The sequence below is a fragment of the Phocoena phocoena genome, chromosome 1 (assembly GCF_963924675.1).
Source record: "Phocoena phocoena chromosome 1, mPhoPho1.1, whole genome shotgun sequence".
Classification (NCBI taxonomy): domain Eukaryota; kingdom Metazoa; phylum Chordata; class Mammalia; order Artiodactyla; family Phocoenidae; genus Phocoena; species Phocoena phocoena.
Window position 1 is genome coordinate 165,512,486 of NC_089219.1, and position 55,101 is coordinate 165,567,586.

Here is a 55,101-nt window from a genome sequence, read left to right on the forward strand (position 1 = left end):
GCTGTCCCTGTGGTGAGTTTCCTGTGAGTTGTAAGATTGGGGAGGATTTATGTCACTCTTTTTACAGATTGTTCATTTTTCTCTAAAGGACAATTTTTTTCTCCTCTTACATTCTTTTTTTTTTTTTTCCCTCTTAGGTAAACCTAAGCAATTTGAGTTTTTGTAAATCAAAGCTCTGAAGGTGTTATTGCAAAGGTTAATTTCCTTTCTCTGACAGGGAACGTCTTAAATCTTAATTCTTTTTTTCTTTCTGTGGAACTTCACATGGTTTTTTCAATCAAAGGAATAAACTTTGGCCTCTGACACAAGTACATTTCTTGTAAATGCACCGGCCAGTTTTTTTTTTTTTTTAAATTTCCTCTTGGAAAAGTCTTCCAAATTTTAATCTGAAATAATCCCTCTTTGAAATGAGTCATTCTTGTGTTAATAGCATAACATTATAGTTACAGTGAATACATGTCCTGTAAAAATGGAACTCTTAAAAATAAATCTTTGGGGCTTCCCTGGTGGCACAGTGGTTGAGAGTCCGCCTGCCGATGCAGGGGACGCGGGTTCGTGCCCCGGTCCGGGAAGATCCCACATGCCCCGGAGCGGCTGGGCCCGTGAGCCATGGCCGCTGAGCCTGCGCGTCCGGAGCCTGTGCTCTGCAACGGGAGAGGCCACGACAGTGAGAGGCCCGCGTACCGCAAAAAAAAAAAAAAAAAAAAAATCTTTGATCTATTCTTTTTAAGTGAAAATTGTCTGTGACTTTGGATCACTTTGGAAGGAAAGGCAAACCTTCCTTCAGACATGACGGGTGTGAATTACTGTGCACAGCGTGTGGGGAGGTGTGGCCTGGCCCAGCTTAACGTAGTGTTTGATCTTTCCCTAAATCTTCTTTCTCTTCAGATTGATCACTTTAAGAATCGAACCACATTTACTATTTCTACTGAAATATTTTCACATTGTTTTATCACAGTTTGTATTGTGTTGTGTACTTTTAAATTGTAAATTACTGTAAAAATATATTAACATTGAGATTTACCAAATTTAAAGTGACATCTATACCCTATCTCCTAATACACGGATTTCACTTACGTATTCCATACAAGTCAGTTCCTGTGTCCATATGTTTTAGACTTTTTTTTAAATTTATTTTTGGCTGCGTTTGGTCTTTGTTGCTGGCGCGTGGGCTTTCTCTAGTTGCGGTGAGCGGGGGCTACTCTTCGTTGCGGTGCGCGGGCTTCTCATTGTGGTGGCTTCTCTTGTTGCGGAGCACGGGCTCTAGGCGCGCGGGCTTCAGTAGTTGTGGCTCACGGGCTCTAGAGTGCAGGCTCAGTAGTTGTGGCGCACGGGCTTAGTTGCTCCGCGGCATGTGGGATCTTCCCAGACCAGGGCTCGAACCTGTGTCCCCTGCATTGGCAGGCGGATTCTTAACCACTGCACCACCAGGGAAATCCCCAGATGTTTTAAATGGTTACAATCTACCACTTAATATTACTGTTTTATAACTTTATCTTACCATTTTTCTAACACTATACTTAAAGTAGTTGGTAGCTGGGTCATAGTCCTTCCAGCAGTTGTATTTTAGCTTACTTTTCCTTGCTTAACTTACGGGATATTTAGTTTTCTATCTTGCTGTTTATTGATCGAGCACTGTAGTGAAAATCTTCAGGCATTTAGAGTTTTTCTTCATTTTATTTATTTCTCTAGGGATAATTCATGAGGTATACATAAATTTATGGTTTTTGATACATGATTCATTTTACTTTCTAAACGGGATTTTTTTTTTTTTTTTTTTTTTTTGCGGTACGCGGGCCTCTCACTGTTGTGGCCTCTCCCGTTGCGGAGCACAGGCTCCGGACGCGCAGGCTCAGCGGCCATGGCTCACGGGCCCAGCCGCTCCGCGGCATGTGGGATCTTCCCGGACCGGGGCACGAACCTGCGTCCCCTGCATCGGCAGGCGGACTCTCAACCACTGCGCCACCAGGGAAGCCCTCTAAACGGGATTTTTAACAATTTTTAGTACCATCATTATGTCTTTGAATGAATCACTTTCTCACAACCTCATCTCTGTTAGATCTTATCTTTTAACAGAAGACTAATTAATAGTTGTAAGTGATGCCTTGTTGTTTTAATTTAATTTATCCTCCCACCCCCAAGTTTTACCATTTGTATTGCCCTATGTGATCTGTCTGTTATAGCCTCTGCCCTTAAGTATACTCTAGATTTGACTCTTGTTGTTTGTTGGGTAATCTATTCTCTTTGTGGCTCATACTATAAAAAAATGAAGTTCTTGATTTACAAGTTGGAAAGAAGTTAACGGTTGATGTCTGTATGTCACTGAGAAGGGCTGACCAGCTTTTAAGGGAAGAAAAGCCATCTCCTCTGTTCCATCCAAGCTAGACGTCATGAGCATTTTCAGATGCCCCAGCAATTTATTGTCCTCGTAGCTGCAGGTGCAGCTGTAAAGGCTCATGTGTTGTTTTGATCTGATTATTGCTGCACTGTTTATGATGAAGTTAATTTACGTCACAAGTTCCCAGGAACACATTTGTGAGTCAGTGAGAATAACCGGAATTCTCACGGCAGCCTCCCAGGGGATTTAACTCTAGGGAACTCCATTTTCCTTGCTTCCATATGGGAAAGAAGCTAAGGAAGTCACCTCTATTTTCTTGAGAATATGGTGTTTTAAAAAATCTGGGGCTTCCCTAGTGGCGCAGTGGTTGAGAGTCCGCCTGCTGATGCAGGGGACACGGGTTTGTGCCCCGGTCCAGGAGGATCCCACGTGCCGCGGAGTGGCTGGGCCCGTGAGCCATGGCCACTGAGCCTGCGCGTCCAGAGCCTGTGCTCCGCAACGGGAGAGGCCACAACAGTGAGAGGCCTGCGTACCGCAAAAAAAAAAAAAAAAAAGTCTGAAGCGTCAGGAAAAGATGGAATTTTGGAAGTAAGGTTACTATAGATTATTATTTTTATATTATTTCTTAATGCTTTCCATTAATTTATGCCTCTTTGTTGAAACCTCAGTTTACCTCAGATCACATTCATCTTTCTCTTTTCTGAATTTCCATTTTACCTACAGCCTCACTCATGAAATTTGGTACTAAATTGTTCTCTAATCTTTTCATGAGTAAATTTTATTTCTTTTAAGAGATTTTTATATTTCTCACATAGTAAGTATGTAGTAGGCATTTTTAATTGTGATATAATTCACATACCATAAAATTCACCCTACAGAGTATATAATTCAGTAGGGTTTTTTTTTTTTAGTATATTCACAAGGTTATCACCACTAATTCCAGAACATTTTTATCACCCCAGAGAGAAACTCCATCCTCCAGAGTCACTCCCTATTCTGCCTGCCCCCCAGCCGCTGCTAAACATTAATCTACTTTTTGTCCCTATGGATTTGAATTTTCTGGATGTTTCTTTTTGTGTCTGGCTTCTGTCACTTAGCATAATGTTCCCAAGGTTCATCTATGTGTAGTATGCATCAGTACTTCATTCCTTTTATGGCTGAATAATATTCCATTCTAATGGACATTTAAGATATATTTCTTGATTGTTTATTTTTAGTCCCCGGCTAAAGTTAAGGCAGTATGGTAACCCTAGAAAAGCATTGTCAGACAGATATTTATTTGCCTTATTACATAGCTCACAGCAAGGGCCCAGGGAATAAAAATGGTACTTTATGTTTATCTTACTAATTTCATTATTGATTCCTTAAAAAATCAGTTTTAGGGCTTCCCTGGTGGCGCAGTGGTTGAGAGTCTGCCTGCCGATGCAGGGGACACGGGTTCGTGCCCCGGTCCAGGAGGATCCCACGTGCCGCGGAGCGGCTGGGCCCGTGAGCCATGGCCACTGAGCCTGCGTGTCCGGAGCCTGTGCTCCGCAATAGGGGAGGCCACAACAGTGAGAGGCCCCTGTACTGCAAAAAAAAAAAAAATCAATTTTATTATCCAAGTGATGTTTAATCATTCTAGAAAACTTAAGCATAGATAAGCTCCCCCAAATTTATTTCTTAATCTTATCACCAAGGCATAACTACTGTTAATTTGGTGAATTTAATTCCAGGCCTTTTTTTTTTTTTTTGCATGTATTACATGTATGTATACACATATATTTTTCCATTTGTATAGTAAGATATGGTGAATACTGTTTTGTAATAAAACAATACATAACTGACACATTTTTGAAAGTTTTGCTCTTTGTGCTTTTTCCTTCTAAAATGTTTCGGTATCAGATGCTGAAAACTTCTAAGATTTAGCAGTTTTATTTTTTATCATTAAAGATCATGAATTCTTGGCCACAGTTGTTTTCAGAAGGACTTAGTTGATAGAATAGCTAAAATTTCTTTCTTTAGTAAGTTTTCAACATGCTGATAAAACTGCTTCATCAAAGTGAAATAAAAACAGCTTCATCTTGATTTTGTTTTATTTTTTAGGTAATTAAATTACATTTTGAAGAATTCTTTTATCTTTTGTAGCACAGTACCCTTATGAAACAAAGATAAAAGGAAAGTAGCAATATAAAGAGCATGTGTGCCTACTTTTTCTCATGTTAACATGATAGATTAGTTTAACCAGCCCTCTGTTTTGACCCTCTTCTCTTTTTTCTTTACCTTCTTCTTTTATTTTTTAAAATATTCTTTTCTATTATGGTTTATCCCAGGAGATTGGATATAGTCCCCTGTGCTATACAGTAGGACCTTGTTGTTTATCCACTCTAAGTGTAATAGTTTGCATCTACTAACCCCAAACTTCCAGTCCATCCATCCCCCGACCCTGCCACTTGACAACCCCATCTTTTTTCTTTTTTGTTCCTTTTCCAAGTAAAGTTAAGAAGAGAATTGATACTTATTGAGAAAATGCCCGTTTCACTTTCTCTATAAAATTTGAAATAGTTATATATTATCAGTAAAGCCCATAATTGTGGGCAGATTATAATGAAAAGATTTTAAATTATAAGTGATATATAAATGCAAGTGATATTTAACCTTTATAACGTGGGGACATACTTAAAGTCTATAAATTTAAAGATGGGTGAAGTGAGTTTTAAAGGTTGATTTCAAGTGGTGTGATGCTTTGTGTTCTAATCAGAATCTTCTAGGGGGAAGTGTAGCAATTATAGGTATTATGGCCATCAGGAGCAGCTGGGCCCGGTGGGTGGTCCCTCTCCCCCACCCCTTCTCTGGTGTGGATGGGAAGACACTGCACATGAGCTGTCATACTGTCATGGCTCAAAGACACCTCTTCCAGCTATATCGCTGTCACCACGCTGTGGTGTCCAATTAAGAAATCTTCAAAATAAAGGTAAACTATCTTTGTAACTTAAAAGTAAAATCACTACAACAAAGAAAATAAGTGAGAACGGGACTGCTTTGGCCAAGCCTAGCATGAAGTGTCTGTGGGTTCTCCGGACGCAGATCACCGCTGGGCAGCCTAGGGAGCAGGCAGTGGCTAGAGATACAGATTCAGCATCACCAACATCATTTCCTCTTGACTGGATCATTCCATCCATTAAAGCGTCCTGTAAAAACTCCATGTTGAAATAAAGAAGAAACAAAGCACCCCTTTCACTCTGTCTCCTTCCATCTGTGGCTCCGTTTTTTCCGTCTTTCTGTTCTGAGTCTCTGCATCCTTCCCTCAGGTTCTCAGCCTGTCTCAACCAGGCCTTCAATCTCATTCCTCAGACAGCGCTGTTCAAGGCGCCCAGCAGCCTCCATCTTGCCGAGCCTGGGGAACGGTCCTCAGCCCTCGTTTCTGAGATCTCTAAGCTTCATCTGAAACACTGTCTTTACTTGGTCTCTGGTACTCCACACTCCTTTGGGTTTCTTTCTGGTTTTTTTGTGGATGGATCTTTCCCAGTCCTTTGCTGGATCCTTGTTCTCTGTAGGACTTCTGGACGAGACCCCTGACTTGTGGGCCCTTCCCCAGCCCGTTCCACCTTCCTCATCTCAGTAAGTCACACTACTCCTAACTCGGTTGCTTAGACACCAAATCCACGTTCACTCTAATTTCTCTCTACACTCACATCCCATGTTCTGTCCATTAGGCAAGTCTTGCTGGCTCTGCTTCAAAATATAACCCCAATCCAGCCATTTTTCACTACCTTTGCTGTTCCCTGCAGTCTGTGCCACATTTCCTCTTAATTGGTCTTCCGTGCCTGTCCCCCTGTAGTCTATTCATATAGTAGCCAGAGTGATTTTTTAAAAAAATGACATAAAAATGACTTCAATACCCCTGTTCAGAATCCTCCAGTGACTTCTTTTTTTAAAAAAAATTGAGATATGATTTACGTACCACCATTCTGAAGTATCCGATTCAGTGGTTTTTAGTGTGTTTACAAGATGGTACAACCATCACCACTAATTCCAGAACATTCTCATCACCCCAAAAAGAAGCCCTGTACCTCTGAGCAGTCACTCCCCCAGCCCTGGCAACCACTAATCTACTTTTTGTCTCTAATGATTTGCCTCCAGTGGTCTCTTAGATTAAAATCCAAATTCCTTGCTCTGGCCTTTGAACAGTGGTTCTCAGCTTGTGGTTTCCAGGGCAGCAGGTATCAGCATCACGGGGCAGCTCATGAGAAATGCAGCATCTCAGTCCCCATCCTGGATCTACTGAATCAGAAACTCTGAAGGCGGGACCTAGCCATCCATAGTTAAAGAGCCTCTCTCCGCACCACATCTTGAGGACCAGTGGCCTCTAAGGTCTTGTATCATCTGCCCTCTTTGAATTGATCTCCTATAATCCTTTCCTCTTGCTCTCTCTACAGTGACCTTCCTCTTCCACAAATGTGATAAACTTGATTCCTCCTCAGGGCCTTTACATCTGCTATTCCCTCTGCTTGGGATATTCTTTTCCTATATCGTGTGTTCTCATTCTGTTTCGATTGTGGCTCAAGGACCCTCTCTAACCACATAGAGGTTGAAGTGATTGAGTTTGAGCATGGCCTGTCTCTACCCTGCTTTATGCCCCAGGAGGTTGACTTCTATAAACCACATGAATGGCCTCCCTTGCTGTCCGGCTTCTAGTTGGGTTTGTCCAGTGGGGAGTGGTAGGATGGATGATATAAGAAGAAGGGAGCCAGGTTGGGGTATTTATTCCTCTGGGCTGGCTGAGTCCTCTCCACACAGCGTGTTGTCTCTCTCTCTTGAATTTTGTGCTGTGTGCTATAATAACTATTTAGTGAAGATGATTTCTACATTAGAACTTAAACCATAAAATAGATGGCCTATAGGGAATTCCCTGGTGGTCCAGTGGTTAGGGCTCAGTGCTCTCACTGCCGAGACCCCATGTTTGATCCCTGGTTGGGGAACTAAAATCCCACAAGCTGGGCGGTGTGGCAAAAAGAAAAAAACCAAAAATAGACGGCCTATATATCTTTCATGAATGAAAAGAATGTTGAAACAGAAGTAGGAGGACGTAGCATGATGTAAGCTTGAAGAAATGAGGAGAGGAAACTAATTTCTGTCAGTGCGTGTAGCTGTGCTGTATACTATCTGCTCTACCATCTGTCAATACCCGAGGGAACACTTACTCTGAAAATAAATCAGGTGAATCTGTCAAGTGCAGTAACAGCTACTGGACGTATTCATTCATAAACACATACTTACTGTGTGCTTGTCACAGACCAGGCACAGATCAAGTGGCCGAGGATATTGTATGGAACAGAAAAAGCCCTGGACTTCGTGGAGCTTATGTTCTAGCAGGGAAGACAGATATTAAAAGCAAGTGAAATAAATATAATATTTGGTATGATGGTCACTGTGCCAAGGAGAGACAGTGGAGACACACGTGTGTGCGCACGTGTGAGCACGGTGGTGGGATTTTAGGCAGGATGGCCAGGGAAGGCCTCTCTGGGAAGGCAGTGTTGGAGTATAAAGACCTGCGGAGATGAGGGGGCAGGCGGTGCTGGCACACAGGGAAGAACATTTGTTGGGGAAGGTCATTAAGAAGGCGTGACCACAGGTTTGACCTGCAAGCTGGACCCCGGCTTGGAGGCCGTGCACTCACTTTCCTGTCCTTGGAATGTGCGCCCCACCTGCCTTCCCCCGAGCTCGAAGCTGCCCAGGGACGCAGCCTGGAGACTGAACCCAGATAAAGCCTCTCCATAAGCTTTTTTTAAAAAATTTATTTATTTAATTTATTTATTTTTGGTTGCATTGGGTCTTCGTTGCTGCGCACGGGCTTTGCTCTGGTTGCTGCGAGCGGGGCCTACTCTTCATTGCAGTGTGCGGGCTTCTCATTGCGGTGGCTTCTCGTTGCGGAGCACGGGCTCTAGGCACACGGGCTTCAGTAGTTGTGGCACGTGGGGTCAGTAGTTGTGGCTCGCGGGCTCTAGAGCGGAGGCTCAGTGGTTGTGGCACACGGGCTTAGTTGCTCTGTGGCATGTGGGATCTTCCCGGACCGGGGCTCGCACCCGTGTCCCCTGCATTGGCAGGTGGATTCTTATCACTGCGCCACCAGGGAAGTCCCCCCTCATTAGCTTTCAATGCTCTTAAATTTAAACACCTTCATCCAGATTTTTAATTTTTGGTCCTTAGTGGGAGGATCGTTTGAATAAGGTACTGTTGTCTTATGTAATAGCCTTTTATTTGTTGATACAGTATGTTTCGTATATATACTGTATACTAACTATTTCTGTCATTTAATGAATGCCTCTAGGTCTCATATTTACAAAGAAAACAGTTACTATGTTTGAAGTGTTGAACTTCAAAGAGAGTATTGGTGTGGGTAGGGAATATTGAGGAGGAGTACAGTTTAATACTGAAGTGTAAATTATTTATCTCTCTCGTTAAATGCACTGTATATGTATCCAGAGCAGCAGCAGGGTGGAAACCTGTGTTCATTTTGTGTAACAGTTTGAAAGTGTTGACTAAGTTGAGGCCTAGAACTATGTATCTATCTTTATGTAGCACAGTTGATCAGAATGTGAAGAACCTGATAACAGTTAGCGTGAAAGCTTCTGAGCTCATCCTGGCAAATTCTTCTAGTTTTGGTTTTATATATTTTACTGTTTCAACATTATCCACTTAAACTCTTTTTTTTCTGGGTTACCCTCTAGCTGTAATGGGTACGCTTCTCATGTTTTCTAGTTTTGGGGGTTACTTTCTATGCTACACATGTTTATGTGAGTTAAAGAGTTTTGGTTGCAGGAAGTGGAGACTTGGCTTACCTTAAGAACTCATGGTTTTAGTGCAGGGAGGAGGTGGGAAGCCCCCGGGGGCTGAGCCTGCTGACCCAGTGGGCCGTCTTCTCTTACGCATGTCATCTTCTCCCCTTACTTGGACCGGATCCTTGAGGCACCCAGTCTGCTGTTTTAGCCAGTTTCCGTCATAGTTTCCATGAGGCACTGCCTTCCCCCTCCTTCCCCCCTTACCCCCCCCCCCCCACAAAAAAGAAAAGAAGAGCCTAATGCATCTGTCTCACCTCAGGGGTAATGGGCAGCGAGGTTTAAGCTGGATGGGAAGCTGTGTAGCTGACTGTTGGCAGGTGCTACAGCTGTCGTATGATGTCCTTGTGTCAGTGTGGTCACAGGGCAGATCCTACTCATTCTGCTTTGTTAGAGCCTTAAAACCCCAATTTCCCCCAGTGTTTGGCATAGTCTCATTAATTATTTTTACAGAATGTATAACGGCCCATCAAGTTCACGTTTCACAGGCTTTGTATTCTCTTTGATTAGAGTTATTTTCACAGGATAAATTCTCACGGTGGGATTACGCTTTCAAGTTGTCTGGTGTTTTTGTTTATTGTTTTGTTTTATCCTGATACACACTAGTCTTCCCGGCATAGGTCCTCACTGAGTGAGTGAGCTGTGGGAGTGTGCTGACTTGCATTGCCGCCATCAATTTGTTTGTTGATTCATTCAGTTTCTTCAGTACTGGGAGTTAACAACGGTTTTTTTGTGTGGGTTATTTTTGGTTATTTAATAGGTATGAAAACTTGTATTCCTTTTTTTAATTGTCGTGCATTTTTATTTATTTTTTTAAAACTTGAATTCTTTAGTTGCAGTGTCTTTAAGATGCAGTATTGGGCTTCCCTGGTGGCACACTGGTTAACAATCCACCTGCCAATGCAGGGGACATGGTTTAAGCCCTGGCCCGGGAAGATCACATGTGCCGTGGAGCAACTAAGCCCGTGCGCCACAACTACTGAGCCTGAGCTCTAGAGCCTGCAAGGCACAACTGCTGAGCCCACGTGCCACAACTACTGGAGCCCGCGCACCGAGAGCTTGTGCTCCACAACAAGAGAAGCCACGACAATGAGAAGCCCGTGCACCACAACAGAGTAGCCCCTGCTCACTGCAACTAGTGAAAGCCTGCACACAGCAACGAAGACCCCACAATAAATAAATAAAACTCAATAGCAGTCTTTCTCCCAGTAAAAGTAGATAGTGCATCTTTTCTTTTTTATTTATTTATTTATTTTTGCAGTACGTGGGCCTCTCACTGTTGTGGCCTCTCCCGTTGCGAAGCACAGGCTCTGGACGCGCAGGCTCAGCGGCCATGGCTCACGGGCCCAGCCGCTCCGCGGCATGTGGGATCTTCCTGGACCGGGGCACGAGCCCCTATCCCCTGCATCGGCAGGTGGACTCTCAACCACTGCGCCACCAGGGAAGCCCTGCATCTTTTCTTTTTATAAGAAAAGACATCCCCACCCTCAGAAGCAACACGTTTTGTTCTTGTGTATCCTTCCCAAAAGAGGCTTTGCATAAATGTGTGTGTGTGTGTGTGTGTGAGAGATCATCATCCCCGATCATCTTCACAGGACTGATAAGAATATCTATTTGTAGTATGGGTCTGGCACATCATACTAAGAACTACATAAGTATTTGGTAAACAAATAACATGAATAAAATGTCAGAGGAAGACTTTTTTTTGGCCGTACCACAGGGCATGTGGGATCCCTGACCAGGCATTGAACCCATGTCCCCTGCATTGGAAGCAGGTAGTCTTAACCACTTGACTGCCAGGGAATTCCCAGTAGAAAATTTAATACGACCTTTTGTGTGCACTGATTTGCCTGTGCTCCGGGGATCCCCAAGGGCTCTGCAGGCGCTGCCAGGAGAGGGGGGCCGGTGTCCATCGGCCGAGCTCCAGGTCCCTCCCTTCCTCAGGCCAGGGAACAGCCAGATGGTCCTGTTGTGCATTTGCACTTCAACTGAGACCATCTGGGGAAAGGAATCCGAGGTGGGTAGAAAGTGACCAGCACCAGTGTAGACAGTACTGATAACTGTTGTGTTTCTCCTTTTGTTTCCAGATGTTTCTTACCGTGTACCTCAGCAACAACGAGCAGCACTTCACGGAAGTCCCAGTTACTCCGGAAACCATCTGCAGAGACGTGGTGGATCTTTGCAAAGAACCTGGCGAGAGCGATTGCCACCTGGCTGAAGTGTGGTGCGGCTCCGGTATGCGTGCTTCGGTCGTGCCGTCTTGCATTATCATCGGTTTTAGACGAGGCGCTGTGTGCCGCACGTGTTTATCCGTGGAGAAACTGCAGGATAGGGTGTCCATCAGAGATAGTATTCTCAGTCCAGTTCTGTTGCGACCTACAAAGTCTCTTTGCTGTTTCCTTTTTCTGCAAGACACCGTAGACACTCCAGTATGAAAGGTCAAAAGATAGGCAGCTGATACACAGGGTGGAAGCTTCTGGGGTGTTATGGTAAAGTGTATAGCGCTCACAAGTGTTTCTTGTATGCTTAAGCTGCACTTAATTAGGAATTTGAGGTGTCCTGATTGTTTTGCCCTCTCTGAGGTTTTGTAGGTTTTTCGGGAAAGCTCTTCGGTGTTGAGTTACTGTGGTGGCAGGAGACATAGACATTATTTTAAGCCTTGACATCAACTCCCTTACTTAGTTCTTTGGAGCCCTGAAATGGGACAGCCTGGTTTCTTTTTGGCCCCTTAGGAGTTTGTAGATGCGGGAATAATTTTTCATGATTTCTGCTTTGTTTCTGTACAGCCTGAGTGAGCTCCCACTGTTTCCTTTTTCTCCCCTGGGGGTGCAGTGTCCCAGCACGAGTTTCCCACTGTGTTCATTGCATTCACACCGTTCCTGGTATGTGACTCCAGCTGAGCATCCGCTGCTTCCCAGGCCAGTCCTCTTACTCATCTTCCGTTGACTTCCCTACAGCTGCGTGTTCAGGAAGGTCTTCTACACTCTCCCCGAATTGCTTACTTCACATAGGAGCTAGATTAGACCAGTCCCATAAAGAAACCCAAGTGATCCTTTTTAAATAAAAATCTGATAGTTTGGGCTTCCCTGGTGGCGCGGTGGTTGAGAGTCCGTCTGCCGATGCAGGGGACATGGGTTCGTGTCCCGGTCCGGGAAGATCCCACATGCTGTGGAGCGGCTGGGCCCGTGAGCCATGGCCGCTGAGCCTGTGCGTCCAGAGCCTGTGCTCCGCAACGGGAGGCCACGACAGTGAGAGGCCTGCGTACCGCAAAAAAAAAAAAAAAATCTGATAGTTCGACTTTCCTGTTTAAACCCTTTGATGGCTTTCTCTTCTACTTAGAATAAAATCCAAAGTCTTGATCTGAGATTGTGAGGTCTTTGATGTCATCTGGAACCATTTTCCTCCTTGCCTGCCTCCTGCAGCTATTTTATATTCCTGGATAAACAACGCTCTTTCCCTCCTTAGAGCCAGTGGCGGCAGCTGTTCGCTCTGCCTCTATTGCTCTCTCTCCAGATTTTGTCATTGCTGGTTCCCTCTGGTCATTTGGATTGCAGCTAAAACATTGCCTCCTCGGAGATGCTTCTCCCGAGCTTCCTACTAAAGCAGGCATGAGGTTCTCTGTTTTACAGTTCCATCCTGATTTGATCCTCTGCGTGAGGTGTGTCTGGTTTTTTGTGTGTGTTTATTAGTTTATTGCCTCTTTAATCCCCGTAGCCTCACACACACGCACAAGAATGTAAACTCCCTAAGAGCAGAGACCTGCTTGTCTTGTTCCTTGCTGCACCCCAGCTCAGAGGGAGTGCTCGATAAATATTTACTGAATGAATAAATGAGCTTCTCGTTGCTCTGGTGGCCTCCTTGCATTCTGCAAATTACTTTCCCAAGATGATTGAAACCACGCATCGTGAGCTTCCTCGGTTTCCTTCCTCTGTACTTACCTCAGGTTTCTCTGCATGTGTGCCTACCCTTCTGGCTGATTAGAGCAAGAAGTGTTCTTTCACTTTGCCAAGGCTCACTCTCTGAGTTGAAACTTTTTTTTTTTTCTGGGAGCCTGGCATGGTCTCCTTGTTTTTGATTATTGATGGAATTCTTTTATTTATTTTAATGAATTTATTTATTTATTTATTTATTTATGTCTGCGTTGGGTCTTCGTTGCTGCGCTCAGGCTTTCTCTAGTTGTGGTGAGCAGGGGCTGCTCTTCATTGCGGTGTGCAGACTTCTCACTGAGGTGGCTTCTCTTGTGGAGCATGCGCTCTAGGCACGTGGGCTTCAGTAGTTGTGGCACACAGGCTCAGTAGTTGTGGCACGCAGGCTTAGTTGTGGCGCACAGTGTCACAACTGTGGCGCACAGTTGCTCCGTGACATGTGAGATCTTCCCGGACCAGGGCTCAAACCCGTGTCCCCTGCATTGGCAGGCAGATTCTTAACCACTGCGCCACCACGGAAATCCCGTGAAATTTTTTTTTAATTAATTAATTATTTATTTGGTTGCGCCCGTCTTAGTTGCGGCAGGCGGGCTCCTTAGTTGTGGCTCGCCAGCTCCTTAGTTGTGCCATGTGAATTCTTAATTGCGGCATGCATGTGGGATCTAGTTCTCTGACCAGGGATTGAACCCGGGCCCCCTGCATTGGGAGTGCAGAGTCTTATCCACTGCACCACCAGGGAAGTCCCCCGCGAATTTTTTTTAAGTGTCTTATTGAACAGCTGTCTTTTTCCTTACTGATGTGAAATGTCACTTTGAATTCTTGTTATATCTTATATGAAGTTATGTTTCTATAAGCTTTAGTCAGTTACTTTTATTGTTTTCTTCTAGTTTTATGATAGGACCAAATAGTTTTAATTACTATAGTTTTATAGAAGGTTTGGTATTGTAAGGCAAGTGCTCATTTCATTGTTATCCTGTAGTATTCTCGTGTATTTTCTTTTTCAGATAGGTTTTAGAATTACCTTGAAATGTTCCCTGAAAAATTCTTTGGGGCTTTTGATTGTTTACAGTGAATTCATAACTCATTTGAGGGTTGTCTGTATGGTGTGATTAAGATCAAGGTCTTAGGTATCAAAATCTTGTCTCTTTCATTTACTAGCTTTATAACTTCAGACAAGGTACTTAATCTCAGTAGTCCTCAAGTGTTTTCCCTGCATAATTGGGATAATAATTGAACCTATTGCATAGGATTGTGTGAGGATCCCAGGAGCTGACATTTGAAGGGGGTTTAGCATAGCCCCCGTTAGCATAGCACTTTATGTTAGCTCTCAGCAAGTAATAGCTGTTATGTTTTCAACTCCTTTTTTGCTGTAAATTGTTCAAGGTGCCCCATTTTAAAAATAGTACATTTGGACTTCCCTGGTGGCACAGTGGTTAAGAATCCGCCTGCCAGTCCAGGGAACACGGGTTTGAGCCCTGGTCTGGGAAGATCCCACATGCCATGGAGCAGCTAAGCCCATGCACCACAACTACTGAGCCGGCGCTCTACAGCCACAACTACTGAGCCCGTGTGCCACAGCTACTGAAGCCTGCGCGCCTAGAGCCTGTGCTCCGCAACAAGAGAAGCCACCGCAGTGAGAAGCCCGCACACCGCGATGAAGAGTAGCCCCCGCTCGCCGCAACTAGAGAAAGCCCGCGTGCAGCCAAAAATAAATAAATGAATAAATAAAATTTAAAAAATAAAAATAAAAAATTTGTTGCTTCCACTTTGTTAGCTTCTCAAGTTTCCCATTTCCTTTAACTGACAGTCTTTCAAAATATGTAGCTTTTATTTGCCATCTCCATTTCCTTACTCCCCACTCATTTGTTTGCTAAGAGAACGTTTCTTGGATTCCTATAATGTACTGGGAACTGTGCTTGATTGTGAGGAATAGAGAGATGAAAGTGTCCTGCCTTCAAGTAAAAGCAGGAATCAGCAGACATGTATCATACATTGCGATGACTGCAGGAATAGGTGGATGTGCTCCATCTGCAGAAGGAGAAAAGGGTGCTGGGGACAGTTCTCAATGCTAGGAATGGCTTGTTCAAAGTCACATAGGCACGGATGCCAGGACAAGGGGATTGGTGTGGTCAGAGCATGGGGTGAATAGGCGGCTTTGAGACCTTTGAAGTGTGTTTCAGCGTTTGCTGGCCTAAGCCTGATTTTTTGTCGTCATAGGCCATCAGGACCTTAGCTCCTAGACCTTGTAAGACGGTCCAACCCAGCGTGGACTGGAAGTTACTTCCCTTCCTTTGAATTCCCTCTTTGCTTATGGAACCTGGGGATTTCACTTCTTTTGAAATAAAGTGTCTGTGTGTGTGTGTGTGTGTGTGTGTGTGTGTGTGTGGTTTTGGTTTTTTTGTGAGGAGGTGGAGGATCTGCTGAGAGTTTCTTTTGGGAGGGTGTCTACTCAGCTATGGGTGTTTCCTTTTGGGGGGTGGTCTTAGTTAGAATTTCCCCAGTTTAGAGGAGAGAGGGGTATCTGTGTCAACTCAGTTTGTCAAGAACCAGAGCTGTACTTTCGTTGCAACCGAGCAGATTAAGTTCAGGGCTTAGTTCACAGAACTGGCTGCTGAACCCTTGGCTGCCCCATTCTCTGCCCGTGTTGTTTATTTAAGGTACTCAGATAGTGTCTTTGATTACTGACAAGTGCATTGAGTTTTCTTAGGCTGTTTCAACTTTCTTATATTAAAAATTATATCGATGTTACCGGAGTTCTTTCGTTTTAAACAGTTGCATCCTCAGACAGTATATTTGGTTTTTATATCCAGATCCCTTAAGATTGGAAGATTTTTTGAGGGGAGCTTAAGATATCTGGTTTCTCCTAAAGTTCCCATTTCTTAGGGTATTTAGCTATGCCCTTCTTTTTGTCTCTAGAAAAGTTCTGACAACTGGCAGTCTCACTGGAAGAAGGGCCAAAGAAGCATATTTTCAGGGCAGTAAAGAGGCTTTTGTTTGGAAATGCATGTGTCTGATTTTTTTTTAACGTAGTTTATAAAATTGTAATTTAAAAAAACAATAGACAGTAAGCTACACTATTTAGAAAGCTGTTTTTTAATGTTTCATTTGTATACTTAGAGAATCATAGAACCATTAGAGTTAGAAGGGACCTCAGAGACTGTCCTATGGAATAGATGACAGGAGCTTTGGAACCCGCAGAGCTTCCCAGCCTGCCTATGGCTAGTGAGGGGCCACTGAATTAGACTCCTGAGCTCCTGCTAGCGGCTGGGATCCAGTCCTCCCCCCAGTACTCCACCCACGTTTGACCCTGATTATATGGGTGGAAAGTTGGTGATGCTTCATTTTCTAAGGGTTCTTTAAAAAAAAAAGATGTAAAATAGTAACTTCTGCATTCATAATGCATAATTTGCATGAAGGATAGACAGTAAATGATATGTTCGTCTTTCTTTTTACCTGCAGATAACATGATTTGTACCTCATTTATTCGTTTTTTTTAGAACGTCCAGTTGCCGATAATGAGCGAATGTTTGATGTCCTGCAACGGTTTGGAAGTCAGAGGAGTGAAGTTCGGTTCTTCCTTCGCCATGAACGCCCCCCTGGCAGGGACATTGGTAGGTAGCATCCTATCAGTCATAACAAAGATCTGAAGTTTTATTTCATGCTGGGGTGTAGCACATGATCAGGAGCCAGGTAATTTGGGGGGTAAGTGAGAGGTAAGGAAGTGGGAACAGCGAGGATAGACAGCTCTTCTAAGCCCTGACTGGGGGGGTGGGGAGAAAGGGGTGTGGTTCAGATTGTTCTGTTTTCTTGGAAGATGGGAAAAGTTTGGCAACAGTTTTTAATGTGGGCGGGAAGGAAGGAGTCAGTAGAGCAGCGGGTTGAAATACAAGAAGGAGGGAATGCTCGATGGGCAAGTCAGCCAGTGGGAGGTGGTGGGGGAAGGGTCTCTCTTCCATTATTTATTTATTTATTTTTAAAATTTATTTTTAATATCTTTATTGTAGTATAATTGCTCTGCAATGGTGTGTTAGTTTCTGCTTTATAACAAAGCGAATCAGCTATGCATATACATATATCCCCATATCTCCTCCCTCTTGCGTCTCCCTCCCACCCTCCCTATCCCACCCCTCTAGGTGGTCACAAAGCACCGAGCTGATCTCCCTGTGCTATGCGGCTGCTTCCCACTAGCCCTCTGTTTTACATTTGGTAGTGTATATATGTCCATGCCAGTCTCTCACTTCATCCCAGCTTCCCCTTCCCTGCCCCCCGCTCCCCCTGCCCCTGCTGTGTCCTCAAGTCCGTTCTCTTAAGTCTGCGTCTTTATTCTCTCTTCCATTTTAACTGGGTGGGAGGGAAACTTTGCAGAGGCAGGTAAATGTGTGCTCCCTGTGGGAGCAGTGGGAGGGGCTTCTCATCTGAGACCATTTGTTTTCTCTGAGATAGGAGGCACAGCCGTGTGAAAGTGATGGTTGGAGCCATGGTGGAGAACAGGAGAGAGTGCTGCTGGGGGACCAGGGTCCCCTGGAGGCCAGTTGAGACTAGAGACCAGGAGACCATGGGTGATTTTTTTTCCCCAGTGATGCTCTGCAGCCCAGAGGGTTGTAAGAGGAGATGGTTGGATTCACCCAAGGTTGGGGTTTGGCCAGACCAGTTCAGTGGAGTCAGTGGGACAGGGAAGACGAGGATGTTGGTGAGATGACGTCTAAGCTGGGTGGGGGCGCAGTGAAGGCAGGGGGGCTGCAGGGCAAGAGCAGACCAGTGCTAAGGAACTGCATGTCTCAGATTCATGCACAGGTGCAGTGAGAGGAAATTATGGTCAAAAAGTAGAAAGTCTGAATTTAAGATTTCAGGGGTAGAGCACCTCTAGGTGACGTGGTCCTGCACCGGGCCATGAAATGATCCTGAATTAGCGAGGAGGTAGGAGGCCACGGATCCTAGAGGTGAGCTTTTGGGTGGTAAGGTCATCCAGCATGAAGGCAGGACTTGGAGTGGGGAGAACAGGGGGGTCAGGTGGTCACATCTGTGGTGACTGAGGGTTGTGACCAGAGTTTATAGATGACAGTGAGGAGAGGGTAGAAGGTAATACATGAAGGTGGAGAAATAGTGGACTGAAAGCAGCCCTAGACATCAGGACACAGCCATCCCTGTGACCCTGGAGATCTCATAGGACATGGGAGAAAAGGCAGTTTCAGGTCTGAGATCTGTGGGGAAACTTTGTTCTCAGTGGGAAACCACTGGTCAGAACAGGATTACTAGGTGTTTCTAAAAATGTTGGAACTTTTAAAATGGAAGGTTTGTGACTTCAGTATATGTATAATTCTTGGGAGTAAGAATGTCGGTAACAGAGGTTAATTATTAGATGTCACAGAATCTCAGTTTTATTCCTTTAGTACAAATGTCCACATGGTACCCAGCAATTAGACATTCAGACCGTGGGGGACCCCAGAATTGACTTAGTCTGGCCTCTTACTCTACAGATGAGAAAGACTGATACTCAGGGGTTAAATGACTTGTCAGAGGCCACGTCCCTAGAGGCAGAGGCAGGAGTGGAACCTGAGTCACTTCAGCCAGGCTGGCTCCCAGGCCTTTCAGTGTCTCTGGTGTCTGTAATTTTATTTTAAATAAGCATGCATTTTTTTTTTTTCCTAAAGCAGCCTTCTTTTTTGTGGTTTTAAGTTGGCATCTGCATCTTATTTTTATTTTGTCCTTTGTTTACATTACTGCATACATCTTCTTTTAGTAAATTAGATGAATTTTCCCCGTTGATCTACTAGTTCAAATATCTTTCTCTATCGTACCGGGTAAATTATTAAACAGCCTCTCAATAGTGCAGTACGCAGTTTCAGTGTGTCTGTAATGTGAGAAATATAATCTGAAGATAAAGACGCTGTTTTCACATTGTTGCAAAACACCAGTGCCACATAGTGTCCAAACCGGGATAAAACAGGATTGCTGTTCAGTGTCAGCCTTTGTGGTGTAGACTTCTAGATTACAGATTAGGAGACTGTTACTGTATTCTTTTTCCAGTTTAACTAGGACCTGTGACCCACAATGTATATGACATTAATTTTAAAACTCTTGCTTTTTACTCTGATTATGTAACTGAACATGCCAAGGAGAAACTGGCGGAGTGCTCTTTCTTTGAGGCAGCAAAGAAAGCAGTTATACCTAAGTGATAGATTTTTTTTTTCTTCTACGGAAATATTGTCACAGGTTACCTGAGCTGTTTTGTCAGAGAATTGAACAGTATTTAAAAGTAGGGCTTCCCTGGTGGTGCAGTGGTTGAGAGTCCACCTGCCGATGCAGGGGACACGGGTTCGTGCCCCGATCCGGGAAGATCCCACGTGCCGCGGAGCGGCTGGGCCCGGTGAGCCATGGCCGCTGAGCCTGCGCGTCCAGAGCCTGTGCTCCGCAATGGGAGAGGCCACAACAGTGAGAGGCCCGCGTACCGCAAAAAAAAAAAAAAAAAGCTAACTCATTGGAGTTAGATGTAAGCGTGCTACGTGGCCCTGAGGATAGACATGTTTATTTACTGGAAATTTGTGCTAAGCTTCCAGGCAGGTACAATAGAGATTTGATTCAAAAGAAATTTTAATCTAAAACCTCTTGGGAGATAATTTAATAAATTTTCTAACTCCTGGGAAGTACAGGTCTAAGCTTAATTTCACATATTTAAGAAATTCTCTTTGATATTGTTTCTTATAATTTATCAGTTTAAGACTATTTTCCCTGCATGATGCTTTAAGTGGTACTGAGAGACCCATATATTTGGGCTTGAAAAATTCTTTTAGCCAAAAAAGCAGAATGCACAGTGCTTTCCAATTAGTACTTTCCCAAGCTAAGAAAATGGAAATTTTTTTACTTAAATAAATGGGGAAATACTTGATAATACTTCGGAATTATCGCAAAATGACTAAATGTTCGAAATGCCACTTGTTCTGTTTTCAGTTGCTTCCTTCCCGTGTAAGGTACAAACTCTTTAACGAGTACAAGGATGGGTTGATTTAATTTTCACTTTTATTTGTTTCAATGAAACTATTCCCAATTTCACTGCTGAGTAGCTAAATAGAGAACTGGGAGGAGCCACTTAAGCAAACGGTGTGAATGACCCGTAATCAGAAGTACATGTATTTTCTTAACTTTGCCTCCTGTGGTATCTGACGCATGGGAATGGTTAGCATGTGACATTTTCTAGTGCTATTTCTTTCTTTTTTTTTTTTTTTTTGCGGTACGCGGGCTTCTCACTGCTGTGGCCTCTCCCATTGCGGAGCACAGGCTCAGCAGCCATGGCTCACGGGCCCAGCCGCTCCGCGGCACGTGGGATCCTCCCGGACCGGGGCATGAACCCGTGTCCCCCGCATCGACAGGCAGACTCTTAACCACTGCGCCACCAGGGAAGCCCTCTAATGCTGACTATTTATTCACCGTTCCAAGTAAGGTTTTCCAGAACAGGCTGAATTACGAGACCTTAACTTCATTGCTACTAGAAAGCATTTTAAGTATATTTTCAACTTAAAATATCAGAGAGCTTTTTTTTTTTTTTTTTTTTTTTTGCGATACGCGGGCCTCTCACTGTTGTGGCCTCTCCCATTGCGGAGCAGCAGGCTCCCCGGCCATGGCTCATGGGCCCAGCCACTCCGCGGCATGTGGGATCTTCCCGGACCGGGGCACGAACCCATGTCCCCTGCATCGGCAGGCGGACTCTCAACCACTGCGCCACCAGGGAACTGAGAAATGAACTGGGACTTAAAATATCTGTCAACTCTAGTGTTAATGCCTGCTTTCTGAATTTTGTGCCTAGTGAGCGGACCAAGGTCTCAGGATCCAAGTTTAAAAAGAAATGGTGTAAAAGTTCCGGGTGAACATCGAAGAAAGGAGAATGGCGTAAGTGATCATTGTTACCCATGCCATGTATGGACCACAGTGATACTGCTTTTTTAACCTTTAAATCTCATTCACTGTTACTTTTTTTTTCAGTGGGTTATTAAGGGTGGCCCTTTCTAAAAGGCCTATTTTTTTTTTTTTTTTTTTTTTTTTGCGTTACGCGGGCCTCTCAATGCTGTGGCCTCTCCCGCCGCGGAGCACAGGCTCCGGACACGCAGGCCCAGCGGCCATGGCTCACGGGCCCAGCCGCTCCGCGGCATGTGGGATCTTCCCGGACCGGGGCATGAACCCACGTCCCCTGCATCGGCAGGCGGACTCTCAACCACTGCGCCACCAGGGAAGCCCTAAAAGGCCTATTTTAAATTTATTTCTTCAAGACAGTTAATTTTGATGATCTCCACGTGGCTGTCGAAAGAATTCAAATGCTGAGTGTACCATAAATTCAGAACAAAACATGTTGAGCAGGTTGGAGGAAGTGTCTGTTTTTTTGGTGATTTTATTTGTTGCCGTCGTTTTTAGCGATTAATGATATATTAATACTCTTGCTACTGCATATGAATTTTAGCAGGTATCCTTGGGATTCCTTGTACACATTTTCTTTTCAGAGCTTAGACTTTTTAATACTGTTAAGGATTAGCTAAATTACCTCTCTCCAACCTACATTTGCTTCTGCTCTGCCTTTCCCCATATTCTTTGTTTTTCCCCCCAAAATTCTTCCTGTTTCTCTTCTCCGATCTCATATTTATCTTACAGTGAAGAAAGGTTGATATGACGATAACAGAAATGGTCTCAACCATTAACAGGATTTCAGTGCATCTTGACACAATGTATCTTTCCCTGTCACTGGGTTTTTAATTTTTTATTTATTTTTTCGGCCACGCAGCATGCGGGATCGTAGTTTTCCGACCAAGGATAGAACCCATGCCCCCTGCACTGGAAATGCAGAGTCTTAACCACTGGACTACCCGGGAAGTCCCATCACTGGGTTGTTAAAAAACATCTTGATAGAAGCATAATTCTCATATAATAAACTGCATGTATTTCAGGTATACAATTTGATAAGTTTTGACATATGTGTACACCTGTGAAGCCATTACCATAATCAAGATAATGAACATATCCATCACCCCCTCCCCCCCAAAAAAAGTTTCCTTACGTCCTTCTGTAATCCTTTCCTTCTTGCCTCCCTCCCCATCCTCAGGGAACTGCTAGCAAGTCTCCTTTCTGTCACTACAAATTAGTTATATTTTCTAGAATCTAGGATAAATGGAGCCATCCAGTATGTACTCTTTTTGTCTGAATTTACTCAGGATAATTATTTTAAGATTAATCCATTTTGCTGTGTGTATCAATAGTTGATTCCTTTTTATTGCTGAGAGATACTTCATTGTCTGGTTACACCACTCCTTATCCATTCATCTGTTGATGGACATTTGGGTTGTTTCCAGTTACTCCATATCAAGCTACAATGAATATTTGGGTACACATCTTTGTATGGACATATACTTTTATTTCTTTTGGGTGAATACTTAGGAGTGGAATGGTTGGGTCATTTGGTAGATGTATGTTAACTTTTTTTTTTTTTAACATCTTTATTGGAGTACAGTTGCTTTACAGTGGTGTGTTGTATGTTAACTTTTAAAAAGCTGCCAGAGTGTTTTCCAAAGTGATTGTTTTATTTTACATTCCCCACCACAGAGTTCTACTTTTTCCACATCCTTGCCAACATTTGGTATGGTCATTCCTTTTCATTTTGGCTGTCTAATAGGTGTGTAGTGGTATTACATTGTGGTTTTAATTTGTATTTCTCTAATGGCTAATGATGTTGGGCATCTATCGTGTGCTTATTTGCCATTTGTGTATTGTCTTTGGTGAAGTATTTGTTCACCTCTTTTGCTTAATTTTTTCTTTATTGGGTTGTTTACTTTCTTATTACTGAGTTTAAGGCTTCTTTATATATTCCGGATCCAAGTTTTTTATTACATAGATGATTTGCAAATATTTTTCCCAGTCTATGACTTGTTCTTAATTTTAATACAGTATAATTGATCAGTTTAGAAGTTTTGTAGTTTTAGATTTTACGTCTAAGTTTATGATCCATTTTGCAGTAACATTTGCATATGGTGTGAGAGTTAAAGTTCATTTTGTTTTTCGTATATGGATAGCAGTTGTACAAGCAGTATTTGTTGAAAACACTAAACTTTCTCCACTCAATTGCCTTTTTTTCTAAAATCAATTACCCCATGTATGTGTGGGTCTATTTTTGGACTCTCTATCCTGCACAATCGATCTGTTTATCTATCATGATGTCAGTAACACACTGTGTTGGTTACTGAAACATGGTAAGTCTTGAAGTCAGGTAGTGTATGTTTTCAACTTCATTCTTTACAGAGTTTTGGCTATTGTATGTCCTTTGCACTTCCATATGGAATTTTAGAATTTGGTTGTCAATTTATACAAAAAAAGCCTGTTGGGATTTTGGTTGGGATTCTGTTGACTCTGTAAGTCAGTTTGGGAAGAATTGCCGTCTTGACAATATTGAGCTTTTCGGTTCATGAGCACCGCTTCGCCATTTATTTAAGTCTTCTCTCTCTCAGCCATGTTTTGAAGTTTTCAGTGTGCACATCTGGCACATCTTCCGTTAAATTTATTCCTAAGTGCTTCATGTTTTTTATGCTATTGTTAATGGTATTAAAAATATTTTCTTCAGTTTCTGGTTGTTGCTAATATATAGAAATATAATTGATTTTGGCATATTGATGTTTTATCCTGCATTCTTGCTAAATAAATTATTCTGGTAGCTTTTTTGTAGATTCCATAGGATTTTCTTCATAGAAGATCGTGTTCTTTGTGTAAAGACAGAAAAGAAACTTTTTTTTTTTACATCTTTATTGGAGTATAATTGCTTTACAATGGTGTGTTGGTTTCTGCTTTATAACAAAGTGAATCAGTTATACATATACATATGATCCCATATCTCTACCCTCTTGCGTCTCCCTCCCTCCCACCCTCCCTATCCCACCCCTCTAGGTGGTCACAAAGCACCCAGCTGATCTCCCTGTGCTATAATGCTGCTTCCCACTAGCTATCTATTTTACATTTGGTAGTGTATATATGTCCATGCCACTTTCTCACTTTGTCCTAGCTTACCCTTCCCCCTCCCCATATCCTCAAGTTCATTCTCTAGTAGGTCTGTGTCTTTATTCCTGTCTTACCCCTAGGATCTTTATGATATTTTTTTTCTTAAATTCCATATATATGTGTTAGCATATGGTATTTGTCTTTCTCTTTCTGACTTGCTTCACTCTGTATGACAGACTCTAGGTCCATCCACCTCATAACAAATAGCTCAACTTCATTTCTTTTTATGTCTCAGTAATATTCTATTGTATATATGTGCCGCATCTTCTTTATCCATTCATCCGATGATGGACACTTAGGTTGCTTCCATGTCCTGGCTATTGTAAATAGAGCTGCAATGAACATTGTGGTACATGACTCTTTTTGAATTTTGGTTTTCTCAGGGTATATGCCCAGTAGTGGGATTGCTGGGTCGTATGGTAGTTCTATTTGTAGTTTTTTAAGGAACCTCCATACAGTTCTCCATAGTGGCTGTACCAATTCACACTCCCACCAGCAGTGCAAGAGGGTTCCCTTTTCTCCACACCCTCTCCAGCATTTATTGTTTCCAGATTTTTTGATAATGGCCATTCTGACCGGTGTGAGATGATATCTCATTGTAGTTTTGATTTGCATTTCTCTAATGATGAATGACGTTGAGCATTCTTTCATGTGTTTGTTGGCAGTCTGTATATCTTCTTTGGAGAAATGTCTATTTAGGTCTTCTGCCCATTTTTGGATTGGGTTGTTTGTTTTTCTGTTACTGAGCTGCATGAGCTGCTTGTAAATTCTGGAGATTAATCCATTGTCAGTTGCTTCATTTGCAAATATTTTCTCCCATTCTGAAGGTTGTCTTTTGGTCTTGTTTATGACCTTGCTGTGCAAAAGCTTTTAAGTTTTATTAGGTCCCATTTGTTTATTTTTGTTTTTATTTCCATTTCTCTAGGAGGTGGGTCAAAAAGGATCTTGCTGTGATTTATGTCATAGAGTGTTCTGCCTATGTTTTCCTCTAAGAGTTTGATAGTTTCTGACCTTACATTTAGGTCTTTAATCCATTTTGAGCTAATTTTTGTGTATGGTGTTAGGGAGTGATCTAATCTCATACTTTCACATGTACCTGTCCAGTTTTCCCAGCACCACTTATTGAAGAGGCTGTCCTTTCTCCACTGTACATTCCTGCCTCCTTTATCAAAGATAAGGTGACATATGTGCCTGAGTTTATCTCTGGGCTTTCTATCCTGTTCCATTGATCTATCTTTCTGTTTTTGTGCCAGTACCATACTGTCTTGATTAATGTAGCTTTGTAGTATAGTGTGAAGTCAGGGAGCCTGGTTCTTCCAGCTCCGTTTTTCATTCACAAGATTGCTTTGGCTATTCGGGGTCTTTTGTGTTTCCATACAAATTGTGAAATTTTTTGTTCTAGTTCTGTGAAAAATGCCAGTGGTAGTTTGATAGGGATTGCATTGAATCTGTAGATTGCTTTGAGTAGTAGAGTCATTTTCACAGTGTTGATTCTTCCAATCCAAGAACATGGTATATCTCTCCATCTATTTGTATCATCTTTAATTTCTTTCATCAGTGTCTTATAATTTTCTGCATACAGGTCTTTTGTCTCCTTAGGTAGGTTTATTCCTAGATATTTTATTCTTTTTGTTGCAGTGGTAAATGGGAGTGTTTTGTTGATTTCACTTTCAGATTTTTCATCATTAGTGTATAGGAATGCCAGAGATTTCTGTGCATTAATTTTGTATCCTGCTACTTTACCAAATTCATTGATTAGCTCTACTACTTTTCTGGCAGCATCTTTAGGATTCTCTATGTATAGTATCATGTCATCTGCGAACAGTGACAGCTTTACTTCTTTTCCTATTTGTATTATTTTATTTCCTTTTCTTCTCTGATTGCTGGCTAAAACTTCCAAAACTATGTTGAATAAGAGTGGTGAGAGTGGTCAACCTTGTCTTGTTCCTGATCTTAGTGGAAATGGTTTCAGTTTTTCACCATTGAGGACAATGTTGGCTCTGGGTTTGTCATGTATGCCCTTTATTATGTTGAAGAAAGTTCCCTCTATGCCTACTTTCTGGAGGGTTTTTATCATAAATGGGTGTTGAATTTTGTTGAAAGCTTTCTCTGCATCTATTGAGATGATCATATGCTTTTTCTCCTTCAATTTATTAATATGGTGTATCACATTGACTGATTTGCATATATTGAAGAATCCTTGCATGCCTGGAATAAACCCTGCTTGATCATGGTGTATGATCCTTTTAATGTGCTGTTGGATTCTGTTTGCTAGTATTCTGTTGAGGATTTTTGCATCTTTGTTCATCAGTCATATTGGCCTGTAGTTTTCTTTCTTTGTGACATCCTTGTCTGGTTTTGGTATCAAGGTGATGGTGGCCTCGTGGAATGACTTTGGGAGTGTTCCTCCCTCTGCTATATTTTGGAAGAGTTTGAGAAGGATAGGTGTTATCTCTTCTGTAAATGTGTGATAGAATTCGCCTGTGAAGCCATCTGGTCCTGGGCTTTTGTTTGTTGGAAGATTTTTAATCACAGTTTCAATTTCAGTGCTTGTGATTGGTCTGTTCATATTTTCTATTTCTTCCTGATTCAGTCTTGGCAGGTTGTGCATTTCTAAGAATTTGTCCATTTCTTCCAGGTTGTCCATTTTATTGGCATAGAGTTGCTTGTAGTCATCTCTCATTATCCTTTGTATTTCTGCATTGTCAGTTGTTACTTCTCCATTTTCATTTCTAATTCTATTGATTTGAGTCTTCTCCCTTTTTTTCTTGATGAGTCTGGCTAATGATTTATCAATTTTGTTTATCTTGTCAAAGATCCAGCTTTTAGTTCTATTGATCTTTGCTATCGTTTCCTTCATTTCTTTATCATTTATTTCTGATGTGATATTTATGATTTCTTTCCTTCTGCTAACTTTGGGGTTTTTTTGTTCTTCTTCCTCTAATTGCTTTAGGTTCAAGGTTAGGTTGGCTATTCGAGATGTTTCCTGTTTCTTAAGGTAGGATTCTATTGCTATAAACTTCCCTCTTAGAACTGCTTTTGCTGCATCCCATAGGTTTTGGGTCATTGTGTCTCCATTGTCATTTGTTTCTAGGTATTTTTTGATTTCCTCTTTGATTTCTTCAGTGATCACTTCGTTATTAAGTAGTGTATTGTTTAGCCTCCATGTGTTTGTATTTTTTACAGATCTTTTCCTGTAATTGATATCTAGTCTCATAGCGTTGTGGTCAGAAAAGATACTTGATACAATTTCAGTTTTCTTAAATTTACCAAGGCTTGATTTGTGATCCAAGATATGATCTGTCCTGGAGAATATTCCATGAGCAGTTGAGAAAAATGTGTATTCTATTGTTTTTGGATGGAATGTCCTATAAATATCAATTAAGCCCATCTTGTTTAATGTATCATTTAAAGCTTGTGTTTCCTTATTTATTTTCATTTTGGATGATCTGTCCATTGGTGAAAGTGGGGTGTTAAAGTCCCCTACTATGATTGTGTTACTGTCGATTTCCCCTTTTATGGCTGTTAGTATTTGCCTTATGTATTGAGGTGCTTCTGTGTTGGGTGCATAAATATTTACAATTGTTATATCTTCTTCTTGGATCGATCCCTTGATCGTTATGTAGTGTCCTTCTTTGTCTCTTCTAACAGTCTTTATTTTAAAGTCTATTTTGTCTGATATGAGGATTGCTACTCCAGCTTTCTTTTGGTTTCCATTTTCATGGAATATCTTTTTCCATTCCCTCACTTTCAGTCTGTATGTGTCTCTAGGTCTGAAGTGGGTCTCTTGTAGACAGCATATATATGGGTCTTGTTTTTGTATCCATTCAGCCAGTCTGTGTCTTTTGGTGGGAGCATTTAATCCATTTACATTTAAGGTAATTATCGATATGTATGTTCCTATTCCCATTTTCTTAATTGTTTTGGGTTTGTTATTATAGGTCTTTTTCTTCTCTTGTGTTTCTTGCCTAGAGAAGATCCTTTAGCATTTGTTGTAAAGCTGGTTTGGTGGTGCTGAAGTCTCTCAGCTTTTGCTTCTCTGTAAGTTTTTAATTTCTCCATCAAATCTGAATGAGATCCTTGCTGGGTAGAGTAATCTTGGTTGCAGGTTTTTCTCCTTCATCACTTTAAATATGTCCTGCCAGTCCCTTCTGGCTTGCAGAGTTTCTGCTGAAAGATCAGCTGTTAACCTTATGGGGATTCCGTTGTGTGTTATTTGTTGTTTTTCCCTTGCTGCTTTTAATATGTTTTCTTTGTATTTAATTTTTGACAGTTTGATTAATATGTGTCTTGGCGTGTTTCTCCTTGGATTTATCCTGTATGGGACTCTCTGCACTTCCTGGACTTGATTGACTATTTCCTTTCCCATATTAGGGAAGTTTTCAACTATAATCTCTTCAAAAATTTTCTCAGTCCCTTTCTTTTTCTCTTCTTCTTCTGGAACCCCTGTAATTCGAATGTTGGTGCGTTTAATGTTGTCCCAGAGGTCTCTGAGACCGTCCTCAGTTCTTTTCATTCTTTTTTCTTTATTCTGCTCTGCAGTAGTTATTTCCACTATTTTATCTTCCAGGTCACTTATCCGTTCTTCTGCCTCAACTATTCTGCTACTGATCCCATCTAGAGTATTTTTAATTTCATTTATTGTGTTGTTCATCGTTGCTTGTTTCATCTTTAGTTCTTCTAGGTCCTTGTGAAATGTTTCTTGCATTTTCTCTATTTCCAAGATTTTGGATCATCTTTACTGTCATTATTCTGAAATCTTTTTCAGGTAGACTGCCTATTTCCTCTTCATTTGTTAGGTCTGGTGGGTTTTTATCTTGCTCTGTCATCTGCTGTGTGTTTTTCTGTCTTCTCATTTTGCTTATCTTACTGTGTTTGGGGTCTCCTTTTTGCAGGCTGCAGGTTTCGTAGTTCCCATTGTTTTTGATGTCTGTCCCCAGTGGCTAAGGTTGGTTCAGTGGATTGTGTAGGCTTCCTGGTGGAGGGGAGTGCCTGTGTTCTGGTGGATGAGGCTGGATCTTGTCTTTCTGGTGGGCAGGTCCATGTCTGGTGGTGTGTTTTGGGGTGTCTGTGGACTTATTATGATTTTAGGCAGCCTCTCTGCTAATGGGTGAGGTTGTGTTCCTGTCTTGGTAGTTGTTTGGCATAGGGTGTCCAGCACTGTTGCTTGCTGGTCGTTGAGTGAAGCTGGGTGCTGGTGTTGAGATGGAGATCTCTGGGAGATTTTCCCCGTTTGATATTCTGTGGTGCTGGGAGGTCTCTTGTGGAACAGTGTCCTGAAGTTGGCTCTCCCACCTCAGAGGCACAGCACTGACTCCTGCCTGCAGCACCTAGAGCCTTTCATCCACACGGCTCAGAATAAAAGGGAGAAAAAGTAGAAAGAAAGAAAGAAAGAAAGAAGCTAAAAGAAAATAAAGTAAGGTAAAATAAAATAAAGTTATTAAAATAAAAAAACAATTATTAAGAAAAATTAAAACAAAAAACGGACGGATAGAATCCTAGAACAAATGGTGAAAGCAGAGCTATACAGACAAAATCTCACACAGAAGTATACATATACACACTCACAAAAAGAGGAAAAGGGGAAAAATAATAAATCTTGCTCTCAAAGTCCACCTCCTCAATTTGAGATGATTCGTTGTCTATTCAGGTATTCCACAGATGCAGGGTACATCAAGTTGATTGTGGAGCTTTAATCCGCTGCTCCTGAGGCTGCTGGGAGAGATTTCCCTTTCTCTTCTTTGTTCTCACAGCTCCCGGGGCTCAGCTTTGGATTTGGCCCCGCCTCTGCGTGTAGGTCGCCGGAGGGCGTCTGTTCTTCGCTCAGACAGGACAGGGTTAAAGGAGCCGCTGACTGGGGGCTCTGGCTCACTCAGGCCGGGGGGGAGGGAGGGGCACGGAGTGCAGGGCGAGCCTGCGGCGGCAGAGGCCGGCGTGACGTTGCGGCAGAGGCCGGCGTGACGTTGCGGCAGAGGCCGGCGTGACGTTGCACCAGCCTGCGGCGCGCCGTGCGTTCTCCCGGGGAAGTTGTCCTTGGATCGCGGGACCCTGGCAGTGGCGGGCGGCACAGGCTCCCCGGACGGGAGGTGTGGATAGTGACCTGTGCTCGCACACAGGCCTCTCGGTGGTGGCAACAGCAGCCTTAGCGTCTCATGTCTGTCTCTGGGGTGCGCGACGTTAGCCGCGGCTCATGCCTGTCTCAGGAGCTTCTTTAAGTAGCGCTCTTAATCCCCTCTTCTCGAGCATCAGGAAACAAAGAGGGAAGAAAAAGTCTCTTGACTCTTCGGCAGGTCCAGACTTTTTCTCAGACTCCCTCCCAGCTAGCCGTGGTGCACTAACCCCTTCAGGCCCGAAGCCTGAGCCTCAGCTCCCAGCCCCACCCGCTCCGGCGGGTGAGCAGACAAGCCTCTCGGGCTGGTGAGTGCCTGTAGGCCCTGATCCTCTGTGTGGGAATCTCCCCGCTCTGCCCTCCGCACCCCTGTTGCTGTGCTCTCCTCCGCGGCTCCAAAACTTCTCCCTCCGCCACCCGCAGTCTCCACCCGCGAAGGGGCTTCTAGTGTGTGGAAACCTTTCCTCCTTCACAGCTCCTTCCTACTGGTGCAGGTCCCGTCCCTATCCTTTTGTCTCTGTTTATATTTTCTTTTGCCCTACCCAGGTATGTGGGGACTTTCTTGCCTTTGGGGAGGTCTGAGGTCGTCTGCCAGCGTTCAGTAGGTGTTCTGTAGGAGTTGTTCCACATGTAGATGTATTTCTGATGTATCTGATGCTGTTGGTATCTTGTAATGAATCACATAGAAGCAATTCTCCTTTCAGGTGAAGCTGCAGAAAAATGACTGAATAATGGCTGTTCCTTCATTATCTCCTTTTTCTACTTTTCCTCTTTTTCTGCTAGTGTTGGAGGGACTCCTGCAGAGTCTGAGGGAGGCTGTGGCTCACCACAGGGACAAGGACACTGGCAACAAAAGTTCGGGGGAGTACTCCTTGGCGTGAGCCCTCCCACAGTCTGCCATTAGCCCCATCCAAGAAACGTTTTTGTTTTCAATCTGGGCACAGTTTATTTCTACTTTTTTGTTCTGTGGCACTGGTTAAACCTCTTAGGACCATGTCCAACGGATGTTTAGAGAGTGAACATCTTGCTTTGTCCCTGGTGACCCAATGTATCTTGAATTTTTAAAATTCTAGTGTCATAGTTTTAAAGGGTGTTTTGATGACTGTATTCTAGGTTTGCTGCCAGTGTCCCAGTATCATGTTTAATATGGTCAAACACTGCCTTCCTAATTTAAATTAACTATAGAACGAGGTAATTCCAAGTTGTTCCATCTGTGTTACTGACTATTGAAACTAGTTAATTTAAATTTACAGCTTAGAAGAGTGTTGGTCTGTATGTTAGTATGTTTTATATGTTAATAAATCAGTGTGGGGTATTAATATAAAAGTTAATGGTTTCTTTAATATTATGGAAGAAAAATGGCTAAATAATTTTGTCATGATTGGTTCAGATGATGCTTATAAATGGGCCTTTGAGGGAGGAATCTCTGTGATCATTTTGTACTAAGTTGGATTGTTCGCATTTTTCTTTGGTAGGTTAATAGTCCTAGGATGGACCTGACACTTGCTGAACTTCAGGAAATGGCATCTCGCCAGCAACAACAGATTGAGGCCCAGCAACAAATGCTGGCCACTAAGGTAATATCGTGTTTTCAAAGACCTAACAGGCCACTCCTGTTAATGTGTGTGTAAAGCCGTTTACGTTCCATTCACTAGTAAAACAGTTACCTCATAGATACGTGTTGATACCATCAACCCGAAAGGTACCTGCTTTCTTCTCTTCACTGCAGCATTTTATAGAAACCTTAAATCATCCAGTTGTTCCAGATCTTCCTGACCACCATTCTGATCAGAGTTAACCACGCTATGTCGAGTATCAGTAAAACAGGAACAGCGGAAAGAACCTTTCAGCTTTGCTTGTAGGCACAACTCTGGGCTAACCTTCTCCTGAATCATTACTACAGCAAGAGGAGCTTACTGCTCATGCAAACCTGTCCCCAGCTGCTGCTTGGCACTGGTAACAGGCTGCTTGCCTTTATCTGGGGACATTCTTCACCCACCACCTAATTCTCATCCTGTCCTTGGACAAAGAAAACACGGGAAGCCTCTCCATTTCTATCTAAACCAGTCTCCCTGCTGCTGCTTCTGCCAGCCATGGGCTTCTAGTCTAAGCCAGATATTGTCAGACTTTGTCTGTAAAGGGCTGGGATATTTTAGGCTTTGCAAGCTGTGCTGTCTCAGCTCTGCAGTTGTAGCAGGAAAGCAGCCATAGGCGAATGTGTATGGCAGTGTGCCGAGAAGACTTTACTTACAACACGGATAGCAAGCTGGATTTCGCCTGCAGGTCTGCCAGCCCCTGGTCTAAATACCCAGTGTCTGCCGCCGACCAGTCTTTGAGGGACCTTAAGTTCACTTGGGGTGAACAACTTGAGGGTTTGAGTAGCAAGGTCCCCAGCAGGGCTTTGAAGTGATGGCCAGGGATTCTTTAAGGTGGTTCTCAACATGCGCGGTGGCTTTCCCTGGAATACTTCCTAGGGTTCCGATGCATCCTTTCTACTTCTGATGCCAGACACCAGCTTTTTCAAAATCATGTGTATCATTGCTTCTCAAACTTTAATACGAATACAGATCACCTAAGGATCTTGTTAAAAATGCATATTTTGATTCAGTAGGTGTGGGTTGGAGTCTGACATTTTGCATTTCTAACAAGGTCCCATGTGATGCTGACGCAGCATTCCTTGAGTTGCAAGCACATGAATTCAAAGAAAAAGGTTGATTGTTAACAGAATAACTCTCTACCCTCAGGGTCTTATTTTGAAACTATTTCTGTGTTATTTGTATGTTTTAGCCGTATTAATCTGTGAAGTTTACCCTTGATTATAAATTGTGTGGCTATATTACTCAGTTAAAAATTTTAATATAATAGAAAGAAAATTGTAAGTTGCATTATTGCAGTTTTCTAAAGGCACTAAGTAGTTCTTTAGCTCTTTTCTAAGTGTATTGAGTGTGTACTAACTATGTACAATACTGTTGACAGAGATTTACATTTCACGTTGCATTTAATCCTCACTGTAGCCCTAGGAGGACTAGTGATCATCTCATTTTATAGGTGAAGAGACAGACTTGTGGATTTGGTGAAATTATGTAATTTGCCCAAAGTCTCATAGCTAATAAATGGCAGAGCTTGGGTTTGAATCCAAATTGGACTTCGAAGTGTATCATTTAATAGCTTTCTTTTACTGCCTCCCCCTCTACATGAGCTCCTTCTTAAAATTATAGCCGCCGCTCATGAAAACTAGTTCAAGGATCACTGCTTGCTTGCTGCACAAGGACCACTTGGATAAAAATACTGGTTCCTGGATCTTACCCCCTAAGAGGTAGATTCTAGGCTTGGGCCCGGGAGAGTCTGTTTTTCACAAACTCCCCAGGTGGTTCTCATAGCAGTGTGTAGGACAGATGGTGAGACCAGAGCAACGCCACCGGTGTACCTCAGCCTGGGCACCTCAGGGTGTGGTTAGATTAATTGTGGGTTAGTGCTCTGCTGTTTAAAACGACATGTCTGATGATGGCTTATATCTTCAGGAGCAGCGCTTAAAGTTTTTGAAACAGCAAGATCAGCGTCAGCAGCAACAATCTGCTGAACAGGAAAAGCTTAAGAGGCTCAGAGAAATAGCTGAGAATCAGGAAGCCAAGCTGAAAAAAGTGAGAGCACTTAAAGGCCACGTGGAACAGAAGAGGCTAAGCAACGGGAAACTTGGTGAGTTGCTCCCGTTTGGTTTACCTCAGTGCTAAATGCTACAGTGTTAAACTGTTCGGGTGTAAGGAAACGCATTGGTATAAGAAAACACGTTGGTGTAGGAAGTTTATGTGAATTTGCAGTAAGTAAGAAGAATAAGATGAGACTCTGTATGTAGATCAACTTCAAAGGTGTAAGGAAACGCATTGGTATAAGAAAACACGTTGGTGTAGGAAGTTTATGTGAATTTGCAGTAAGTAAGAAGAATAAGATGAGACTCTGTATGTAGATCAACTTCAAAGGATTTTTTTGGAAAAGTATAATTCACTGCAGTTTTGATGCTGCTGCTTCCCCCTGAATTGAATTCAGCTGTTGAATGTTTTAGACAAGGTTTCCAGGTTCCCTTTGGAAAACATAGTAGTAGTAGTAGTTTCCACCCCCCCCCATTTAGTTATTTACTTATTTGGTTGCACCAGGTCTTAGTTGCAGCAGGCGGGCTCCTTAGTTGCGACTCCAGGGCTCCATAGTTGTGGCATGTGAACTCTTAGTTGCGGCATGCATGTGGGATCTAGTTCCCTGACCAAGGATGGAACCCAGGCCCCCTGCATTGAAGTCCTCTTTCTTCTCTCTAATTTTTGACTGAAAATTTGATGAAGGTAAGGATTTTTATGCATATAATGGCTCCATCTATTACAATACCATTTTAATTAAAATTTTAGTGATTTGATTTAGAGATGTCTGTTTGATTTAGAGGTGCTTATAAAGGAATAGGTTGATTCTAGGACATTCCTGAAAATTTTCTCTACTTTTTATGAGAAAGTTTATGGTACATCCTGGTTGCCCGGAAAGCAGTCCAATTCTCATTTTTCTTTTCAACTACTGTTGCTTTTCTCGTTCTTACTTTAGTGGAGGAAATTGAACAGATGAATAGTTTGTTCCAGCAAAAGCAGAGGGAGCTCGTTCTGGCTGTGTCAAAAGTAGAGGAACTTACAAGACAGCTAGAGATGCTCAAGAATGGCAGGATTGATGGTCACCATGACAGCCAGTCCGCGGTGGCTGAGCTTGATCGGCTGTACAAGGAGCTGCAGGTAAACTGTGGCCGCCTGTGACATTCAGTGGCACATCCTCTCTAGGACGACAGCATTGTCCACATAAGCGGCAGGAAGTCCTGGATTTCGGCCTCTTTTCCTTAAAGCGGGGAGGCGGGGAGGAAGACCTAAACCCCGCAGAATCCAGAATAAACTTTATAGTACCTCAGACAGGAAATCTGAGGTATTCCTTATGACCACAGCTGGTGGTCCAACACGTAATTTTAAACCGTGAGATGAGAAGTGTGGGGGGACCTTACATTTTTAGAAATTGTATAATAGCGAACCATGTGATTATCTGTTTTGAGAAAATTTTCTTCCTACTCCTTGGCTACCTTTTATTCCCTTAATTTTGTTCAGTTAAGAAACAAACTGAACCAAGAGCAGAATGCCAAGCTGCAGCAACAGAGGGAGTGCTTGAATAAGCGCAATTCAGAAGTGGCGGTCATGGACAAGCGTGTTAATGAGCTCAGGGACCGGCTGTGGAAGAAGAAGGCGGCCCTGCAGCAGAAAGAGAACCTTCCAGTAAGTGTGCTGTTGGCAGGGGGCGGGAGGAGGGGACGATGACCATCCCAGCGAGGTCAGTACTTGCAGCAGCATCTTCAGAATCATGGCTCGGTGCGTCCTCCGGAAAGGGACGAGACCTGTGACTTCTTGAAAGAGAATCCACTGTTCTTATACTTTTAATACTATCACCTACGTAGCTCTGCTCTTGTTTCTAATTCTTGTAATAAAGTGTGGGTGAGAGTTCACCATGGGGTGTTTTTGTTTGGGGATATCTCTTGTAGATTTGATGGCTAGATCCTGAAAGTGCCGATTTTTAACAAAATTATGAACACGTCACGGGCTTTTCCGAGTCACATCCAGCCTGACTTGCAATACTAAAGGCTCTGTGCTTTCTCCTAAGGTTTCGTCTGATGGACACCTGCACCAGCCGGGGGCGTCGGGGCCGAGTCGAGTGGCTGCGGTCGGTCCCTATATCCAGTCGTCAACTATGCCCCGGATTCCCTCGAGGCCTGAACTTCTGGTGAAGCCAGCCCTGCCCGATGGGCCTGGGGCTACGCAGGCTTCCGAGGGGTCCATGAAAGTCCAGACACTGCCCAACATGAGATCTGGGGCCGCTTCACAAGTGAAAGGTAAAACCAGGCATTTGCAAGTCCTTCCAGGGCGTAGTTGCTCCCGTGCTCACTATGATTTTCCCCCAAGCTTGAGTTATTTGTTTGTTTGTTTGTTTGTTTTTTGTATTCCTTTCTTTCATTCGTGCTTCACAGCAAGTCTTTTCTTTTTTTTTTTAATTTAGATTTTTTTTTTTCCTCCAAGTTTGAGTTTAAAAAGATGTCTTCCTATCCCTTGTTCATGTGGCAATTCTCAGAATCTCCTTGTGTTCTTTGGGGTTAAGAAATGATAATTTTCTTAACCCTAAGTACTGTGTAGGGTTCTGTTCAGGAAATGAAATAAAACATGAGGTTTTTAAAAACCTGGAAATGGTTTTGAATTCCTTCTCGTTAATAAGGAAATTTTGATCTGATGTAATAACTTGAGAACTTTCCTCGTGGTATAAAAACTCCAGATATGTCAGTGGTGTCGTCTCCACAGAATGCGAGACAGTAGGTCCATTCTGCTGACGATTGGTGTTTGCTATTCGTATATGTTTCTGTGTGAGAATTTGCCAGATGATAATTTTTAGAATAAAGGTAAACATATTGGGAGATAAAAGTGAAAGTAACAGAGGCTCGTTGTGTTAGTGGTCTTTGCATTCTGTGTGTAGTCCTCAGATACTTGGCCGGGGTCGGGGGGCAGGTGCAAGCCAGACTTTTATAATAGGAGGAAAAAATGAAGGGAGAGTTGGAGGAAAAGCAGGGCAAAAAACATCCTTTAATGAACTTACTAAACTCACCCCTGGAGAAAAAAAAATAGAATCGTCTCTTTTCCGTCACCACTATCACGTGTAAATAGTAGCTAACTTTAAAATTATTTATTATTTTGGATTAATTGCCACTGTGAAGCAGTAGTGCTGCATGGTCTGGGTTTTATTGTAGAAAGAGTTAGTTTTGTTTTTTTAAGGAAAAATAAAAGCTATGGCTTTGAAACTTAAATACCAGTGTAGAAAAAACCTGAATACTCTGATTTACCCAAGACTGTGGTCAGAGTCACGGGCTGAAAGTCCGTGCTTTTGCTTTTGTCGTGTGTGCATATCACTTGTGGTGGTTGTGTAAGACACACCAGAGAGCCCTTGGTCTGCTAGATTGGAAGTCATTTTCTGGGTGGGATGGTGATGTTTTCTTACCTGGTGAGGAGTAATGCGTCCTTGCTGCTTCAAACGGACTTTCTGTTGATGGTGATTAATTTATTTGAGTCAGCAGGGGCACTCTTAAATCACAGGTATAAAATCTGATGTTTTCTAAGTAAGTTTACTGGGGTTTTTGTGAGTCTGAGATTTAAACCCATTTTTAGAGATTTAACTTCTTAGCAGCAAAGTGCACCATTTAAACATCTCCTTAGAATGCCAGGTTATTGCAGTTGCTTTTCTGTGTTCTAGGCTCTAAAATCCATCTGCTTGGCCCTGATTGGACTCCTCCGAATGCAGATCTTTTCTCGAGCCAACAAGCCTCTGCTTCTGTGTCCAAAAGCTCTGGAAATGCTCCAGACCAAGGTGAGGTTTACTTGTGCTGTTCCTGAATATTCTGTTTTGGGCATCTAAAGGTTCTGTGTATCCTTTTTTAGATAGCTTATTTTCTAGTGTGTTAAGACCAGGGACTGTGTTTATTTCCAGAACAGCTTCATTTAGCCAGGGAATTAAGGTACTAGCATTGTAGTGTTGGGTTATCCTTTAATCAACTTAATTTAAGAATAGAAGAGCATTTAGTGGGTATACGTTTGAGGAGAGAGAAACATGTGCGAATAAGAAATTTTATTACAAGCAGTTTGGTTATCAGCGTGATTCTTTTCTTCCCGTCTTCTTCAGCTGATGATGGGGAGGTTCCGCTGAGGGAGAAGGAGAAGAAAGTGCGTCCCTTTTCAATGTTTGACACCGTGGACCAGTCTGCTGCCCCACCCGCCTTTGGTACCCTCAGGAAGAACCAGAGCAGTGAAGATATCTTGCGGGATGCTCAGGTACTTGAGAGTATCCCAGTTTTAAGATTTAATGGTAATTCTGTATACATTTTTTTTTTTTTTTTAGAAGAGAGAAAGTATTATGTAAGGGAGAGAAAAAAAATCTATCTGGAAGATTAGAAAATACAATAGCATTCTGTTATTTTAAATTCTGTTGCTTGAGTATATTTGTGGTCTCACATCGTACTGGCACATGCCTAACATGCTTGCTTCCGGGTCATATTTTGTACGATTCTCTAGAAAAACACTAGTGCATTGAGGAACACTGTATTTGTGCTGCTCGGTTACCTTGTTTCTTCAAAATTTGGAGCTTAGGTTACGTCAAGCAATCTGATGATGAATCTTCCATAACTGTTAGGATCCCAACCTTTGATAAGCAGTCTATGGCTGCATGCTCCAAGTTAGGAGATTTTTTAACCACGTGGCCCAGATTGCGTGAAGTTCCGCTGAACGAGAATGGTTTTCAGTTATTGGTGCCACCCGTGAATATGTAAGATGGCAGTTAAAAGTTTTCAAGTGGCTACTTATAGTTGCCCAAATAGGAAGGGGCAATGCGGAGGAAATCGTACGGGGCAGGATTTGTATTGCATTACTGAAGTGCCTTTTACGTGTGATTTAGTTCAGAGATTTCAGAGTTTTTAATGATTTTTAAATGTAGAGCTAGTCTTTTCAGTCTGTATTTAACATTTGTGAAGTTTAGGGTGTCTGGAACATCCTGTGTACCCAGTTACGCAGTATTTTAATCGGCTGTTGTGTGTGTTCACAGGCTGCAAATAAGAATGTAGCTAAGGTACCACCTCCTGTTCCATCAAAACCAAAACAGATTAATTTGCCTTATTTTGGACAAACTAATCAGTCGCCCTCAGACATTAAGCCAGATGGAAACCCTCAGCAGTTGTCAGCGGCTGTCGCATCCGTGGGAAACAAACCCAAACCAGCAGGGCAGCAGCAGAGGGTCCTGCTGGCTGCCAGCATGCCTTCAGTTGGCCAAGCGGACCAGACCCTTCCTCCAGGTTCTAAGCAAGAAAGTCCCCCTGCTGCTGCCGTCCGGCCCTTCACGCCTCAGCCTTCCAAGGATACCCTCCTTCCGCCCTTCAGGAAACCCCAGACCGTGGCTGCCAGCTCCATATACTCCATGTATACCCAGCACCAGGCTCCCGGCAAAAACTTCCAGCAGGCCGTGCAGAGCGCGTTGACCAAGTCCCATTCCCGAGGGCCCCACTTTCCGAGCGGTAAGATTCTTGGTCTCATCTTCACCTGCGTGGATGTGTTTCCATCCTACACCAGAGATGCCATCGATCAGTAAACAGCACAGTGACGTGTACCTCTTTTGACTGATGCTTTTGTCCTAAGAGATTTGTTTCATTATGGCTTCTGTTCTTCATGGGGAGTTTAAAAGAGTTTGTGCTAAATGTCAGCTACTGTAGTAGCTGAAGATGGTAGGTGAATAAAATGAAATAAATATGAAAATTGATGCATAAAACCTATAGCGATGACATAGCCTTCTGTGTTGAATTTCCTGTGTGCGTTTGTTTCCCGCTCACGGACGAGCTCCTCGGTGAGTGGGGAAAAGTGCCTGCGGGGGATCGCTGCACAGAGGGATGTGTCTTCACTCTAGGTCTGACCAGGTGTTCTTGGTGCCTAGAGGTTTAGACAACTGCCTCTGTATATGTATTTTTTTTTTTAACGTTCTCTACTATATTTTAAGTTGTTCTAATGAGGACACAGTTACTAGTTAAATATAAAACACGAAAAGATTACTTTGTGTTCAACATACATAATTTGGTAACTTGTTGGGTTCTTTCTAAGAGTCATTAGTTTATGTGACTGGAATAAAATTCACTGTGTTTTAATGGAATGAAAATGGCTTTCTAGTTATGAAATAAGCACGTAATTGTGGCCCAGAATGTCATGAAAGTAATTACACAGCAGAGAATTAGTATATATGCTACATCTTACTCTTTTTCATGAGTCTGGTGAAAACTGCTAATATAATAATTCGGGAATTAGATAATGATGATGTAATCAGAATGTTTACGGAGAATAGTTTTGGTAAATAGAAGTGGTTATTAATAATTTTGTAAGCCAAATGATTTGTCACATTGATTTCCTTTTGAAAATTGTGAATAGTGCATGTTTAGTTTTAATCTGGACATGTGAAAGGATCACCAGTTTTCACTGATTCTAAATTCTTTTCACATTTTGACATTTTATTTTAATTAAAAATTTTTTTTTTTTACATTTTGACATTTTAAATTTGGATACTATGGTCTGTGATTTCTTACAATTATAATTGACAACATTTTCTTTCACATTGGTACGTAAAATAATGGTACCTCTTTACAATCAGTGAGGGTTTTATTTTTTTGTTTTTTTTTTCAGTGAGGGTTTTGATTCTGTAATAAGTTTATTATGCAATGATGGAAACCTTGCTTTGTCATTTGTTATTTTTAAAAATTAGTTGTATTGAAGGGTATTATGTAATAACTGAAATTAAAAGAGGCTTTAATTGTTAGCTATGTCTGTTATTTGCTAGTTTTGTTTAATTAATACTAATCAGGGCTTTTTTTCCATTTCCAATTAGTTTATGGCAAGCCTGTGATTGCTACTGCCCAGAACCCACAGCAGCTCCCAGAGAACATTTATTCCAATACCCAGGGCAAACCTGGCAGCCCGGAACCTGAAACAGAGCCCATTTCTTCAGTTCAGGAGACCCATGAAAACGAAAGAATTCCTAGGCCACTGAGCCCAACCAAATTACTGCCTTTCTTATCGAATCCTTACCGAAACCAGAGCGACGCTGACCTAGAAGCCCTGCGAAAGAAACTGTCGAACGCACCACGGCCACTAAAGAAACGCAGCTCTATTACAGAGCCAGAGGGTCCTAATGGGCCGAATATTCAGAAACTTCTGTATCAGAGGACCACCATCGCCGCCATGGAGACCATCTCCGTCCCGGCACACGCATCCAAGTCCGCTTCTGGGACTGCCAGCCCGGAAAGCCCGATGGAGACCCAGAATCCATATTTGCACGTGGAGCCAGAGAAGGAGGCGCTCCCTCTGGCCCCTGAACCGGTATCCCCGGGGGAAGCAGGGAGCGCCAGTACAGAGAGCAGTGACCTGCCCGCTCCTTCTCCGGGCCTTGAGTATGAGCCTGAAGGAGTCCCAGACAGCAGTCCAAGTTTCCAGAACAACGTGGAAGAGCCAAACCCAGAGGCTCCCCCTCTGCTTGAAGTGTACCTCGAAGAGTACCCCCCCTACCCACCCCCGCCGTACCCATCTGGGGAGCCAGAAGGCCCAGGAGAAGACCCTGTGAGCCTGCGTCCGCCTGAGATCACTGGGCAGGTTTCTCTGCCTCCTGTAAGTACTGTGGTGTCTTGTGGTCACTGCAGAAACCTTTTGTCTCGTCACAGCTTTCTAGGTGGCTCGTTGTCCCTACTCAGTGAAACATCAGTGAGTACTTACAGCCGGCCATTCACCAAAGATGGTCTGTGTTTAAACTGCCTGTTGTAGCAAATGTGTTCTACAGCTTGCCCTTTATTTTACAGTTCCCTTGGCACAGAGTGGATCTTATGTTATCAAAACGCAATATATTCAGCATCACAAACATTTTAATTTGGGGGGAAGAACCCCTTTCTTCATGAAGGAAGCAAAGTTTTGCTCTTATACCTATAAACACCATGTTTGCTGTTTCTTCTCTAGCTGGTGTCACATATTATGGAAGGCAACACTCGGAATGAAAAGACCTGGATTTGGAACTTGCGATCACTAGTTTAGCTCTGTGAAATCGGGCAGATGGTTTAACTTCTCTCATTGGTGATATCACTCTTTCAGACTTTTCTTTGTCTAGCAGTGAAATTTATTTTCAATGTCATATTTAGGTGGAACCTCAAACTTCCAATGCTGATAAAATTGGAAGGGTTCTGGATGAAATGGGGGCTGGGGGAGGTAACGGAGCAGAGAGTGAGGTGGACCCTCTAGCCTCTTCCTCTGCTTCAGCCTGGTTTGAAGTCTCTGGGTATCATGGCGATCCCTCAGGTTTCCTTGTGCTCTGACATTAAGTTATTCTATTTCAGTACTTGTAATTGGTCCGTTCATATTTTCTATTTCTTCCTGGTTCAGTCTTGGAAGATTGTACCTTTCTAAGAATTGGTCCATTTCTTCTAGTGTGGACGGTCATTTTATTGGCATGTAGTTGCCTGTAGTAGTCTCTTATGGTCCTTTGTATATCTGTGGTGTCGGTTGTAACTTCTCCTTTTTCATTTCTAATTTTGTTGATTTGGGCCCTCTCCCTTTTTTTCTTGACGAGTCTGGCTAAAGGTGTATCAATTTTATCTTTCCAAAGAGCCAGCTTTTAGTTTCATTGATCTTTTCTCTTGTTTTCTTCGTCTCTAGTTCATTTATTTCTGCTCTGATCTTTATGATTTCTTTTCTTCTGCTAACTTTGGGTTTTGTTTGTTTTTCCTTCTCTAGTTGCTTTAGATATGAGGTTAGGTTGAGGTTTTTCTTGTTTCCTGAGGTAAGTTTGTATCACTGTAAACTTTCCTCTTAGAACTGTTTTTGCCGCATCCCATAGGTTTTGGATGACACTAAGTTATTCTAAAGCTTTGTATGTTTTGACTTGGGCGTGTCTTCTGCACTCCTTCCAAATGTTAAGCTTTTCTTTGGAAGTTTATTTTGTCACTTTGAAATAGGTGAGAGAAGATCAGAATCCCAAAATGTCTTCAAAGTTGGTTTTTTCAGCCTTTAGTTTGAAGTCATTTTGTTTCAGTAGGATGCCAAACTATGAATTTTTAAAACCTGGGCAAAAGCACCATAGCATATTATAAGGGTTTTTTTTAAAGTGCTTTATATGTTTGATCCCTTATTACATCTTTTAGATGTGGTAGAAGTCAAAGATAATGATTATCCAAAGTTGCCTCAACTACTAGTTTACGGTCGACATTTGTTTAAAAATTCTATATGGTAGGGCTTCCCTGGTGCGCAGTGGTTGAGAGTCTGCCTGCCGATGCAGGGGACACGGGTTCGTGCCCTGGTCCGGGAAGATCCCACATGCCGTGGAGCGGCTAGGCCCGTGAGCCATGGCCGCTGAGCCTGCGCGTCCGGAGCCTGTGCTCCGCAGCGGGAGAGGCCACAGCAGTGAGAGGCCCGCATACCACCAAAAAAAAAAAAAAAAAAAAAATTCTATATGGTAAACATTGAATTCTAGTGAAAAAAGTTTTAAAATAGAGGTTAACACTTTTTTAACAATTCTGTGCTGCTCCGTCCTGAGGTGTGGTTCTCTTTGAGTTAAACTTGTGAGATTCTGTTATTCTCTTCCTGGGAAGGTGATCTATAAACTTTTTCCTTCTTGGTTCAAGTGAAATAGAAGCCACTATCTCGTGCTGTTGTTTGAAAGTGGGTATGATTGTACTGTTTGTGAGTTGTATTATCTCAGCCATGTAATATTTACTCTTGTTTTCTTTTTTTCAAGAGACAGAAACATTTTAGCCATTGTACATTTATGAAATATATTCATTGCTACTTAACGTTTTTCAAAACTCAGTCGTTTTCCACACCTGAAATAAAATAAAGAGAAGTATGTGCTGCATATCATACCCTAGGAAATGTTTCCACTCTGTTGGCTGTGTTCAAGAAGCCTGTCTTATAGGATGTTAGATCTAGTGTTAACGTTTGCCTTAGTTTTTTAAGCCTGATGTATTAAAATGTAGAAAAGATGGTTAATTTACCCATGTGTCTTGGAGTACAGTTAAATTTCTAAATATAAAATAGTGATAGCATTTTAAGACTTGTAGGACTCCTCCCTGGTATGTCTAAGACAGACTAATAATCTTTATTTTTTACTTTCATAATATGCTCCACTCCCCTTCCCCCAGGAGGCATTATGTTGGATATGGTTAAAAGGAGGGGCTTTGAAGAAGCCAGATTCCTTGGATTTGAATTCCAGCTCTGATGTTTACTGGCTGTGTGCCTCAACTTCCTTATCTGTAAAATGGGATAATAGGGTTTTCAAGAGGAGTAAATGAATAATCATTCAATAAATGTCAGCTCTCGCAATTCTCAGTTTGTGCTCTTGTCCAGTTTATTAATGTGGGGTTAGCGCTACTGTATTAGGTAATTAAAGACCAATCTTGGCTAATTTTGATCCTTGACAGAGAACCAGCCTGCTTCCTACTGCAGATTATACTCTTAGCGCGTGTTACCCAAATGTAGTTTTCACTAGGCTTTAAAGAGTTAGGTTCTTCCCACTTAGTTACGTGGGTTTATTCATTAAGCGCTAAATATATGTATATATATATATACGTATATATATATATGTGTATGTATACGTATGTATGTATTTTCAAAGTTCCTTTTACTATCTCAGCTGAGATATTATTCCTCCCTTTTTGTTGTTTTTCGGTCTCTTGCTTAGACCAGGATCCTTAACCTTCCGTGCATTTCTTTTGCAGGGCAAAAGGACAAACTTGCGTAAAACTGGTTCAGAACGGATTGCCCATGGAATGAGGGTGAAATTCAACCCCCTTGCTTTACTTCTAGATTCCTCTTTGGAGGGAGAATTTGACCTCGTACAGAGAATTATATATGAGGTACGATTGAATTAGTACGTTTCTTATATGCCGCCTTGTATTTTGTTTTAAAGCTCTAATCAGAAGGCTACTGTAGGGAAAGTGTACTTTTGCATTGTTTCCTCTTTTGGGAGGTGGGGTTGTTGAGAGGAACTCTTGAGCATGCTCCAAAACCAGCTTCTCTGTTTTAAAGGTGTGGCTGTAACACTTTCAATAAATAGTGCGGAAGTTCAGTTATTCACTGGGGGTACTTTCTTTAGGGACATCATGACCCTCCTTTAAAAGTTGCTCAAGTATGGATTTGTACCTTGCAGTGTTAAATTACAGATGTGGTCCCTATTTTTCAGAAACCTGCTATTTAAAATATTTTTAGTTGACCTTTCTTCCCTTCCATGGCAAACGTGACTTCTCCTTAGATGCTTATCTGTGGTGGGAAGTTGGAGGATAAATAAACAAAAGTGACTATAAGGATATATAGTTTCTGGGACTTCTTCAGCTTTTAAAACCCTTTTTATAGGGAGTGCCTACTTAATGTCGTATTTCTAGAACTGTACTTGGTATAGTTTTCTTGGCTCCTGAAGGTTTTAATTATGTTTAAAAAAAAAAAAAGACTACAAGAATCTCTTTCAATTCTCTTGATCCTAGAGCCAGTTAATAGTTGACAGTTAAGGTGACAAAAAATTTGAGTGATGATCACCCTTGTTCTTATTGATGTTACAGGTTGATGACCCGAGCCTTCCTAACGATGAAGGTATCACAGCTCTTCACAACGCCGTGTGTGCAGGACACACAGAAATTGTTAAATTCCTGGTACAGTTTGGTGTAAATGTCAATGCTGCTGACAGTGATGGATGGTAAGGTTTTCTTTTAAACTCCACTCAGACTTCAATTGTATCTGCTGCGTAGGCGACGAAGGAGCAGTGTCGTAGACGCTGTTAGAAGGGAAGAAGTATGTCAGTGCGTGTCCTCAGTGCTGCTTGTAATCTAGAAGGAGAGACGTGGGAGACGTTTTTAAGGAATTAATATGTCTTCATGTAATAGTCATCTCACTCCCGTTCTGGAAGCAGGTGGAGTTTTATTTTTTTATATAAAAAAATTTTTTTTAGCCACACTGCATGGCTTATGGGATCATAGTTCCCCGACCAGAGATTGAACTCAGGCCCTTGGCAGTGAGTTTAGAGTCCTAACCACTGGACCGCCAGGGAATTTCCCAGATGGAGTTTCCGAAGTTTAGTAGTTAAATAATAAAAATAAGAAATGTCCCAAAGTGGTACACAGTTCATTGGCATGCTTCAGTGAATATGAGAAATGCTGATTTAAGCAGGGTCCCCCCACCTCCCTGAAACTACTGTGTGTCTAAGAGGGGATTATAATTTGTAAACTTCTCCCAATAGTTTTGACCGTGGAATCCATTTTTCATGGAGCATCTTGTGAAACTGGTGTGTGGCTAAAACCCAGGAGATGTTATTGTAAATGACGAATATTATTATTCCTAGGATGATGACTTAATGATTATGATTATTAATTAAATTATGATTTAATGATTAATAATGATTCCTAGGAAAGATTTACTTCTTTCTATATGAAAAAAAAAAGTTATAATCACACTATATTTACGCAAGTATTTAAATTTTATAGCCTATATTTCTCTCAATGTGGAAATAATTGTAATATCAAATTTACATGTATACACATATAAGTTGCAGACACCCATATGCATAGGTTTGAAAAAGCCTCATCTCTTACCACGTGGCTGTGGCTCATTCATTGTGGCTGTCTCCTTCTTGCTAGACGTTTAGATTGCTTTCCAATTCTTTGTTATAAATAATTCTTGGAGAAGCATTTTTGGTTGCACTTTAAAATAATTGTATTTATAAAAGTAATGTGAGCCCATTGTGGAAAACGTACAAAATAGAGAAATAAGAGGAAAACAAGCCATTTGTATCCTACAATCTAGAAGTAAACACCATCAATATTTTCATATGTTTCCTTCAAGCTCATTTATGTATGTGTATATATGTATAATTTTTATTTATTTATTTATTTCTTGTGGTATGTGGACCTCTCACTATTTTGGCCTCTCCCGTTGCGGAGCACAGGCTCCGGACGCGCAGGGTCAGCGGCCATGGCTCACGGGCCCAGCCGCTCCGTGGCATGTGGGATCTTCCCGGACCGGGGCACCAACCCATGTCCCGCGCATCGGCAGGTGGGCTCTTAACCACTGCGCCACCAGGGAAGCCCTATATGTATAATTTTTTATGCCTATATTTTTTTTTAGTTTAGCTCTCAATAGGTTTTTTTTTAAGTTGAGGTATAGGTGAGTTACAATATTATACTAGTTTCGGGTGTATAACACAGGGTCAAAATTTTTATAGGTTATACTCCATTTAAAGTTATTAAAATATCGGCTACATTCCCTGTGCTGTACAAAATATCCTTGTCGCTTATTTATTTTATACATAATAGTTTGTACCTCTTAGTCCCTGATCCCCATCTTGATCTCTTCCTCGCTTGGCTTTCCCCACTGGTAGCTGCTGATTTGTTCTCTGCATCTGTGCGTCTGCATGTTTTGTTCTCTTTGTTCATTTGTTTTATTTTTCAGGTTCTACATATAAGTGATAACAAACAGTATTTGCCCTTTTTATGCCTACTTTTTTAGTTTACCTTCACAACATAAGCAGAACAAATTCTTAATGTGTCACAATGTCTTTGTTTCCTAATATTGGGAGTTTAGATTATGTATAATTTTTTACTACTAAAAAAAAAGCCACGCAGTTAAAAAGTCTGTAGTAATATTCACCAAATTATTAGTGGTAGTGTTTGGGATGTGGGGGGTGAGAAATAAATTTCTTTTGTGAAAGACCCAAGTGGAACAATAACATGAAAAGGGGAGGGAAGAAAAGGGTAAAGAAATCTCATGTACTTCAGGGCTTGATTAACATCCTCCAGCCCATCTTCTGAGTTTGGGCATTGGTCCCGGCTCTTCCACCTTTACCATGAATCTGGAGTCATTTATAATACATTATGAAACATTTGAGATGGTGGAGAAGATTCTTTTTCGTGGTATTCCTAAGTTCCTGCTAACCAGTTGCTAATATAGATTGAAATGTGTATTTTCCAGTCACTTTTCTGGTCTGAATTGAATTGGCATTTTTTTTTCCAATTAAAATTGAATTAGGATTAAAAAAATGTTGGGTAAAGGTAGTTCTTTATGTGCAACTTAATTCCTTCAAAATTGGTGGTGATAAAGGGACGTTTACAGTCACGTGTTTTTTTTTTTTTTTTTTTTTTGCGGTACGCGGGCTTCTCACCGCCGTGGCCCCTCCCACCGCGGAGCACAGGCTCCGGACTCGCAGGCCCACAGGCCATGGCCCACAGGCCCAGCCGCTCCGCTGCATGTGGGATCCTCCCGGACCGGGGCACGAACCCATGTCCCCTGCATCGGCAGGTGGAGTCCCAGCCACTGCACCACCAGGGAAGCCCAGACACGTGTTTTGAGGGGAGGCCTATTATTTAAAGATGTTATGTCCTCCATCCTGGCGGAAATAATCAGGCTGGATGCTCCAGAACATGGAACTAAATATATTCTATCCTGCTTTAGATCAGTATACAAATTGCATGTCCTTTCACTCCTGTCCTTGATCCCTCTCACCCACGGTGCTGCCCTGGCCCCAGTGCCGTCCCTACATTTTTCTTTGTGGCTGGAATTCTCGGATGGGCTCAAGCATCTATGTTTAACTCATTTTTAAAAATCTGTGAGAACGGTTTTCAGGAGAAAGGGCCTGGTGGGTGACAGGCTGGAGAGCTCTCCCTGCGGATGCCGTGTTGCGGCAGGTGTCGTCCCGTGTAGGAAGGCACCCCCAGTCCTTGCTGTGCCCTTGTCCGCAGGACCCCGCTGCATTGCGCTGCGTCCTGTAACAGCGTCCAGGTGTGTAAGTTTTTGGTGGAGTCTGGAGCCGCTGTGTTTGCCATGACCTACAGTGACATGCAGACGGCTGCTGATAAATGTGAGGAAACGGAGGAAGGCTACACCCAGTGCTCGCAGTTTCTTTACGGTACGGAACAATTGGATTTATGTGCACTGATTACCGCATTCATTTATCCTTTATCTCTAGGGGATCGTTCCAAAGGGTTTTTATTATTTGGGAAAGCATTTTGTGTTGTACATAGTCCTGGGCATTGAAGGTAGGGCAGCCTCGATCACAAACATGAATGCAGCTTTTGTGTGTGCCTAGAAGCGGCTGTTGTCAGGGACATCTTCAAAGACAAAAGACGGTGATGCAGCCTTGGACCTAGCAGGGTTAATAGCTTTCGACCATTGAAAGATCCTCTAGTAAGACTTCCGTACTTAGCGAGTGATGCTGTATCTGTGCAAATAAGTAAACAGAACCCCCCGCAAGATGATCAAGAGAAATGCAGGGTTGGAATAAGAATCCACAGATCCAAGTTTTCCTGCTAAATCAAACTTGTCGCAGAAGAAAAGAAAGGCAACACCATACTTTGGAACTGATGTTTTTGACTCTTTCGTTCTCTTGTTTTTGAGTTTATAATTCTGATGCATCCCATCAGCTCTGTCCCTAGAGAAAAAAGGACTTGAAGTTTTAGATGGATATATGTTGATTGGCACAGTTATTTACAAGGAACATTTTTTTTATTTACAAGTCTTAGAAGTTGAGGTTAATGTTTCTTTTTAGTCTGGCTTGAGAGAAATGGAGAAGGGGAAAAGACAGAGACAAATGAGGAGGTACGTCCCAGGACCCCAGACCACTCAAGCATCAGGCATGGAAAGATGCCTGAGGTGAAACGTCTTCTCTGTCTGACTGTTTTCCGAGTCTCACTAGGCCTGTTTTCAGGCTCTCGGAGAGAAGGGAGAGGGGTCAGAGGGAGAACCACAGACCGCAGGTTCTCTTCTTCATCTCTCAGCTCTTAGTTTTTATCGTTGATATTTATGATCATTCTCTGTTTATGTTCTCAACTCTACATCCAAGAATAATTTTGACCTATGGACACGTTTTGAAATCAGTATGTTATATTAATATGTATTTTGTTACGTTAAACGTATTGGCGATCAAGCTATATGTAAGTATGGGATATGATTTTTTAAAAAACGTTTAGGGACATTTGATCAGAGATTTTTTAAATTTATGAACTATATCGTGGATACCGAGAGCATTTCTGACATAGATATGCAGTTTAAGTAATGGTGATCCTAGATTAACACAGTGAAACATCCAGGTATCCAGCTTGGGAAACAGAACATGAGCTCTGTCTGCCGTCCGCAGGGGCCCTGCCCTGATGTAGCTCCTCTCACATCTGTGGTGACTGCCCCCCTTGAATTTATAAAAATAGGTATATCACCTCTGAATGAATCCTACAACTGATATTGTTTAGTTCTGCCTGTTTTTGACCTTCATATAAAATAAACCATACTGATGATTCTGTGGCTTGCTTTTTTCATTCCCCATAGTTTTTGAGATGCAGTGTTGCTACATGTAGCTGTTGTTTCTTTTCACTGCGCTACTGTTCCATTTTGGGACTCTACTACAATTTATCTTTCCATTCTACTTTTGGCAGATGTTGGGTTATTTCCTTTATTTATTTATCCATTCGTGCATTCAATTATAAACATGGCTTCGGCCACCATTTTTGTCCTCATCTTCTGGTGTCTCTCTAGAAGTAGAATAGCCAGGTCACAGGAATATACGTCAAGCAGAGAGTACCTTTTGCTCTGTGTTCTCTTTGACCTTTGGTGGAGTTGGAAGCCTGTCTCACCTTGCCTTTAGTTTGCATTTCCCAAACTGCCAGTGAGATGGAGTATGTTTTTAGGACCCTCAGAAACGTTTGAAAATTGTTGATTCATAACTCTTAGTTTGGTAAATAGCAAAGTAATGAGAAATTGTCTTCCATGCCTAATGGTTTCCTGGAAATGAGACTCAAATTGTTATGTTGAGTGCACCATTCTGATCCCAACCAGATGACGAGTCTGGCGTGCTTTAAAATTTGGTGGAGTTACAGTTCTATCAAGTATAACTTGAAAGTTGGAAATTTACTTGTCCCCATGAGTAGAAACCTGACCATTTAGATAGGTAGAGCCTTCTTTTGGAAAAGAACGATTTAATTTCTTGTTTTGCCCAGAGTGAGAGGTAGTGTGTGCTATGTCATATTAATTGACACAGGAAAAATAAGTTCATAATAATTTAGGTTCGCATAAGTTGAGAAACCCAGCTGTTCACAGGCAAGCAGGTATTTTCCTGGCTTTTCTAAAAAGGTGACAATGATAATGACCTCTGACTTGCCCAGGACATTGTTGTCTAATTCTTCCTCCCCTTTCCCCATGTTGCCTGCCCGTTGATGATTGTGACTGCTCATTAGCGTCGCCTTATAGGATAGGAAGGTATAAATGGAGAAAGGTAAAACCTAAGGTCGTAGTTCATTTGCAAATCTGTTATTAACTCTGGTAAGAAGTGGACATTTGGGGATTTTTTTTTCCTTCCCCAGTTTGTGGATTTCAGTATCTTTTAGAATTCTGATTCTCATCATTTTAGAGTTGACTGTATGTGGACTTTTATATCCTGTCTAATATACCTGGCCATATTTCTATATTCTAACGTTTTATAATTTTTTTTCTTTTATCTTTCCACATTTGGAAATTGATAGAGACCACTTTAATAGGCACAACACTCTGGTCATTTTTCTCTGTCTGCTTTAAGTTTTAGGTAAAGAACAAAAATGATTCCAGAGTTCCTTGGTCAATACACTTAGTGAATAGGCTAAAATTGGACAGATGTTTCATTAACTTCTTTAATATCCTAGACTGGAACAGTTCTTTTTTTATTCCTGGGTTTGTAATCGTTTTGTATTCTGAGTAAGAGAAGTTTTGAGAGCTGCTTATAAGGTGTTGGTTAGTTTTTAGAGCCGGTTTAGAGATGATAGCATATGTTAACTTGTCTTTTATATGTTCCCTCTACACGGCTGGCCTTCCTCTGCTCCCCCTGGCCCCGGGAGGTTTCTTTATTGAATGTTTAATATAGTAGTTCTGCCATTCCAGCAGGTCCCCATTTCTTCTCGTTTGGTTTTAGAGAGTGACAGGTTCTGAGCGTGGTATCCTCTGAGTTACATATATTCCGTTCTGCACCTCACGTGATTTCAGGAGTTCAGGAGAAGATGGGCATAATGAATAAAGGGGTCATTTATGCCCTTTGGGACTATGAACCTCAGAATGACGACGAGCTACCCATGAAAGAAGGAGACTGCATGACAGTCATCCGCAGGGAAGACGAAGATGAGATTGAATGGTGGTGGGCCCGCCTGAATGACAAGGAGGGATACGTTCCACGCAATTTGCTGGGAGTAAGTGAAGGATGGTTTTTTTTTAAACAATTTTTATTTCTTTAATATTGTATCTATTTTATGTTATTTATTTGTTTATTTTTGGCTGCATTGGGTCTTCGTTGCTATGCGCGGGCTTTTCTCTAGTTGGGGCGAGCGGGGGCTACTCTTTGTTGCGGTACATGGGCTTCTCATTGTGGTGGCTTCTCTTGTTGTGGAGCATGGGCTCTAGGCACGTGAACTTCAGTAGTTGTGGTGCGTGGGCCCAGTAGCTGTGGCTCGCGGGCTCTAGAGCGCAGGCTCAGTAGTTGTGGCGCACGGGCCTAGTTGCTCTGCGGCACGTGGGATCCTCCCAGACCAGGGCTCGAACCAGGGCCCTGCATTGGCAGGCGGATTCTTAACCACTGTGTCACCAGGGAAGTCCCTGGATTTGTTTAAGTCAGGATTTCCGAATCTGCTAGGGAACTTGAACAGGGCACCAGAGACCAGATTCTTTGTTCTTTCTCTACCTTTGGATTTTAAGGTTCATAAAAACCAAGAAAATAATCAAATCATATCAGCACATGTAATCCAATAACATGTCTATATTAGTCTGAAGGGACTGCTGTAAGTGGGCAGACATTCTTGGTGGGGGGAGTATTTTCAGGGAAAGGCTAGTATAGTTGGACAGAGTCTAATATACAAAAAATGGGAGGTATTTTCACTGTATTTTCATCAGCTGTCAGACAGACATGGTCTGTGTCCACAGAGAGCTTCTGTCCCACTCTGAGGCCCTGAACCAGGGCTCTGTCTGGAATCATCCCACTGTCCGGACATTACTCTCTGTGGAGCTCGTTAAAATGACCCCGGTGTTGGGACCTGGGGCTTGGATTCTGGCCTGTATCTCCTCCTCCTGACTCTTCTCCGTTTGGTTTGGTTATCACTGGTTTGATACGCAGTGTAAATGACATCATATATCCTGACTGCTGTCTTCCTGCTAGCAGAATTTACTATTAGATAAGCATTTGGGGTTTGGACACTATTCACTCGTGTGGTCATACTATAAACGATAAAGAGTAGTGAAACTGAAAAAAACAATTAAGCCATGGAGCCCGTTAAAAAAAATCTTTCCAATTACCAGACGAAAGCAGAAATGTAAAGGTAGTTCTCCTTCAAGCCCTCCTGTTTGCTTCTACAAAGTCTTTAGCGCCAGAGAAGCATAATCTCTTGCGTGCAGCCTCTTTCCTTCTTTAATGAACACCAAGAGCAAACAGGCACGCACTTCTGCTTTTTGTAGTTTCTTATCTGGGAAAAGCTCTACCTCTTAGAAGCAGTTGCTTATTTGAGTCTTAACTTTAATTTTCTGACAAAGAGGTCCAGTGGTCAATGAAACATGGGGAGAATGATTTGTTCCCAAGTGTGGAAGCAGCTGGTCAGAGACCAAGCTCTGCCTCCTGGGTGGCTTTCAGAGGTTCTGTAATCAGCGGGCTGGATTGCAGATTTTCATTTTAATCGGACATTTAAATATTCTCGGTTCTTTGGAGATCTTTCCTGGGTAGAAGTGGCCTCTACACAACTTCTTTGGGTTCCTTTTGAGGTTTTTTTTTAAAAAAGGAAATTGCATAAATGTTTTAGTCAGGCTCACATACAAGTGTAGAAAATTATATTGGCTAAAATACCTTTCCTCACAGAGAAAAACAATCCTTGATACAACATTGATCCCTCAATTAACTTTGCAGTTTGGGCTGGAAGTCTGGCTTGACTTTGTTTCAGTAAACCCTTTCTTCCCTTTGTCTAGGGGAGGGGGAGGAGGGTTTTGTTCTGTTTGCCAGTTGAATGACTAGTTTGACTTGCTCTTGGCTTCCTGAACACCCTTCTTGCCAGCTCTTGTTATGGAAAACACAAAACCACCAAATCCTAAAACAAAAAACTCCACTTATCCTTCCTCAAATCTGTAGACTTTTAGTCTGTGGCATTTGGTTCCTGATAGCCTCAAGTCTGTGTGATGTCCATTGTGAAATAAAGTTAAAATAGAGACTTTCTAACCTCTTATCTTTTCCCTTGGAATGGAAGCTCCCAGCATTGGAGCTTATAGCATATTGCAAATCACCTCTAGTCCTTTGTGGTCCTTGTTGGACTTGATTTACAGTTCAGTAGGCTGTGTAGATGGAGTTAATGCTCAGAGCATCCTGGATTTTTTTTCTTTTTTCTTTTTTTCTTTTTTGCCGTACACGGGCCTCTCACTATTGTGGCCTCTCCCGTTGCGGAGCACAGGCTCCGGATGCGCAGGCTCAGCGGCCATGGCTCACGGGCCCAGCCGCTCCGTGGCATATGGGATCTTCCCTGGGCCGGGGCACGAACCCGTGTCCCCTGCACCGGCACGCGGACTGTCAACCACTGCGCCGCCAGGGAAGCCCGCATCCTGGATTTTATATCACTGCACCATGGCGTTGTCCCTGTTGAGGGAACCCCTGTGACCTTTGAATGTCCTTTGTACAAGAGTTGGTAAATATGAATCTTTGGGCAGCTCTGGGTGTTTCACATGGCAGAGAGTTCTTTGATTTAATTTCTTTCCTGTGACATCAGCACCTGTCCCTACCCCCCATATTTCTTGAAAATGTGTTATACTCCCACATCTGTGCAGTATGTAAATATTTTTAAAATTCTTTTTTACAGCTATACCCAAGAATTAAACCAAGACAAAGGAGCTTGGCTTGAAACTTTGCACACTTTTAGTTAATGAAGAATTAATCTGTTACCAATAAGAAGGAATAATACGATTGTTTGTGGCAAAAATTTTGTAAGACTTATTTTAATGACAAACTAACTTGAAAGCAATGAAGATTGGGCTCTGGAAGCAAATGAAGGCTTGGAGCAGAGTCACTGTTGGTGGAGGATACTCAGCACGACGGAATGAACGGAGCTTGGCAGGAAGCTGACCACTCTGCGCTGGATACAGGTACTCCGTGTCACACTCCGAAAGATACACGGTGACCGTCCTGTTCTCTGCAAGAAACGGGACCGCTTATTGGGCTCCTGGGAGATCAGCTTCAGGGCCTGCTTAAATGGGCGTTTTTCATTGCCTGCCCCTGTCCCTGCCCTCCCACCAGAAGGAGCAGTGCCATCATGGT

At 42.4% G+C, this 55,101-nt stretch overlaps 1 protein-coding gene across 2 annotated transcripts; it reads left to right on the forward strand.

The window, feature by feature from the left end:
• Positions 1-11,243: 11,243 nt before the first annotated feature.
• On the forward strand, positions 11,244-54,688 carry TP53BP2 (tumor protein p53 binding protein 2). 2 transcript variants are annotated; one of them, XM_065880562.1, is made up of 17 exons: positions 11,244-11,391; positions 16,580-16,693; positions 20,884-20,966; positions 31,692-31,793; positions 33,738-33,912; positions 34,798-34,979; positions 35,340-35,504; positions 35,887-36,115; positions 37,519-37,632; positions 37,945-38,093; positions 38,860-39,325; positions 40,678-41,453; positions 44,546-44,683; positions 45,383-45,516; positions 48,551-48,717; positions 51,813-52,012; positions 54,647-54,688. In XM_065880562.1, the coding sequence occupies exons 1-17, from the start codon at positions 11,244-11,246 to the stop codon at positions 54,686-54,688; spliced, it is 3,384 nt and encodes a 1,127-aa protein (XP_065736634.1). The 2 variants fall into 2 exon arrangements, with proteins under 2 accessions (XP_065736634.1, XP_065736640.1); XM_065880568.1 differs by lacking the exon at positions 11,244-11,391 and having other exon boundaries at positions 16,667-16,697.
• Positions 54,689-55,101: the final 413 nt, after the last annotated feature.

Bases quoted from the DNA above. Each gene is read 5' to 3' on its own strand.
- TP53BP2 (XM_065880562.1), top strand. From the start codon at position 11,244: ATGTTTCTTACCGTGTACCTCAGCAACAACGAGCAGCACTTCACGGAA. The intron at 20,967-31,691 runs GTAAGTGATCAT...TTTCTTTGGTAG, and splicing joins ATCGAAGAAAGGAGAATGGC to GTTAATAGTCCTAGGATGGA. The intron at 33,913-34,797 runs GTGAGTTGCTCC...TTCTTACTTTAG, and splicing joins GCTAAGCAACGGGAAACTTG to TGGAGGAAATTGAACAGATG.